General features: G+C 36.9%; 1 protein-coding gene and 1 pseudogene across 2 annotated transcripts; both read left to right on the top strand.

Moving 5' to 3' along the window:
* Positions 1-456: 456 nt before the first annotated feature.
* LOC132091704 (ankyrin repeat and EF-hand domain-containing protein 1-like) lies at positions 457-5,460 on the top strand (annotated as a pseudogene).
* Positions 5,461-20,534: 15,074 nt separating this feature from the next.
* Positions 20,535-54,444, top strand: LOC132092295 (synaptosomal-associated protein 25-A-like). Of its 2 annotated transcripts, none has more exons than XM_059498467.1 (8): positions 20,535-20,692; positions 41,977-42,120; positions 43,661-43,702; positions 46,273-46,321; positions 48,568-48,685; positions 51,863-51,982; positions 52,214-52,358; positions 53,029-54,444. In XM_059498467.1, exons 2-8 carry the CDS (start codon positions 42,049-42,051, stop codon positions 53,095-53,097), a joined length of 615 nt encoding a protein of 204 aa, XP_059354450.1. In that variant the 5' UTR covers positions 20,535-20,692; positions 41,977-42,048; the 3' UTR covers positions 53,098-54,444. The 2 variants fall into 2 exon arrangements, with proteins under 2 accessions (XP_059354450.1, XP_059354451.1); XM_059498468.1 differs by lacking the exon at positions 48,568-48,685 and adding an exon at positions 48,235-48,352.
* The last annotated feature ends 287 nt before the right edge of the window (positions 54,445-54,731 follow it).

Here is a 54,731-nt window from a genome sequence, read left to right as displayed (position 1 = left end):
TTTGCATAAAAATAAATGTGTGTGTTATGAAAAATCATGTAAATATTAAAGCTAAAAGTCATAGACTACACTTTTAAAATGCTCATAATCAGAATACAGTTACTTTTTATGGATTACATGTTTACATATTCACACGATGGAAGTAAAATATTCATAATTTACTATTCTTTTTTTTTTCTTTAAAATTTTTAGGAACCTACCTCTTATATACAGGAGACTAATAATTATGAATCTACTTCAGCCATGTTGTCCCCTAAAATATCAAGTGAAATGCATTTAAAACAAGGAAAATGGGGGGAAAAAACCCTTCAAATGCAAACCATATTATTTTTTATTTTAAGGTTTTTAGATTTTCAGAGGTCATGCACCCTGGCGAAGGGAAGGCTTGAAGCTCTGCAGATCTATCGGTTAGCTCAGTGCGTCCAGGATGGAGATAAGCTGTAGAAATTAATCAGCATGTCTGTTGATGACCTCATAAACCTCACTGAGCCACGTGAGGGGAACGGCGTCCTGCACCTGGCATCGGTGGAAAACAAACCTGACATGCTGGGGTTCCTCACAGCTCAAGGTGCCCGTCCAGACATGCATGACAGGAGGGGGCGGACACACCTAATGCTGGCCGCAGAGCTTGGATATGACGGTATCATGTCTCTTCTGGTCAAGAACAATGCAGACATGAAACTTGTAGACAAAGAAGGGAAAGGTATTTTTTTTTATTTAATTTATAATATAGTTAATAATACTGCCACTTTTTACCCATTGCTGTCCATAAAAATTAGCATGCAACTGTTAACATTTTTTGTCAGTGCCAAGGTTAATATCAGTGTAGCCTATGGGTAGACTTTATCTGTGGAATACACAATTTTATTTATCAATATACAATATTTCTCTTTCTCTGTAGGTTTAGGTATTAATGAGGCTTCCAGTATTTGACCCCTCACCAACAATTATCCTTCATAAGACAATTTTACAGCAACCACATAGTCAACAGAGATCATCAATGGCTGGCAGCATACTGCCATTTTGGAGATTTACTGAATGCGGTCTATCTAATTATTAATCTAATTAAAGAACGTGTCTCAGCATCCTAGAGAGAGGAGCAGACCTCAATGCTACAAATCAGGTTTGCAAATGTTGTATAATTGCTAACGGTATATTTAAAGCCTCTTTGCCTGAGATGGGCTACAAATGTATGTGAAGCAGACTTTGGAGTAGTAACATCAGAGGGGGATACACTTTGCTGCCTCTGCTGGTTACACAGATTGTTGCAGGTTTCTAGCTCAAAGAGGTACATCAATTTATTTTAAGCCAATCAGAATCATTAAACTTGCAGAGAATGGCTGCTTGTTACTATTTTTTAAAAGAAGATTGCTGTAAATTCTCAATGACAAAAAGGATATCAATAGTAAAACAACTGACTATACTTGAAAACAACAAAATAGGATATAATTCACTGTGTTTTTGATTTTGTTGTGTTTTTTTACTTTAGTTATTCATTTTATTCATAATGAGAATTTTAACTTAGAATGAGAAGTGCTCATAAACTGGCTGTTGCCAACAAAAGAGAAGCTTTAAGGTCCCACTTCAGTTTCTTTAGATTTTTTTTCTTTTTATAAATTAACACAGCCATAAATATTATTATTGAAATGTTATGGTTGTTATTTATTATTTTTCTTAAATACTTGATTTTACTTAAAATATAAAATAGTAATATTATCTCACTTAGATTTCCCCCCAAATCCTGCAGCCCTACATAAAAGCAGTCATGCTTCTTGATGTGGATCAAGATGAACTTGATTTGAAATATTATATCGGATCCCTTGAAGATTCCCATTCTTACTTTAGGATGCAATCCCAAACTGAAGAACTAAGAAGGTCTGCTTCCCCGTCAGATCGCTAAGGACTGTGGTCACAAAGCCATCGTAAAAGAGCTTAAGAAGTCTGAACGACTGCATGGAAAGTTCTCCAGAGGAGCGGGTGGCACAATGAACTATGGGCTCTGATGTATCACAACTGGTCTCATGAAAATAAGAATGCACTGAGAAGTGCTTTCGAGTCAGCATCAGAAGGCTACATGGGAATAGAGGCATGGCAAATGTCCAGGGCAACATTTGTGTTTGTTCATAGGGACCTTCACACTCCTCTAGAAGATATCTAAATTCATCCTCTTCTGCTTACTCTCAATAAGAGAAGAGAGGGCTTTATAAATATCAGTGATTTCCAAAAAGGTCTCAAATATCTTCCAAAGCCATATGTTATGGCTTCTTATGGGCCTAAGAAGAAGGCGGCAACCAAGGCAAGAAAGATAAAAAAAGACTAAGTTCAATACATGGGGACCATCTGAACTGTCCCGCCTGATCTTAATCAAAGGTCTGATGATGGTGGGCCACCACATTTTATGATTGAAAGTCACCAGCATGCTACAGACACCCACAGATATGACAGAGACCAGGACATCCTACCAAAGATGATACAGCATGGTACATCGATGAGTCTGAAAAGGTTTACATAATTATGAACTGTTCGCCGTGATTTTGCCAAGTAAGACATGTTCCTGGATCAACATCTTTTGATGATCCTGGATCAACATTATTATCCAAAAATATAAACTTAACCCAATAACCTGCCCCTAAACCTAACCCTACCCATAATTGATTCCTAAAATCAGTGGGAAATGATAGCTGATTAACAAGAGTGTAGAAGCACCTAACCCTGATTTTAAGTCTAAAACAAATATTTCTTGAAAAGTTATATCTCAATTCTGATTGGTTGATTGGAATGTTGTTCCAGGATCAACAAGGATGTTGATCGAGGAACATGTTGTACTTGGCGAAATCACGCTCACCAATATGAACTACTGTGTTAAAACAGGAGATATTGAGTCTCTTAGGTTTGCACTCAGCTAAAAGATTCCTGTAGATATTAAAGATCACTTCTACAAGACACCGCAAGCAACAGAGCTTGCGGTGTCTGCAAGCACCGCATGGCTGCATGTGCAAGTGGGAACTACGAAGTGGTAAAGTTCCTCCTTGATAATGTGTAAGTTTTGTGAGCGTATAAGAATCTACAGATAGTTCACCCAAAAATGAAAATTCTGTCATCATTTAACCTGTATAATTTTTTTTTCTGCACAATATGAAAGAAGATGATTTGACGAATGTTGGTAACCAAACAGTTTTGGTTTCCATTGAGTTGGAAGTAAATGGAAATTGAAACGGTTTACCAACATTCTTCGAAATATCTTCCTTAATGTTCATACAGAAGTTCATACAGGTTTGGAATGACATGAGAGTGATTAAATTATGATATAATTAAAAATTTTGGGTGAACTATCCCTTTAAGTATATTTAACTTGGCATATGTATATTTGTAAAAATTATATCTGTATGATAATCTCATCGCAGGGCTGATGTGAATGCATGCGATCAGTTCAGTTCGACCTCTTTACATCATGCCTGTCATGCGGGACAGCTGAATATCATACATTTGCTGCTGGAGACGGGAGCTTCTGTAGACCCGCCCACCCTCAATGGAGCCACTCCCCTAACAAGAGCCACTGACAGCTGTAGGCCGTCCTGTATTTTATCAAAGCTGGGGCCAAGGTCAATGCAATAAATAAAATGGGTACAGTTCCCTGTCTAGCAAAGAACTATTATAATACAACTCAAAATACAACATCTTGATAGATCATAAATCTATTTAAGTGTGCAAACCATGAAAATCTTACCGATTTCATAACCATCTCAGTGCAGACTGTTTTTACGTCATTCCCACAATGCCACCTCATCTTTGCTGGAGGACTCTTATGAGCACCCTGATTTACAGTGCATTAAATCTCTGAGATTGATCAGCTTTGGCTCTGCTGTCATTTGAGTCAGGTACTTTCAATCTTTTAATTGCAGAGCAAAACTGCTTGGACGTTGCCCATGCTTATGCAGACTTCAGGGTGGTGGATTTGATCCAGGCTACGAATAATATGCTACCCAGACCTAAGGAGAATAAGAAGCCACAGCCTGTCAGAGTCAACCGCAAACTAGTGGCAGCTTAGTTAGAACAAGTGGTAAAGGTAGAACAAGTGTACTGTATATATGTGACTCAACATATTATTTGACATACTGACACTCACATGTACAATTATTAACAAGCCAACCAATTCCTGACTAAATCAAGCCCCTGCCTACATTTTTTGTTCATTGAGAAGCTATTTTACTCAGCTATGCATTACAGTATTAATTAAAACCTTAAAACATACAATGAGGCCAGGGATTAATATTATTTTCCCTTTCATATACTGTAAAAATTCATTTTTTATTTTTGGTTTGTTTCAGTACTTCTGTAGTCCTGGACTTTATACTGACACCTATGGCATTGATATACAGCATCACTGATGCTAGTGTATAAATGTGCTATTCATATTTTTATCCTTGATGAATTTATTCTGCAACCAGAAGTGTCTCATAGTAAGGCAGTATCAGTGCAATATCAATATGCATCCTTATGTAGAATTAAACATGTTTTTTTTATATATATAATTTTTCACTACATATTTCTCAAGTACTATACACAATAATTCTCATTTTAAAATGAATGTGTCATTTCAAATATAAAATTGAAACCGCATAAGAGCTGGAATCAAAACCATCTGGTAAGGAAAATGAGTTGACAAAGCAAATGAAAACCCAAGCAAAGAGTAAGTAAATGAGTCTAGACGTGTCAGATTACCCCCCAACAGGACCTTGGTGGCTTAGTGTGCTCAGGGACACCCTGCTGAACCTTTGTTGAAAGTCACACCATTGTCGATGTGTCATCATGTTCACTGTGTCTTGATTACAGTGTTGGTGCTTTATCTTCTCAGCAGGGCACCGTTCCCACTCCTACAGCCTCTTCAAACTCAGCAGTCAAGAAAGCAATGAAGAAAGACAGTGTTATTGTGCACAGCGTTCAAATCACTACTGGCAAGCTCAACAAATTGGACATCAGTTTTGTGCCAAGAATGGTAAACTGGACACCATTCATAGGTATTTGCACAGAGAAATGTGAGCTAGGTGGGTGTGAGCAGTGTCTAAAAAGTGTCTAATGCAAAAACAGAGTGCACATAAATTTCTTACTCTCATTCTACTGTTCATTATTCTGAATTATTCTACATAGCTATGTCTTCATATATGGGCTGTACACACAACAAGGATACATTCTTCTCTGCAAAAATGAATCCTTAAACTACAGGGAATAGTGTAAATACAGGGAATACATTTTATATAGGCCAAAAGTGCACACAAGTAGATGAGCAAATTATTTTCATTGGGCTATGATATCCGTTTTTCTTGCTGTTTGTTGTAACTGCTGGATAGGACAGCAATTAGGAGGCAGCGTTTCAGTTTTGAGGTGGACTTTGATTACTTCAAGATGCCATTCAATCAAAACATTCAGAAGAAGACCGTGGAGTTTAAGCTGACTGACTGAACGGTAAAGTCCTTGTATTATTTGAGCTCAAAATGTAGAAATACCATTGCTTGCTAAGTGACGTGACATACAGCCAAGTATGGTGACCCATACTCAGAATTCATCCTCTGCATTTAACCCATCCAAAATGCACACACACAGCAGTGAACACACACCCAGAGCAGTGGGCAGCTATTTATGTTGCAGCATCCAGGGAGCAGTTAGTTCATTTCAGTTCAGTTCATTTATTTCTAAAGCACTATTCAAACAACAAGGAGTTGCACCAAAGTGCCATACAGACATCAATAAAACATTTTAGTAAGGAAAAGATCACATCATAAAACAACAACGCAAAACCATAAAAAACATAAAACTCAACTTTCTACACTCGCAAAGGCTATAGAGAGGAAGTGCATTTTTAAGCGACTTTAAAAAAAAACCTAATGTAGGAGCAGATCTGATATGAAGTGGTACAGTAGGTTGTTCCATTACTTAGGGGCAGCTACAGCAAAGGCCCTTTCACCCCTTCTTTTCATTTTCATCCTCAGAACAAGCAAAGCCCCTTTGTCTGAAGACCTTAAACACCTAAGTGGCTTATACGTAGCTCAGATAAATATGATGGAGCTAATCCATTTAGGCTCTTATAAGCAAAAATTAAAAGTTTAAAATCAACTCTGGCTTGAATGGGTAACCAACCCAAAGAGGCCAAAATGGGAGAGATGTGATCATATTTGCTGGTCCCAGACAAAAGTCTGGCTGCAGCATTTTTTACTATTTGCAGCCAACTCAAAGATGTTTGGGAGACACCAATATAGAGTGAGTTACAATAGTCGAGTCTTGAGAACATAAAAGCATGGATCAACATCTCCAGATCTTTACAAGATAAAAATGGTTTCACCTTAGCCAGAAGTCTTAAATGAAAAAATGCAGATTTCACCACGGAGTTTGATGCGTGGCAGTCGGGGACGGTGCCTCTGGGATGGCAGACCGGGGTGGTGGTCCCTCTTTTTAAGAAGGGGGACCGGAGGGTGTGTTCCAACTACAGGGGGATCACACTTCTCAGCCTCCCTGGGAAAGTCTATGCCAGGGTACTGGAGAGGAGAATCCGTCCGATAGTAGAACCTCGGATTCAGGAGGAACAGTGTGGTTTTCGTCCAGGCCGTGGAACACTGGACCAGCTCTATACCCTCTACAGGGTGCTGGAGGGTTCATGGGAGTATGCCCAACCAGTCCACATGTGCTTTGTGGATTTGGAGAAGGCATTCGACTGTGTCCCTCGCGGCGGCCTGTGGAGGGTTCTCCGGGAGTATGGGGTCCGGGGCCCTTTGATAAGGGCTATCCGGTCCCTGTACGAACGGAGCAGGAGCTTGGTTCGTATTGCCAGCTGTAAGTCAGACTTGTTCCCGGTGCGTGTTGGACTCCGGCAGGGCTGCCCTTTGTCGCCGGTTCTGTTCATGATTTTTATGGACAGAATTTCTAGGCGCAGCCAGGGGCCGGAGGGGGTCAGGTTTGGTGACAACACGATCTCGTCTCTGCTCTTTGCGGATGATGTTGTCGTGTTGGCCTCATCAGGCCAGGACCTTCAGCAAGCACTGGGACGGTTTGCAGCCGAGTGTGAAGCGGCTGGGATGAGAATCAGCACCTCCAAATCCGAGGCCATGGTCCTCAGTCGGAAAAGGGTGGCTTGCCCACTTCAGGTTGGTGGAGAGTTCCTGCCTCAAGTGGAGGAGTTTAAGTATCTTGGGGTCTTGTTCACGAGTGAGGGAAGGATGGAACGGGAGATTGACAGACGGATCGGTGCAGCTTCTGCAGTAATGCGGTCGATGTACCGGTCTGTCGTGGTGAAGAAAGAGCTGAGCCGCAAGGCGAAGCTCTCGATTTACCGGTCAATCTACGTTCCTACTCTCACCTATGGTCATGAGCTTTGGGTCATGACCGAAAGGACAAGATCCCGGATACAGGCGGCCGAAATGTGCTTTCTCCGCAGGGTGGCTGGGCGATCCCTTAGAGATAGGGTGAGAAGCTCAGTCACCCGGGAGGAGCTCAGAGTAGAGCCGCTGCTCCTCCACATCGAGAGGGGTCAGCTGAGGTGGCTCGGGCATCTGTTCCGGATGCCTCCTGGACGCCTTCCCGGGAAGGTGTTCCGGGCACATCCCACTGGGAGGAGACCCCGGGGGAGACCTAGGACACGCTGGAGAGACTATGTCTCCCGGCTGGCCTGGGAACGCCTCGGTGTCCCCCCAGAAGAGCTGGAGGAAGTGTCTAGGGAGAGGGAAGTCTGGGGTTCTCTGCTTAGACTGCTGCCCCCGCGACCCGGCCCCGGATAAGCGGTAGAAGATGGATGGATGGAGTTTGATGTTTATCAAACTTTAAGGGGGAATGTTAGGGGTTCGGTGCCTTGCTCAAGGGCACCTCAGTCATGGTATTGAGGGTGGAGAGAGCACTGTACATTCACACAGCCCATCTACAATTCCTGCTAGCCTGAGACTTAAACTCACAACCTTTGGATTATAAATCCAATTCTCTAACCATTAAGCCTCAACTTCCTAAATGCTATAATTATTATTGCTAATTTTGGGGTTAAGGATTTGCACAGACCCCACAGAACAAAAGTAATCAACTTGATTAACTAGTTGGCATCAGACAAACAATTTCCAACTGGCAGATAATAAAATGGACATGAAATCCCATACAAACAGGGACCTGAGCTATCTAGACACCAGGGGTCAGATTCATGACAATTTTCTTAAGGGAAAATTCAAGGAATTTCTCAAGATAAATTCGTTTGTAAGGATGTTCTTGAGTGAAATTCTTAAAAAAATGTTAAGAAACTCTCAAATAGCTTCTTAAGAAAGTCTTCAGCACTTAGCATTTAAAATAGTTATTTTGTGCTAAATGCTGATGTAAATGATGTTGTAATTATTATATGTAAAACTTGGTCCCTATTTAAGTTGATTCTGCAGAGTCGTTGCTGTATTCACACATTAGAACACCTGATCATTGTTTACATTTATCAATCATTTTTGTCATTCAGATTACTTGTGCACATCTCTAATAAAAGTAATAGTAGCTAATGTTATGCTAGTAATTTTAACAACCCAATAAACATTTTACCTTTGGGGATTTAAGACATTTATGTTTAAGTTGAATGTTATTCTAACTTTAAGAGGTTGTTTACAATGATTTTTAAGAACATTCATTTCAGTAATTCTGATTCTTCTTAGATTTGTCTTTAGAACAATCTTAAGAACAAAGCACATTCTTAACAAAAAGTTTTTGAGAATACTAAATATTCTTAACTTTATTCTTTATTCTCTATACTAAGAAAACAGTGGTTACAAAGAATTTTATTTATAAGAATGTTCTGAAATCCTGTTCCAAATTATAGTAGAGATTTGGGGGTCAGCTAGCAACCACCCAGAACATCTTGGCAAACTGAGAGCAACACCCTGGCAACCTTACAAAATGCCTTCGCATCATAGCTGCAGATTTTTCATGGACATCAGCGCATTAGTTTACATAACATTCTAACATAGTGTGTTTTATGCTGTAGTTACATAGGGATTAATACTGCATGTCTCAAGGCTGTTTCTCTGTCATCTCAGAGAAGGAGGTACGTTGAGTAAGACTGATTATTTGTTTAGGAGAGGCAGGAGATGAGAGCTGCTGCCTACGTGCTGGCATGCAGTTTGTCTCCTCCATGTCTCAGCGTCTGTCGGGCGTGCTGAGTGCAGGCCTTTCACCACAGGCAGCGCTGCACAAAAAAACCCCTCATGTTGTTTATCTCAGAAAACAACTGATTAACAAAATACAAATGGTTTCACAATAAACAAAATAACTGATTAACAATGTCTGATATATTCATAGTAAAAATGTATGACTGAAACTATTTAAAAGCCTCGAAGTAATAGCTGTTCCTATTTTCTATACTTTACATATTGAAGTTACATACACCAGTTATCGCTGGCCTTGGAGCAGATTCTAGATTCTTCCTGCTAACAAGGAACACACCACTTGGCTGTCCTTTTTATTGTATGGTTTCTCTGTTTGGCCATCAGATGGCGCAACAGTGTTTCATGCGAACAGTGTCTGTTTTGGATGGCTGTTCTAAGATCATCAGGGACTCTTGTGTTATAGCTCAACACAGCACAGTGCTGCAAAATGGCAACCAGAACTATTTTCATTGTTTAGAAAATTGAACCCAGTTAAAACATTAAGTGATTGAAGGTTCATTTAAAATTTACAGGTATGGATTGTATGTTTTATGAATCATAGCTGCCATTCTAAGTCTCTTTCCATAAACAATCTCTCTGATTTATTCCCTGATCTATTGTTAGTTAAAAAATCTATAGAAATGTACCATTAATGAGTGAAGGATTCTCACAGTGGTAAAGAAAAAAAATATCCACATCAAATTACGTAACACGTTTACTGTAACCACATAGTCTTAAGATGTCAACAGTGCTGTCTGAAAAACATAGACAAGATGATTTGTATTTGTATGATGTGGAACTGATTAAATGCGCCCATGTCTGCTCAAACCAGCGTTTACCACCGAATTAGTTCATAAGATTGCTATGTCTTCAAGGTCTGTTGGGCATGGTTACCTAACAAAATAAATGGTCAAAACCAACAGCTACTGTATAAATCAAGGCCACTAAAACTACAGGGTTTACACACATCCATTTGGTATTCAGTCAGATTATGGAGAATTTATGCCAATTATCAGAGACTGTAACTAGCAACTGAGAGATAAGGATTTTTGTATGCATATATGTCTAAATAAAAAAATTGAGTATTTGTTACAGAGGCTGAGAGAGAGAAAACACAGGAGTGGTAGAGAGACAGAGAGATGGGGGGCGGCTTGGAGAGTTAGTGGGTCAGAGAGAGAGAAGGACGGCAAATGAAAGTGATAATGTGAGTGTGAACCGGTCGGTGACATTCATCCCTGTAGATTTGGGTAACGACACAGAGCAGTGTGGGGTGAGGGATGGAAATGGAGGAATGAATTTTTAATAAAATCAATGCTCTTGGCTTCAGTGTAAACAAGATATTTCAAGGGTGATGATGCAAATTGTGTTATCATGTACAGAAGTGCCTGCATCTATGCATTAATGTTGATTAATTTCCACATATTTTTTCATCATAATACTAGTGGTAAACTAGTGGTCGTTTGAACTGAGGCATTTTTATACAGCAATCTGTCACACCACATCAAAGAGCATCAGAAAGGTATTTATTGTTTGAATTTCCTGAAAAAAAAGAAACACATTTTGAAAGATGAGACTTTGTTTCTTAACCAACTTTGTATTGAACCGAAGGACTCATACCAAATATTTTTTGGTAAAGAAAAATATAAATATAAAACGTATATCGTTTCACCCCTAAAATATACTGTGTGTGTATATATATATAGATATATATTATGTGTGTGTGTTTGTGTAAAATAAGTATTTTTATTGAAATTTATAATATCTATTTTCTATTTAAACATAATTTTAAATATTCCTGTGATGGCAAAAATGAATTTTCAGGAGCCATTTTTTAGTTCTTCTAAAATCATTATAAAATTCTGATTTGGAGCTCAAGAAACATTTTGAACTATTATCAATTTTAAAAACAGAAATTGATCAAGATAATTTGACAAAAGATGTCTATTTCAAATAAATTCTTTTTAACTTTCTTTAAATTCATCAAAGAATCCTGTGTGTGTGTTAATGGGGCGGGGGGGGGGGGGATTGTAACAGCCTTAGTAAGCAAGCATAAGATAATAATTATTACAAACTTTTGACCTGTAGTGTATGTGTTTTACTTTTGTAAATCTGGTCATGTAGTGCTGTATTAAGACTTTGTTTTTCTTCATCTGAAATTATATCCCTACCCCGTCCACTCTGGGTTGAAAGTCTTGCAGCACTGCAGTGTTTCTACACATAAACACCCCCACACCGAGCTTACTCAGCATTCTTCTTCCTCTTGGGACCAAGGGGAGACAGAGAGCTCTGGCCAGGCTTGGCCTGCGCTGTGTTTGTGTTTTATTCAGTGCCTGTCACAGCTCTGCTCCACTGCCAGGTGCCACTGATCTGTGCACAATCGACTGGGTCTGTCCTGACAGAGAGTTAAGATGCTCCTGCAGACCACTAATTCTCAGTTCAGGGACTGGGAATCTGCATATGCTTAACTAGGCACAGAATAGTTATATAATAGGTATCAGTGCTGTAACAATATCATAGGGACTGTGAACTACAGTTTTATTAGGTCTGCCAAATACGCTATGGCTGTTTTTGCATAATAAGTCCCTGGATGCTTTTATAAAGCAACTTTCTTACACATAAGAAGGGTACAGTCTGTCATTTGCAATAAAACAGGTCATTACTGGTTTATAGGGGTAATTCTTGTAAGGTGGATGTTTACTACATTCTACGTGAAACAGCATCTAAAATAGTGCTTCTACAGGCAGAAGACCAGAATTAAAGTTAAATGGACACAGTAAGTCCCAGGCTGCATTTATTTGATCAAAACACAGTAAAACAGTTAATTGTGAAATCTTATTACCAATTAAAATAACTTTTTTAGTATATTTTATAATGTCATTTTCAGCAGTCATTGCTCCAGTCTTAAGTATCCCAAGATCTTCTGTGTTGAAAACAGTTGTGCATGCTTATTGTTTTTGTGTAAATCATGATACATTTTAACAGATTTTTTTGATGAATAGAAAGATAAAAGAACATAATTTATTTGAAAAATAATGTTTTCTAAAATAATAAACTATATATATACAGTATATATATATATATATGTGTGTGTGTGTGTGTGTGTGTGTGTGTGTGTGTGTGTGTGTGTGTGTGTGTGTGTGTGTGTGTGTGTGTAGATAGATAGATATACAGTACAGACCAAAAGTTTGGACACACCTTCACATTCAAAGAGTTTTCTTTATTTTCATGACTATGAAAATTGTAGAGTCATACTGAAGGCATCAAGGGCTATTTGACCAAGAAGGAGAGTGATGGGGTGCTGCGCCAGATGACCTGGCCTCCACAGTCACCGGACCTGAACCCAATCGAGATGGTTTAGGGGTGAGCTGGACCGCAGACAGAAGGCAAAAGGGCCAACAAGTGCTAAGCATCTCTCGGGGAACTCCTTCAAGACTGATGGAAGACCATTTCAGGTGACTAGAGACTAGAGTGTGCAAAGCAGTAATCAAAGCAAAAGATGGCTTTTTAAAGAACCTAGAATATGACATATTTTCAGTTGTTTCACAGTTTTTTGTTATGTATATAATTCCATATATAATTCCACATGTGTTAATTCATAGTTTTGATGCTTTCAGTGTGAATCTACAATTTTCATAGTCATGAAAATAAAGAAAACTCTTTGAATGAGAAGGTGTGTCCAAACTTTTGGTCTGTACTGTATATATATATATATATATATATATATATATATATATATATGTATATTTATCTTTGTATGTACACATGAATTAGCACCAAGCCCAATCTTCCTACAACATCTCCTGAATTTCAACTATTACTTAACCCAGATCAAATATTAGGCACACTGGTACCTCTAAAACAGTTCTCTTTTTTGTCACGGTTCATGAATGCACCGTTTCCTGCTCGTCTTATGTTACGTCATGTTGATTGTTTCATGTGTGTGTTACCGCTGATCAGCTGTAGCTCATTCCACCAGCCTACTTAATGCCCTGTCTTTTGTCTCTTGTTTGTCAGATCGTTGTTTGAGGTCCTCTGTGATTATTGTCTGTGTTCCATCTGCTCAGCTACGTTTGTGTCTTGTTCCTCTTCGGTCGCTATTGGAATTACCAGTCATCATACGGATCCCCCACCATCACCCACCTGCGCACTCAATCACCTCCTCACCAGTCTGTGCTGCCATCGAGGTCCCTGCGTCACCCACCATCAACCCAGCCTGGCAATACTTCTCTAATAAACATCATTTACTTGCAACTGCTTCCTGTGCTTAATTCGAATGTGACATTTTTATGATGAGCACAGTGAGATTTTCCTACCAGCAGCCTTAAATACTGTACAGCTGCTGTCATTGTAGAGTAAAGGACTGTTTTGGTTTGATTGCCTACTCAAGATCTGTTCCCATTTTCAATCAATAGAAGCTGATGGCAGAAGTTCAGGTAGCTTGCTGTTGAGCATTTTTCTTCAATATAGTTTTGCATTTGGCATCTATTTTTTGTAGCATCACTTTTTGTCCACTGGCCACCTTTTACTTGCTGTCCTTAGTTTATTTTGGTACCCAACCAGGGAAACAACAGACGCAGACAAAAAAAGACAAAGTTTCTCAGCCAGGTTGCTTACACTGGTTTTAAAATTCACAAGAAATAGTCTTGAAACCAATGCCAGTGAAGATTCAGTAGCACAGTGAGTAATGTCATCACTATGGTGGTCATTTAGCATTTGAATCAGGCATATGCAAGAGTGCTGTTGAGTATGGCAGACATTAATCTTTATTCTCACTACCTGTGAGGAAAGAAATTATGTTGTCTTGCTGCCTTTCCAGCAGTCTGTGGAAAAACAATTTTTGTGAACTCTCCATGGATAATATCTCTAATGTATGACTTTGTTGGTTTAAAATCTAACACACTGGGGTTGAGCGACATGAAGAATTGGAGTAAGTGTCCATACAGTATATTAGTGACAGGGTTCAGAGGCTGAGATAGTGGAGCTGAGCACTGCGGAGCCAGCAGGGCGAAGCTGGCAGAGATCTGCTCTGCACTCTATCGATCTGGAAGAACTGGAGTGGGTCAAGTCTTCAGCACTGGGCAGCTTCATTTTCACTGCAGTGCTGTTCCACCTCTGGGCACAAGCAGAGCCACATAAACACACGCACACAGTCTTGCATAGATGGAAGCTACAGTTCATTAAGCTGCAGAAGACACCGAGGTACCAGTTTTCCTCTGAGCAGCCCTTAAGGGTAAGATCTGTCAGTAAAAACCTGGTAAAATAAAAATGCTGCACCAAGCCTGCAAGAGATACTGTATGTATTGCAAGTGTCAGTCATGACTGGGTCTAGGTCTGTGATCTGGAGCAGTGTTTCCTCACCTTTTTTGTTTTAGGTACCCCACAGTTCCATGAATAATGCTCAAAAATATAACCATTCATAAACATTCTTGACAATAAATGAAAATCTAGACTCACTGCATCTGTTCATTGTCTAATGATAGGAAATGCAACACGCAATCACAATATTCAATGTGTTAAATGTTATTCAATAAACAGTGCAAGACATGACTCTTAGGAACCGTTTTTTTTTTTTACCGTTACTCTTAAATGATTCAGAGTTTAAAGCTCACTCCCTCAATGAATCCATAAATGATTTTTTTATGTCAGATTTGAAATAAAATTTTATTGTGATGTACACTTTAGGTTCTTGAGACTGAAACTTGGTGATAAAACTGTAAAGTGGGTGCATGTTTAAGCCAAAATCAGCATAACAACCAACTTTTTTTTATTGTTTTGTACTGTTTTCTGGGGTCCACTTATAATGTTATCAAGATTTTTACATTAAAAAACATAATCTAGAAGTAATATGCTATTTTATATATATATTTAAAAATGTATGTAAATTGGATTTCATTTCGGGATTTATTAGGAACGGAGACAAAAATAATGTTGACATTAATTTCAGTTAATTGTAACATTTTAAAATCCTTAATGTATCTTTGTATCTTACAGTTTTAACTAAGAAAAATCACAATCTTTCCAAATACCTCCTAAAACCTGCTTAAGTACCCTTGGTTGGGAATCACTGTCCTGCAGAAACATATCAAAGCACAAAGAGAAACATCATTGGTGAATTGGAGTATCGTTCATCAAATGTGTGTGCATTTTGACACAGTGTGGCTTGAAGACATCCGTTTTCACCTCTTCATACGTTTACTACCCGAACATGAGCATCCCTGTGAAAAAACCAAGCTGCAGGTGATGCATGGAGAGAGAACCCCCATGTTTCCATGGCAACATGCAGGTGAAGGCATCAAAGACTAATCTGATATTAGATATATGAAGCTTAAGCACTGTTACACTAGTCTTTGCTTAAATCCATCACTCACACTCATTCAACATCCCTGTGTTCTACTGATGTCTGAAATGATAATGATCACAACCAGGCAGTTTTGACTCAACAACCAGAACGCTGCACTACTCACAGCGGAGGGGGAGAAGAAGAGAAAGAGCGAGCGGCACAGCAGATATTTCACCATGTGTACAAGCCCAGAAAGATTGATAGCTTTAGCAACACGCTGCAATCTTCCCCACTTCCTATCTATTTTCCAAAAAATAACACATAGACGCTATGGAGTCATAGCAGTCAGCTGAAAACTTTGATGCTGTAGCAAGATGCAAATCTGAATGTTCTAACACTGTTTTTATTTTTATTTTTTTACTAGGCCTAATGTCCTTATTTTTAAATTGCGGTCATTAAGTCTGCTAAATGGACACATCATCCATCCAGTCAGTCAGTCAGTTCCTGTGGCTCAATGGTAGAGCATTGCCTTAGTAGAAAAGGTTGTGGGTTCAATTCCCAGGGAACACACATACTGGTAAAAATTTTAAAGTCTGAATGCACTGTAAGTTGCTTCGGATAAAAGTGTCTGCTAAATGCATAAATGTAAATCCATTTATCTCATAAGATAGATACTGATAGACCAGGGTGTCAGAACACTTAATTCCCCATGTGGTGACCATTTTCTAATTATAAATACTTCTTTCACCCATATAAATTCACATTTCAAATTCCTATGTGCTTTTATCAGTTCTATTCAGTTATATTTTTTAATTAATTTCCAAATTACCATACTAGGCTGTACGTCACTTTCACTTTCAGAATGAGCCAATTTAAGAACAAATAATAATAATAAAACAAAGTTAAGATGTTAAAATGTACATTTCTCTTTTTAAGGATGTTTGCTGGAAAACCGAAAAAAATAAAAATCAGTTATTTGCTTACAAACATACGTTACACAGCCTATAGGTAAGCAAATAGACATTACTACTATACATGCACATGCATGTGGAGAGTGGAAGTACAATGCACACTCAAAAGTATAAGACGTCCTGTTAATTAGCTAGAAGAGATATCACATTCCAGCCTAATACATACAGGCATGTTTAAAACTATTCTCTACACTATCACCCAGGTGAGAATGAAACATTTGTACTGGGTCAACTTTGGACTGGATCTGCTTAAAACTCCACTGTGGTTACACTCACATACATCTAGATAAATGCATATTGATGTTAAATGACTTCGGCTCAAATCAAGTTAGGTAGTAATTCACCTTTGACCTGATTGCTACAGCATACTGCCTCAGGGATCAATGTGACCCATTCCTGCCTCCATAACACTCAGAAAGAGAATGACAGCAGGCATAAATTTAGGATCTTTGATACTGGTGATGCTGGTCCTGTGAATTTTGGTGATTATCCAGACATATATTTGATAATGAATTTGATAAAGAATTTCATTTTTAATTGAATAATATTTTTATTAGGCCCGACACATAAGCTGTCCTCACAACCTGACTACAGGAGAAATAATACATCTCTTCTAGTTCTGTAATCAGCAAAGAAATCGATGTTAGTTAGCAAAGAGAGAGAAGAAAAATATAATATATTAAATAAGATCCCTAAGAAATGTGACTCACTAAAAACATAAATAATTATACAATTAAACAGTTGGTAGGAGAAATAACGCTTCTCTCTTCTGGCAGTGTAAACAGCCAAAAAAATTGCAGTTAGTTAGCCAAGAGAGAGAAAAATATATTTAATATTTTTTTTTAACACATTACCCATTATTTTCAGTTTGGACTGAATGAAAGGGTGTGAAATGAAACTACAGTCCCATATAAGGAGAATCAGCTGAAGCTCAGATCAATACGGATCAATATTTCTTCTGACATTTATCTGCAGGGTATTCAAGAGCCTCAGTCACACACATATCAACATTGACAGCCATCTCAAATCTAGCCGCTTATCAGTTATCTGACTGAATATCCCAAATTATCAAGCTTGCAGACTGGCATTTTCACTCTACAGGCAGAAGCAATGAAAGAGAGAAATCTGAATGAAACTCTGTGAAAAATAGGTCATGCACGTCTAGGACAAACGAGACAGGATGTAATCATCAGCTACAACAATATTATCAACTGGAGTGACAAGGCAGCCAAAGCAAACTTTTGTAAATGCTAAATGAAAACAGCAGGATTAAGGTCACCAGAATAGAAAATACTTGGGAAACAAAAGTAGTGATGAGTAATGGTAAAACAGAAGATCTTAAACAATTTAGTCTTGAGCAGGGGTTTTCAAACTGTGCAGTATAAAAATCTAGATTTTCTCAGTAGCAACTGACAATAAGAGTAAGAATTATTATATTTGAGAACACTAACTAATATTATTGCATTATGTAATGCTTAAAGGAACAGTTTAAAAATGTACTCACTCTCAGGCCATTCAAGATGTAGCTGAGTTTGTTTCTTTTTCAAAACAGATTTGGATACATTTTGCATTACTGTACAGAACTTGCTCACAAATGGATCATTTACAGTGAATGGGTGCTGTCAGAATGAGAGTCCAAACAGCTGATAAATACGTCACAGTGATCCACAAGTAGTTCACACGACTCCAGTCTGTCAATTAATGTTTTGTAAAGTGAAAAGCTGCATGTTTATAAGAAACAAATCCATCATTAAAATGTTTTTATACTTCAAACCATTGTTTCAGTTTAAATATGAAAACATAAAACTACATGGCAATATAAAATTGATATAAAGAACAGATCAAACCTGTTTCTACTTCATGGATTTTTATCCATTTTACATATTATTCAGCTCTCTAGAATACTTGATTATATGGTCGATCGACTGCAGCATCCTGTAGTACAATATTGTTGTAAAATGACCACTAAAATGTATCACATACATTTCTATTACTTTCTCTTTTATCTCAATTTAGAATAATAATAAAAAAATCAAATCAATATTGTGTATTTATTTATTTAGGTAAGTAGGTTGTGAACAGCTTATGAACAGCAATGCATTTCACTCACTCAAAGTAAATGTCTTGCTCATATTGCTTGTGTTCACATATATAATATAATGGATTATATTTTATATATATATATATATATATATATATATATATATATATATATATATATATATATATATATATATATATATAATATATAATGGATAATTGTCATATAGTGAATTTATTATTTTTTATTTTTTATCAAAGATCAGTGTACTATGCTCCACATTGTAAGATACAGCTGACCAACCAAACATTAAAATTTGCAAATAAGAGATCTTTAAAAAACAAAGTAGTTGGATAATCTTAAATAAGTCATATAAATGCAGTTGTATGCAATTGATGATGAGACTCTCATATTCTAGAGTCATATTTTAGAGACTGTTTTAAGGATTATTTCGTAGCAACAGAGCATAAACATGTTTTTAAGAGTCTGCTGAGTCACTGGTCAAATCCATTGCAGAATCGTGCTCCCCCTCCCTTCAACAGCTTTCCTCCTCACTCTCACTTTCTTCTTCTCTCTGGACTGTGTTCACGCCCTCCATCCCCCTCTTTCTGATTTACACCCACCCGCTCCAACTTTTTTTGTTTTTTCATCTCTGTCTAGCACCCCCCCAACACCCCCACCCCCAGCCCATTTTCTTCTTAGCCCTCTTTCTCTTGCTCTTCCATGCTCCTCTCTCTGGATTAATTAAGGGGGAAATTAGTCTGTGAGTGACGTGTCAGAGAGCAAGGTCTAGTCACAAAAAGATCTGATAATGCAACTACTAATTCTCTCCCACTGCCTATGTTCCGAAGGTGCAAAAACAGCAGCAGTTGTCAAATGCTACAGAAAAAAAAACTTCAAAGGCTTTTAAGATTCACAGAGCATTTTTTAAAGCTTCGCTTTAATCTCAACATTACAAAACTTAGAGGAAACTGAGAGGGAAAGAAATCTACAAGATCTGCTTTGTTTCAAGTTATTGGGTTTAATTGGGTTAAATTTCATGACAAGCAATTGTCTTTAAACTGATGTTCACTATAAATATATAAGAGAAAATAACTCAATATAATACTCCCAAAATAACTGGGAGCTACCTGTGCATTTAATACATTTTCAGCATTACTCTGGTTGACAATCACAGATTCAGTTATTAATAATATTATTACTGATGTTTATTTTACTCAAATTTACCATTAAATCATCACAAAATATTACTTATTGTACTTATATTTTCTCACTCCATAACTAATAGCTTATTTACTGAGATGATGAGAAAACTATTGCTATTAAAGAGGTATATCACATAAATCTAAGGTCATATATATATTTTTCTGGGTTTTTTTGTTGTTGTTTCCATAGGGGTTTTCCTAATAAGCATTTTGAGCATTGCTATATGGCTTTCTGACAGAAGGTAGTTCAATCTCATGCTGAGGATATTTAATTAAATTTTTTTTTACCTCATTGCATGTTACTCTCTAAACTGAGCAATATAAGGATGAGTGTTAAAATTCCTTTCCTGATTGGCTTACAAGACCTGCCGTTTGACCAATGACTGAGAGCATTCTCCGTGTCTGTTGCTTGCAGTGCTCACATGCAGTCGAATGTGCAATACTTGTCTGCTTTAGATATTTAGGATTTCTTTCATTAACATTTTTCTTCTAATTGAGTGAATAAATAAACCTAAAATAAACTATGCTAAATTCAACAAAAACAACAACAACAACAACAACAAAAATCACTCTCTACACTATGTGACCCCCCCCCCCCACACACACATACACACACATTCAGAAAGGTATAATATATGCCCACTGTATATCCCCAATGTTAATTCAGAAACAATTGTTTTACTTTCATTTTTGCTTTTCCCAACAGACAAAAAAAGATCTGTGATCCTCAGACCAAATTAGATTGGACGAGTTTTGTTATTCTTGTCAACTCAACATTCCCATGCTACTGCAGAACAATGTTTCAAGACAGGTACTACATTTTATTTGGGCCTCTCCTTCCCGACAGAATTCTAATAAAAGTCGATGACGTCGAAGTGGACGCCATCTTTGTCGAGGGCAGAGAAGCGCTCCATTGAAGAAGAACACGCGCATTGCCGTTGCAGCAACTCAGTTCCTAACAGAAGAGGTTGATGGTAGTTCGCTGTTGAAATTCGCCGACTGATATTTCATTACTGATTGTCGTCTACTGTCTACAGGATCAGGTAAGCTTTATTTAAAGAAGGAGATGTGGAAAAGGATTTGATGCGATTGATTTTTCGTCTTTCTTTTAAATTTGTCTGACCAAAAAGTGGTGGACTTGAAGTCGCAGCGCAGGCAATAGCACCAGTGAATGTTTTTTTTTTTTTTTTTTTTTTTAAATCCGCAACCATTTATTTAGCGTTTCCGTTTGAATTTGTTTGAGTTTAGGCTTGATGCAATATTTGGAGGATGTCAGATTGTAGGGACAATTTTGTGTTATTAATACGCATTTGAATCGTGTGTTGGATGCGGCACGATGTGGGCGGTTTCTGCGTTTCAGCACCCTGGACAGAGACTGCGTTTGCTCCACTGCGTTTCTGTCCTGAATTCACATTCAGTCCCTGCAGCTGAATTACCATTATATGTCTGGCAAAGTTTTGCGCAGAGGCACCATCTAAATAATGATTGATTTTACAATATGTTTAAGAGACGCAGATAGGTTTTCTAAAAGACTCTGTTGACGTTACAACATCAGGCCATTGGTCACTGAAATGACAGTCAAACTAACGCCTGGATATTTTGCAGCAGCATTTAATAACCAGATCGGCTCTTGCTGCTTTGTCTGCCAAAATCATTTTTCGTCGCTGAATATATATAAAGTTTTGATGGCATCGGGTGAGGATTTAACGAAAGTGATTGGCGATTGACAGCGGAGGAGGTAAATATGGCAAACTGCGACAGAGTGGTCGAGAATTAATGTACGTGTTGCAGAGAAACAGTGTGGGGAGATTCAGAAGGGATGATAAAGTGGTCAAACTTCTTAAATGAAACCGATCTATTCGGTGTCTGCAGACGTATATTCAGACCAAATCACCTCAACCTTGCCGTATGTATGTGATGCAGCGGTAATTATCAGTGCGTGTCTTCCTGGTGCTAGACTATGGGCGGGGGCTTGAGCGAAGACGAGTGGGGGCGGATGCTGGAGATACCCTCACTGACAATGATTATTTGGGCTCACGTATAGCTAGGAATGGAAGTCATAAAATAATTGCAAGGTTCCATGAACGATTCTTTTAATACTTTTGAGGAAGATATATTTATAATAAATAAAAAAAAAAAAAAAAACACGTCTGTTGACGTCTGTTGCCAAATAATATGATCATTTCAGACTTTTACAGACTTTTTTGGGGCGGCGTAATGCAATTACAATAAGTAGCCTTAACTATTCAAACAACAACAAAAATATTGTAACATATTTAATTCATTCATATATATATATATATATATATATATATATATATATATATATATATATATATATATATATATATATATATATATATATAATAACCCTGATTGCAACTGAACTCATAATGTGAAGCTACACGTTGTCGTATAAACAACCTTTCAGTAACTACACTAAAGTCTCAAGAGACTTTACTCCATAATACAGTAACATTTCTTTTGATTAATTGCCTGACATACATAACGAAAGTAATAACTTACTGTTGAGAAATATGTCCGACTGATTTATGAGTCACAAAGAACTGACTCATGAGCGTCATGTCGCGTGTTAGGGTGTTGATTCAAAAGGATCCGACTCAAATGAATCCTTCGTTTGGGAATCGATCTAGAAACGGCTCACAAAAGTCATTGGTAATCGCTCTATATTCAGTAGCAGTGCCAGAGCATTTTAGTGTTATAACCATATCCATTGGCTTCAAAGAACCGTTAACGTACCGAATATGAGTCATCTTCGTCTGATGGCACATCCTCACGTGTTAAACACATTCTGGCTCATAGAATCTACTGATTACACTATAGTATTATCGCGAGCGTCATCATTCAGTCAAACAGTGCACTGTGTCATGGGCATGTCAGGATACTGCAAAAGAGCTACCCAGCGAGCAAGAAGTAGTCTAGTAGACGTCTAAAAGACGTCATTCTTAGACATCCAGAAAACGTCCTCACAGGAGCCAGAATGAAAGTTTTTTTGACGTCTTTTCTGGACGTTGTTTAGACGTAAATTAAAGACGTGATAATGACGTCATTTTTAGATATCCACTAGACGTCTTTTCTGGACATTGTATAGACGTCAATTAAAGACGTGCTAACGACGTCATTCTTAGACATCCAGAAGACGTCCTCACAGGAGCCAGAATGAAAGGTTTTTTGACGTCTTTTCTGGACGTTGTTTAGACGTAAATTAAAGACGTTGTACAGACGTAGTTGTTAGACATCCAGAAGACGTCCTTACATGAGCCAGAATGAAAGTTTTTTTGACGTCTTTTCTGGACGTTGTTTAGACGTAAATTAAAGACGTTCCACGGACGTAGTTTTTCGACATCCATAAGACGTCCTCACAAGAGCCAGAAAGATAGTTTTTTTGATGTCTTTTTAGGACATTATTTAGATGTCAAAAACGTGCTAAATATGTAATCTTTAGACAGCCAGAATAAAAGTTGTATTAGATGCGTTTTCTGTAGAAATGTCAAAGATGACTGTTAAAGACTCGTATTAACATGGAAATCCTATCTGGACATATTTGCAAGGATCAAAATTCAAAAAAATGTTTGCTTCAAACAGTGGCATTGAGTGAGTTAGTTCTCACTGAGAAAAACCCAGTTACTCATTGTTAATGGTTGTCGTGTCATGAAACTGCAGACAGACCATAGACCTAAATTATTTGAAAGAATATGGATTAAATTGAATATTCAATTGAATAATTGTTTAGTTTATATACTAGTCTTGCATTTTTGTATCTTATCAATATAATTGTAATAAACTGCTTACCATTTTCCTGTAAACCAAACTGATCACTCCAAGAAATCATCTAAATTTCAAAATATATTTTTATTACTAATATTTAGTAAAACTTAAAACCAGAACAGCAGTATAAATTAAAACAATAACACACTAATACTTAAAACGAGAACAGAAAGTATAAATTAACACAATAACATAATAAAACTTAAAAGTCAGAACAGTAAAGTAATAAATAAAAGTGCTATAAAATTTTGTACTATTAGCACAGTGTATTTATTTATTTATAAGCACCACCCCCGACTCTCCCAGGGGCATGTTTAAGGTGGTCCGATGCAGCCGACTTTATCTGGGCCTCTGTGGCAGCTGCATCCCATTTCATGACAGCATCTACAATCAAAGCAAAGAAATCCTGTGTAAAATAAATCAATTCAAACGCCACTGTTGTGGTTTAGCTTGCAGCAGAGATACATATTATGCTTAGATGAAAATTTGAGTAACAAATCAATTAAATGAAATAGATAACAAATTAAGTAAAATTACATCAAGCCTGATATTAAGCATTCCACACAAATTTTTTTAAAATTACCATAATATAAATTCTTACCTTTTATTGCTGAAAACAATTTCTTGTCTTCGAGACCAATTTTCTCTTTTTTGCCCTTCCCCTTCAAATTAAATAGTGTCATTAGGTGGTTGGTGAAGAGCCTAATCCAATCCAAGACAAAAATAATATGCAATTATTCCACCACACGCAGAATTGTCTTCAAATTAAAAAAAAAAAAAAAACAGTGATTTTGATAGAGCATTGGCATTATACACAGCCACACTATTTTTACCTTCATCAAATCGCCTGAAAAGACACTATACAATATAACCATACAGATCTCTACATACATTAGACCTCTTAGCTGAGAAGCACATAGGGATTCATAAATTAGCCAGTGTCAGCCTTAGGCTGGCTACACAAATTGGCTGCGTCGCATGAGCCTGGCGTTTCTGTTGTGTGGCGGCTGCGTTGCATTTTCTATGTCTTTGCACACCAGAAACATGTCTGACGCTGCGCTGCTAGCCTTGTCTGTACACACGCATGTTTCCAATTGATTTACTGCAGTAGCACACTTCATGTTAAACATAAAAATATACTGATTTGATTTGAAGACAACTTTGGAAGTACTGACTTTTATTCAAGTATTTAATAAAAGTATTGCATTTTTATGTCAAAACCTAGACACTTTCAAACAACATGTAATCGCGTGAAAAATAAGCGTCGGTTCTATTTCTAGTATGCATGCGTTTTCGGTGCGGCATTCTGGGATTGGAGCCAGGCAAAGCCACGGTGCCACTGCAAATTAGCCTTAGGAAGAAATTTCTTTTGGTGTAACATACATGTTCAAAAGTTGTTTTAGTCGTACAACAGAAAACTCAGATTGGACAGATAGTCTAGCTAGCTGTATGGATTTACCCTGCAGAGATCTGAGGAGCAATTTACATAAATCGACAGAGCTTAAATTTATTTTAAAGGGGCATTCCACCCATTTGAACATTGTTTTTTATTTAAAGTGGGTCATATATGTAGTCGAAATGTAAAATAAATTTTTAATTTGGTGCCTTCGTGATCGAGGAAAGACAAAAAATAACTTCAGGACGCATTTGTATGAAAGACAACAACTCCCACAATGCACCACATTGCACAGCTCCGCAAGCCACTCCCACTAATCCAGAAAGCGCATATCTGCCTATAAGAGAAATCACTCTTCCGTCTACAAGGCTAGCTACCACCAGAGCTTGAAATTAGGGGAGAAATCCGTTATTTACCTCTTACACTTCCTCCTACAATGACGCAAAATGACGATTTTTGCGTCATTTTTAGGAGGAAGTGTAAGAGGTAAATAACGGATTTCTCCCGTTTCAGGGGAAAAAGAAAGAGTGTTGCACGACCATTCAATAGTATGACTGGGTTTCTAACAATGCAAAGCTTAATGCAAATGGGTGGAGTGTCCCTTTAAAGAAAGATAACAGACATCTGGCCGAAAAGAGTGAAATCTGGTGGAATTTCCTCTCATGCCCTCTTTTGTCCGTGAGCCCCTGTCTGTCTCTCCTTCTCCCTCTCTTAATCCTCCTGTTATTGTTGTTGGAAACCAGAAATAATGCTTTTTTATTCAACGTAGGGAATAAAACAGGGAAGTAAACCACTGCATTTTATTTTAATGACCATCCGTTTAAATAAAAGTGCATATGTCATCTCTAAGGTGGATTTGACTTACAAATTTAGCCATTTTCATAAAATATATGATATACAGTTTATCTTTTAGCACCATTTAGCCAAAAAACACCAAGATATAAAACTATCCATATTGCCAAGCCCTAGTGCACAGTCCTGCTCTTTACTTAAACCAACAACTAAACCAAACTACCAAATGAAAACAGATTGGGGATCTGTGTCTGTTAAGTTAATATGTAAATAAATACCTGTCCATCACTTTGTGCGTGCAGTCCTTCACATCTTTCCCACCCACTCTTGCCAGCTGACAAACCTATAATTAAAAAAACACATGAAAATATATTAATGGTAAAAAATGAGAACAGGGTCCAGTTGTTTGCTGCCCTAAAAAACATCACATGTAAACCATACAAAAATCATATGTATAATCATGAAATAATTGAAAGATTTTAACTCAAATATAAAAAAAATCCCAAAACATTTTATCAGCAGGTAAATACAAAAAGCTGAAAGAATTTGCTGGATCGATATTGAAATGTATCAATATATAAGATCTCTGCTGTATTACTCTGTTGCATATATTTTCTGGCATAAAATGCGACTCAGGGTGTGTCTCCTTACAACAAAATTAGCACGCATAATCTTTCGGAAGCATATCACCCTGACTGACTTGCAGCTTGGCAAAACAAAAACTTCCAACATTTTAATTAAAAGAAATACACTACAGTTTATACAAATTTTATTATAATAAGCAAAACTTCAGTTACCTAAGACATCACCTACCACTGCAGATGTGTTCTGTACTGAAGTGAAAAGTGGAAATAAGACCTGTTTTCCGGTTAGAACGTTCGGTGTTCCGCATAGCCCCCTATTGGCATTAGTCAAGTCCTAATTAGTCAAGTTAGTGCTGGGCGGTTTGACCAAAAATTTATATCACGTTTTTTTTTTTTTTTTTTTTTTTATGATGACGGTTTTCCGGTTTATGACGTTTTTTTATTTTATTTTCATGCATAGTCAGGTGTTCAATGCATTTTCTACTCATTGAGAGAGGAATTACTGCAGTAAATTGATTTAGGATGGTCTATTTTACTGTCATTAGTGAATATTGTAGAATATTTCCACACTAGTAAAACAGGTTTGCATGGCCCCAGAAAATTATGCTGTTGCTTACAAATAAGAGCCAGTCATGCTTCTAATGAAGTGAGGAATCAGAATGCAAAGACAATTGTAGTCAAAATTCAGAACTTTAACTTTTCAAATTTCACTTCTTTTTTATTTTTTATAAAAAACCAATACAAAAAAATAGAACAACTTGCAATACAGGTACATTACACAGTATTCAAGTAAATCTAAAAAGGAAATATAAAACAAGTGACTTAGTGAAGTTACAATTTGCATTAATATTACATACACTATCACACATACAATCTCGCTCTTTTAATAAGTGTTTATGTTGAGAGGAATGGATTCCGAATGGCTACTGTTCTCTGTCATTTTACATTGTTTCTGTGTTTAGCGTGAAAGCTCACGTGATTGCCACCAACTCGGGATAAAATTTGTGCAGGACAGTCGTGCCGTGTACCGGCTGCATTGATGCGAATGTGTGCAATATCTCACGACCTCCCAAGTGTCCGAACTTGCAGCGTGTACATCCGTAACACCAGAACACTGCCGTTTGTTTACCCTCACCACTGCTTGCAATCGCTGAAGTGCAACATTTTAAAGGGTCCGTCTGAAACAGTGTCGTGTGGCGCAGTGCAACGTTCCGACTTCCGAACGTTGTGTACTTGAATACATCAGTTTGGCGGTTTATTAAAAATTAACATCGTAACGAAAATATACAGCGGCTTTCGGTATGAACTGGTTTACCGCCCAGCACTAAGTCAAGTCAAGTCAGGTTTATTTATATAGCGCTTTTCACAATACGTATTGCCCCAAAGCAGCTTCACAGTACCAAATTAAAGGTAATAATGTAACAAGGTTTATTTCTAGTGGAAAAACACAATGTGATAATGTCTATGTTTATTAAGGATAATCAATAGGATTGTAAGCTCATTAGAGGTTGAAAACTTCTTACCAAGGTTTCAAATTTGTTTTTATCCAGAAGAGAAGCCTCCTCCCTCTCGAACTCTTCCAAGGTGTTAATCTTTCTGATCTCAATGCTAGATTTAGGCATGCTCCTCTGGAGTTTTTTGACCTCATCAGTGAGAGTCACCAGCTTTGTCAGCACTATTTTTTGGAATTCTGGCAATAATGAGAAATTAAGAAAAATAATAATAATTACTCACTATAATCATGGTTCTCTGGTAACAGCAAGGCATTTCAGTAAAAGTGTGCTCTCTAGCAATCCTAGAAAAATGAGTAACTATTCAATTTGTTACATAACACTATTTAACAGGTAAACTTTAACCCTGTATTTGACAAATCAGTTGTATTAAATAACAATTTTATTAAGAGATGGTTCTAGACTAAATGTCATAAATGCCAAAGCAATAAGATGAAAACCTGAAGTCTGATTCACCAGTTACAAAGAGAATGTAATGTTAATACATAAGTAATTAGTCTGGGTGTTACATGAAAATATTCTTGTACTTACTCGCTTCTGACAGGGGGAATGTGGTTGGCACATCCCTATTATAACTGGACTTTTCATGTGAAAGACCTAAGCAGGAAAGAAAAAAGTGTGTGAAGCGATCAATATATTTAGAACACTTGTACAATGTGCCTCATTAAGTGATACAACCAATGACATTCACCATCTATGGACCTACTTTCCACAGCCTGGGACCTGGGTACACCTGAGAAACCCAAACCACCAACATTAGTTATTCAGTATGAATAGTATTATTCATGCTAATTTGATATTCAATAAGACAAGCCAAATGTAACTGGCAATACTCACGACTGCTTGAATTGTCCCGGCCCACAGACCTGGATGAACCTGTGCAACCCAAATGTAGCCATTATCAATAGTGCAAATTACCCATGCTAATTTAATATTCAATAAAACACAACTGTGCCTGGCTATACTTACAACTAATTGAACTGTCCCGGCCCACAGACCTGGACCTGGATCTGGACGAATCTGTGGAACCCAAAACTGAAACATCATTTTGTCATGACCAATTAGTAACCTGCATGCTGATTTGAAAATTTAAAAATGAAAAGTTTAACTCACCACTAGTTGACCTGTCGAAGTCCAAAGACCTGGGTGTGCCTAAGCAATGCAGAGCAGAAACATCAGTGATTCATTATCATTAGTCCTAGTGACCAGCCTGCAATATTCAGCAATGAAAGGCTATACTCACGACTAGTTGTCCTGTCACGGCCCACAGACCTGGGTGAACCTAAGCAATGCAGAACAGAAACATCAGTCAGTCATGATCAACATTGTTAGTTACCTGCATGCTGCTTCGATAATTTAAAAATGAAAAGTTATACTCACGACTAGTTGACCTGTCACGGCCTGTAGACCTGGCTGTACCTAAGCAATGCAGAGCAGAAACAAACATTAGTGATTCTTTATCAACAGTCCAAGTGACCAGCCTGCAATATTCAGCAATGAAAGGCTATACTCACGACTAGTTGTCCTGTCACGGCCCGCAGACCTGGCTGTACCTAAGCAATGCAGAACAGAAACATCAGTCAGTCATGATCAACATTGTTAGTAACCTGCATGCTGATTTGAAAATTTAAAAATGAAAAGTTTAACTCACCACTAGTTGACCTGTCGCAGTCCAAAGACCTGGGTGTGCCTAAGCAATGCAGAGCAGAAACATCAGTGATTCATTATCATTAGTCCTAGTGACCAGCCTGCAATATTCAGCAATGAAAGGCTATACTCACGACTAGTTGTCCTGTCACGGCCCACAGACCTGGGTGAACCTAAGCAATGCAGAACAGAAACATCAGTCAGTCAATATCAAGTGTTAGTAACCTGCATGCTGATTCGATAATTTAAAAATGAAAAGTTTAACTCACCACTAGTTGACCTGTCACGGCCTGTAGACCTGGCTGTACCTAAGCAATGCAGAGCAGAAACAAACATCAGTGATTCTTTATCAACAGTCCAAGTGACCAGCCTGCAATATTCAGCAATGAAAGGCTATACTCACGACTAGTTGTCCTGTCACGGCCCACAGACCTGGGTGAACCTAAGCAATGCAGAACAGAAACATCAGTCAGTCATGATCAACATTATTAGTAACCCGCATGCTGATTTGAAAATTTAAAAATGAAAAGTTTAACTCACCACTAGTTGACCTGTCGCAGTCCAAAGACCTGGGTGTGCCTAAGCAATGCAGAGCATTGTCATTGTTCTCTGTATTGACAGCACTCCAAATGTACAAAAAAATGAGCTCAATGTTAGAATTGACCGGAGTTCTCCTTTAACTTAGTTGACATGTAGCTGCTAGTTGAAAAGTTACTAGTTAGTAGACTGTCTAAAGTGGACTATCAAAATAAAGTGTAACCAAAAAAACTTTATGATATTTTGAAAAACACTCACTATTGGTATTACCCTATTATAACAATGTTATACTTACAAAGTCCTTGATGGGACGTCGACTCAAGTGCAACACTGTGAGACAGCGACACGAGGAGCTAGCTTAAGTAGCTAGCGCGTCCATTTATAGGGAAAACAAATTGAATTACTTAACGTTAGCTGAACCGGGACTAACGAAAAAAAACTTTGATAACATTTCGAAAAACACTCACTTTTAGTATTACTATATTATAACATAATGTTACTTACAAATTCCTTGATGGGGACGTCGACTCAAGTGCAACACAGTGAGACAGCGACACGGAGACTAACGTTAAGCGATCTTAAACGTTCGTCCATTTAGAGGGAAAAAAAAACACTTGAATTACTTAGCTGAACCAACTGGGACTAACGAAATAAAAACATTATAATAACATTTCGGGAATCGCTCACTATTAGTATTATCAATAGTATAACATACTTACAAAGTTCTTGATGGGGACGTCAAGTGTAACACGATACAGCTAAAAGCCTTGGTGCAGAATGCGGCGGAGCATGCTGCGCGGACTGCAGTCACATATATCCGTCCGCCACAGAACTGATAAACTTGTATTCCGAGCATGTTTGATCATTATATAAATCATGTTATAAAAGTAAAAAAAAAAAATCAAAGTAATTGACACAGTTTGTATTTTTTATTATCACTATAAAGGTAGAACTATTTTTCACATGGGATCTAGGGAATCTTCTTGAAACCGGAAGGTGTACCCAATAAAACCGCCTTTTCCACCACACTTTTAAGAACAAAAACGAAAGGAAAAAAAAAACACTCTTATCCGAAAAACATCTATGCTTATCACTTTTAAAAATATATAATTTTACTAATTAGCATACACGTCATAAAAAAACACCAAAACAATAAACTATAAAATAAATTGACATTTGTAGGAGTATGGGTGAAATTTATTTTATATTTGGGCTTGCCCATGTTGCTGAAGGGGTCAAGGTGGTCAGGACAGCGCTCTTTTGGAACCCCAGGCCTTTAAAAATAACTTAAGGCCAAATATGTGGAAATTTACCCATCACCCTCAAACAAAGACAATGACAAATGGAAAAAATACAATAAATAAATAACTTTTTCTAGAATAAATAATTTAAAAACTTTAGAATAATAGTCGGACTGGAAGTATTTGTGTCAACGTCTACCATTCCCACTTCCCAAAAATCATGTGGTTATAACTCACATTATCAGTTATTGTTTGGTTTATTCCTCGCCTTGAATTTGAGGGACCAGATCTGTCAATTTGTGCCAACCTGCCTGTATCCTATAGGCCTACCTCTCAGAGATGATCAGATCATAAAAAATCATTAGTCATCCTGCCACTGCTTTCCCCATTGTGACTGACCTGCCTAAGTTTAAAAGAGCAAGGTGACCAAAATAATAAAATTATGTAGAGGGTTGAATGCAATACAATTGTGATATTGACAAGGAACTAGCGTCAACTATGGCGTCGCTCCTACAGTGTTGTGACCGTTTCGGAGTGATATATGATAAGTCTGATTTTGAAGATCTAATTTCAAAATGTTACTGCATATTGTAGTGTTTTTTTGCAAATTCAGTGACTACTCCACACAGCTGATCAACACAGGACCAGTTGACCATGTTCTTGGCCTCCGTCACCTTGACACGAATTAGGGTTACTCATTTTTGGAGGTGCACACCAAAGGAGAAGCTTGTTTATTTTGGAACTGTCTTTCACGTGGATATTTTGGTGGTACATTTTGTAAATTTTTATAAAATATTATGTGAATCCTAACTTTGAATTTAAATGTTTTCATGAATGTAAAAAGAAAATTGATAATTTTTAAATCTGAAAAAATTCTGTTAGCTAAATGTATTCACAAATGTAAATTTTATGCAGCCCTTTTTTTAAAGATTTAAACATGAAATGAAAATATATTTTGAGTATTGAGTTCTATAAGAAAAACTTAAAAGCCATACAGGCTGCGCAGTGTTTAAGGACCTTAATCTGGAATGAAAGACTTTAGGAAATTGGACTGAGGGACTCTGGAAATGTTATAACAATGATGATGGTTGTTTTTTTTAACAGCCTTTTGATTATAGTGGGCAGGCCACAGTGGCCGGCCTTTAACATATTTTCAATCATTAAATCTGGATGTTTACGAATGTTTAGATTGTGGCAAAATTGGACATCTTTATTCACATAATTTGTCGAATAATTCTGGATGTCAACGTACAGATTATAACCATATGAACGTATTTCCTCAACTAGTTCTGGCTGTCAGTGGACGTTTAGATTATGGCCAGATTGAACATCTTTATTCACATTTATGGACCGTTTCTGGATTTTGTTGTAGTTTCAGTCTTTCAATCAATCTTTCTGGCAAAATGACTTCAGAGATCTTTGATGCCAGAAACAATTAGACTTTATTTGAACAAACAAAGCCGAGCGCCTCCTGCAGAAAGGACACTCCAGTTCTGTGGGGTTTCACAGATAATATACCCACATCCCTTCCAAATATGGTCACCTCCTTTAGATTATTTTTGGGTGAGACTTTGTACCAGGTGTCTTTACTGAAATAACATTCTCAGGCCTTGGTTTTCAGGCCTTTGCTACCAAAGTCAACCAAAGTCATACACACAAAGGGAATAAATAATAGTGTACAAATGTAGGCCTATAAGTAAATTGCTTATTTTCTAAATAATAAAATCTTCAACATTGTCAACGGACGTCCAGATTATAGCCTATGAACGTCTGTTCAGTGGACGTTTAGATTATGGCCGGATTGGACATCTTTATTCACGTCATTTATGGACTGTTTCTGGATGTCAACGGACGTCCAGATTATAGCCAGTATGAACGTCTTTTCTGAACTAGTTCTGGCTGTCAGTGGACGTTTAGATTATGGCCAGATTGGACATCTTTATTTGCGTCATTTATGGACTGTTTCTGGATGTCAACGGACGTCCAGATTATAGTCAGTATGAACGTCTTTTCTGAACTAGTTCTGGCTGTCTGTGGACGTTTAGATTATGGCCGGATTGGACATCTTTATTTGCGTCATTTATGGACTGTTTCTGGATGTCAACGGACGTCCAGATTATAGTCAGAATGAACGTCTTTTCTGAACTAGTTCTGGCTGTCTGTGGACGTTTAGATTATGGCCGGATTGGACATCTTTATTGGCGTCATTTATGGACTGTTTCTGGATGTCAACGGACGTCCAGATTATAGTCAGAATGAACGTCTTTTCTGAACTAGTTCTGGCTGTCTGTGGACGTTTAGATTATGGCCGGATTGGACATCTTTATTTGCGTCATTTATGGACTGTTTCTGGATGTCAACGGACGTCCAGATTATAGTCAGTATGAACGTCTTTTCTGAACTAGTTCTGGCTGTCTGTGGACGTTTAGATTATGGCCGGATTGGACATCTTTATTTGCGTCATTTATGGACTGTTTCTGGATGTCAACGGACGTCCAGATTATAGTCAGAATGAACGTCTTTTCTGAACTAGTTCTGGCTGTCAGTGGACGTTTAGATTATGGCCGGATTGGACATCTTTATTCATGTCATTTATGGACTGTTTCTGGATGTCAACGGACGTCCAGATTATAGTCAGTATGAACGTCTTTTCTGAACTACTTCTGGCTGTCAGTGGACGTTTAAATTATGGCCAGATTGGACATAAATTCACAGTGTCATGAATCGACTAATTCTGGCTGTCAATGGACGTTCAAATCATGGCCTGGACGGACGGACGTGATATCAACCTGTTTTGTACGTCCACAGACGTCGCTTGCTCAGTGGGTAATTTTTTTCTGTCACGTGCTTTCATTTTGCACCTGCAAATGCTCTTAAGCCACGCTGTTGTTTCTCATCACGACTATTTTGGTCATCCTTCTTTTAGTAAATGCGCATGCTGTTACTGACGCATATACGAGCAACAGAAAATGATACTTTACTACAATGAGCGGAGCATTGGGTCTCGCTCGTTCCGGACTAAATTTGTCTTGCGGCAGTTGTGAGAGACAGGTTGGCACGCTTCTGTTGTTGATTCTGATGGTTTAATGCGGCTCATCATGACTTGACTGCAGAGCGCAGGGCTGCAGGGATGTTCCCCGAATAAGTGGTGACTCACGCGATACCAGACAGCGATTCATGATTCTTGAATCTTGATTAATCGATGCCCATTGCTACTTCTCACATAAATATACATACTATTTGGACATTCCATATAATATAACATTTAATGTTAATACAATTTAAACTGTTATCCACATAAACAAACAAAAAGATACACCTACCATTTACTTATGGGTTGTTATATGGGATATTTATCCAAAGTGATTGTGGAAAAAAAGGCAAATGCAAATTATAGGTTGAAGTTTACATGTATTGTTTGAATTGCACATGTTTTCAGATTCATGTTTTAATAAATGTCTGAGCTCAGTCAGAAATGATTCACTTAAATCCTCCAAACCAATTAATATGACATCTGGCAATTGTTTCATCAAATCTTGACAATCAGATAGCAAAGTGCTTTATTATGGTTGCTCCAATGTCTTAATTTATCACTCTATCAAGGAAATGTTGTGAAAGAAAAAAAGAAAAACAAAACAAAGCTTTATCAGTAGCCTATTATGGGAAATTGCCAATGTTATTGTCAATAACATGTATAACTATCACCCTACAGTCCTTGATTTCATATTCCTAATTACATATCACCCTTTAACACAAAATTGTTTTAGATTAAAGCACCAGCTGGGTAAAAAATGAGAACTGATTTGCAATTCCCCAAATTAAAAAGAGCAGCTGGTCTTGGGGGGGACACTGAACAAAATCTAGCAAACAAATAACATGGGCTGAAGTACAAAATGACTACCAGATATCTCTGCGACAGTCCGGCACAAGTGCACTTGGTTGAACAATCACAGAATGAAAATATGGACAAATGCGTCAAGAGAGCATAAAAGACCAAAGAAAGCTATGGATGAAAAGAAGAGCAATGGGAAGGGGGGGGGGGGGGTGGTTCTGGTTAATGTTGGTAGAGAAGAAAAATAGGCAGATAAGGGACATCAGAAGAGGGTGGCTGAGAATAAGAGGAGAAAAGACAAGATACCCCGATGTATGATGCATAATGACTGCAGAAAGAAGCCCCCTCATGGTAAACATCTCAGCCTGTAAACTCTGCCCACACATGTGGGTTTCCCATCCACCATCTGCAAATATCAATAATGCTGGAGGTTTCTGAGGGCGGAAAGAGAAGCATCATAAATCAGCATAAGGACTGACGCTGTCCTCTCTCTGGGAAGACAATATTCAAGAGGTCACAGTGGTTAAAAAGTGCAGTCTTAAACTTACTGAATAAAAGTGAGACTAAGCAAAGGATTAAGAGCTATCTGATGTAACTTACTGTACTTTATACTTGCCACATAATACTGAAAGAACTCTAGCAATGCAGTGTGTACTGCATTTGACATCTTGTGTAGGAACATGCTCATTTAAGCCTTTATATTTGTGGTTGTTATAATGTGGAAATAGTATGCCATCATGGGTCATGCAATCGTTTCAAATATGTCTGGATTAAAACAATAATAAGTTTTGCATGATCAAAATGACTTTTCTTACCTGTGCCATTTGTCGTTGGTAGGCATCTTAATGTTTGTGCCTTATCAGATGGATTTGGGAAATTTCATTTTATGCATTTGGCTGCTTTTGCAAGCTGTTAGAGTGAGCAATTTGGACGAATGTTATGGCATCTGTTCTGTTCATCATGCTCATAACTGCGGTCTGAAGCCATTTTAGAACTGTAGCTCTTTTGGAGTAATGCGAGTTCAGGTAATGAAGTTTTCTACAGTGTGACGCATATATAAGATATATAGAGTATATAAAGGCACAGACAGATGAGATCATGCAGGTGATTCATTCTTTCTCAGTTTACATGCGAAGATAATAGGCAGTTTGATTCCATTCAAGTGGAATCACATTTCAGTATTAAGTAGCATGCTATAGTAAACACTGCTTGAAAATTCAGTATTAGCTTTTGCTTCTTGTTTGCATATCTCTTTTCAAGATTATTTGACTGTTGACCCATGCTTGAGATGCCAAACAGTAATTTGATAATACACAATGGCTCATTTAAGTAATTCAATAGGATGGAGAAAGACAAATTTGCTATATTTAAAGTATTAACGCTTGTATTTTCTCTCTTTGCTTGTCAATCACTGATCATCATTCAGAAAAAAAGCCCTTTTTATTGTCTACTATTTATATGAATGTAGCTGAGCTAAATGTAATGAAGCACTCTGTATTCACATAGAAGATATTTTGTGGCATTCACAATTATACATATTCCAAAAGAATGGAAAATTAGACTATCCTGCAGTAAATATCAATTTTATAATTATTATTTTTTAAGTGTATTATTACTATTTGTTATTTTTTTTTTAGCACTTTTCATTATGCTCCAATTTAGGTACTTCTCAGTATGCTATTCATTATGTTCCAAAGAAGATTTAAAATTAACAGTGCCCTGCAAACCCAGCATTATAAAATACTTACTTACTTTTTGGCTGCTTCCTGGATCCTGGGCTTCCTAATTGCTTTTTAATGTCTATTGTTTATTTCTCCACAAATATTGAACTCCTGCTGATGATATCATTCAGGTGTCATTTTTTTAGTACTTTCTTCATACCTCCCACCCCTCCTGTCTGATCAAAACAACAAATGTCACAACCACCCAGTAATGAGATTTTCATATAAATTACTTTTGTTGGCACCCAATTCGTCTTTGATGCAATTGTCTGCTGTGTCTATTGTTGAAGGGGCATATTATGTAAATGCAATAAGAGAATGTTAGGACGTCAATCAAAAGAAACGATATTGTAATGAAATGGCAGTGGCAGTTAAAAACAGATCTTCTGCATTTGGGAGGACGATTAAATTTTGTTTTTAGTGGACATTTTTCTATAGAAAATAAAAAACAATAGCTAACCCACTTTCACGGCACTCTTATTCCTCTACCGCTCTCTGATCATTATTTCTATGAAGTCGCAATAAAAATGGGAAGGTCACACTCAAACAGACTGCATAGCCAGCCCTCCAATCCTGGCCCTGTCACACTCATCACTTCATCACATCGCCAAGAACCTTGGAGCCAGATGGGAAGGCAAAAGGGAACAGGGTGTCGAGTGGGGAACAGTGTCTGCTTTAATGGCCGTGTTGTTCATAAATCCATCCTGGGGCTTCCCCATGAGAGGGAATGTGACTCTGAGATTTACAGGCAGCGAGGAGAGAGGGCTCTCTGCAGTAGGACCTGATGCCGTTGTTGCAGAGCTGAACACAAATGGTTTTGTGAAATGGACTCTGTCAAATCAATTGCATTGGCTGTTAGATCCCAACTAAATCACAAGACCCTTCAACACAAGACCCTTCATCTACATCCCCCTTGTAAAAGGGGGATGTAGATGAGGTTCTAAGGCTGCTGCAGTCATTGTAGTTTATGGAGCAGCAACATGAGTGCGTAGTGCAGAATCTGCTAGAAAGAATACTCAGTATGCAGCCACATGCACAATATAATGTATAATTTAGATCAGTACTAATGACCGTCACAGATCTCAAGCCTAATGATTTTCTGTTAGAGCGTACATGGTCTCTTCTTGTAGATTTTCTTTTTAGTTTTAATAATGCTTTTGTGGCATTTTTAGTATAAATATATGTATTTTTTTAATTTACCTTTAGTTGCTCCTGCTGTAAATATCCATTTTAATATATATATATATATATATATATATATATATATATATATATATATATATATATATATATATATATTTTTTTTTTTTTTTTTTTTTTTTATTATTTTTATGTGTTGGGTTCATTTTTGTAGCACTTTCCCCAATGCTTATAGTTCCAAAGTAGACTTAAATGAACAGTAAATATCAATTTTGAAAATATCAGTAAATATTTATTTTTACTGAATATTCATTGCAGTAAATAGCCTTTTTTTTTTTTTTAATGACACTTTTCAATATACTTACTGTTCCAAAGCAGAATCTTGATATCTTTTTATATCTTAAAATATCTTACATTTATTTAATTTGAAGGATTAGACAAAATAATAAATATTTTTTTTCAGTGTAGATAAGAAGGAAACCATGGGGAAGTCTACCTCCTAAGGCTGGTTGTATTATACTTTTCTATTTCTATATATTATACACATGATATGTACAAGGAGTGTGAACAGTAAGAGATTATGAGACGTGTTAACAGCTCTGGGATCACTCCACACAATCCTCCACTCAGGAGGAGGAAGGGGACTGATGTTATTAATCACTTGTCATGAGAGGAGGGGGTGGTGGCGCTCAGGCCTGTTCTCATCTGGTTGTATTGCCTTGTGAATAGTAAGCCATTGCTATAGTTTACAGGTGTTCGACCTTATCTGTTACTTCATGGTTTTCAATCAAGGACAAAGCATGGCTGGAGACAAATGGAAGCATTAATGAATATAATTTTTTTTTACAGTGTACAATAAATGTGCTTTTCTGTAGCAGTAACTTTCTGGTGGTAGGCATGTTATTTTATAACAGGTTTAAATCTACAGGTACATGAGAAAACATTTAACTTTGCTGTCGATTTATTGTGGGATATGGTTTGATGGTAATGTCAGATGTTCATCAATTTGCCAAGTTTAAAAGCTAGCAAAATGAATAACATATGGCAAAAATCCAGATTTTGAGCAGGTTTCTCTTCCTCCTTTTTTCCGGCTTTGCATTGTTTAAATAGGAATCTCATAGGACTCTGATTTTGAAACATGTCAAGCTTGATATCTCGCTCTACGAGAGTCAATCTGTTGCAGCATACATAACACTGTAGAGGGGAAATACCATAACCCGATTTCAAAGGTAATCTCATAAAACACATCTGTTTCGCCTGACTCAGAGATTTAGAGGTCAGGCATGATAAGTTCATTACATTTCAGGGGATATAAGGTGAAGTTAGTGTTTAGCGAAGCATATGAGAAAAAAGCAAGAGCAACAATTTAGAGTGGTTAGTGATGTAGTATTTAAGCTTGAAGTTTTGCAGGACAACAGTTTTTGTGTGCTGCAGTGAAGGGAGAGGCTGCATGTTTGAAGAGAGGAAACAAAATGGCAGCCAGCTCAGAGACGGAGGATGAGTGAACACACACACACACACGCGCAAATACGCACACACACACAGCTATTCTAAAAGAACATGTGTTTGAACCATAGGGCTTCTCATTGTCTCGGTAAACAAAAATACAGCTACATACAATTTCCAGTATTACACAATAACCTAATGTTCAAGTAATGCTCAGTAGCTTATGTTTCCTGCTTTTATTCATTATTGTAAAACTTTTATTCCAGAAGTCTTTAACAGGAGGAAATTAATTGAGTCCAGTTACTGTTTGATCTTACATTTTCTGCTAAATCTTTATTGTCTCTCCCAATGATTATTTTAATGGCTAGACATCATAAAGTATATAAATACATTAATATTTTACTTTAAAAGTTATAGAACCCCGCTTTATTCACATTTTTTTTTTTTTTTACAGTTTACCAGTATTCATTTTCTTGTTAACCCCTTGTTGATTTTAGTTAATATTCATGTTTACATATTGTTCTGAGTGCCTCATGCTTCACCTGCCATCATTCAACAAGCAGAAAATAATCATAAAATAAGCAGAAATGAGAGCCTTTTTAGATTTGCATTGTTTTCCTTCTATATTTAATGACTGTTAGTGCACTGGAAAAAATGACAGAAATAGTTACCACTACCTAATGCATTATTAATAATCCTGGCATATAGGCAACAGCTACAAATAATTTTATAATTTTCCTGAAAGCAGAAGAGAAGTGTAAAATATAAGCTGATAATACAAATAATAATAAAACCCTAACCTTTTGACCTTTCTGTTTAGAGAGCATCTGTTAACAGTTCAATAATTGAGGGCTCCATCCGCTCACTTCTCTTGAGTTCTCCGACCTACACTGATGTTAGCTTTTTACATTGTTCAGGTTTAGCTTACCGACAATGCTAAGGCCTGCTAATAGTGTCATTCATATTCATAATACAACAAGTAACATTATGTTTGCTCAGTTAAAAAAATAAGAAGACGAAAGATATGTAGGAGGACATAAATTAAAAGATTGTTTCCAGCAATTTCCCAAAATTGTTTTGCTTTTCCACATGAAAAAAGAGACAGCAAGGCACCTATTTGTACTGGCCCATCATTTTTTCTCTGGCCCAGTCTCTCAAACTGTGCTCAGCTTTTAGGTTATTTCAAGAATACTGCCACAAAGAATTCATTAAGACATTCACTGACCTGACATTTTTATGCACTCCTCAGAATCTGAATAAGATCATTCATCAGAGGTTGAGCGAGGACATGCGAAAGACATTTTTATATTAGTGTGTTTCACTGGCACCAGCTAGGGCACCACGGCATGCAGTAACAAACTGCAAATTCATCACAAACATGTTTCTATAACCCTGAGAGAGCCTGCACGAGTACACAGCCTGGATGATGGGTCAATCATTTTTAGATTGGTGCTCCCTGATCTTTAACCAAAGCAGAAGATGACATTCATTTCACTGGTGGAGATGGGAGTATAATATTGCAGCCTTTAGAGTCTCTGGAGTATTTTACTGTAAAAGGTCAGACAGGCGTGTTCAATTTAATTGCTTGAGTAAAATTATGCAATAACAGTACAAGTATCGCTCTTTAATACCTGCTTGGAATTCATTGGATAATTCAGTGATAGTGTTGACAGTTGAGTTGGATATTTGGCCAAAAAATATTAAACATGATAAATTAAGATATACAGTCAAAACCAAAAATTATTCAGACAGCAGATATACATTTTTCTATTTTTTATCAACTATAATTTATGTAAGTGAGGATAGCAAAAGAAAGTAAATTGTGACAGATTATACCCCAAAATTCTTCATACAGAGGACTACCAGTAAAATGGATCAAACCTGACCATGTTTTGCTTGAGTGTTATCTGACATTATCAAAATGAATTTGTTCTGACACTGTTTAACTCTGAGTTCTTGTCGTATTACTACAGTATTTTCTAAACTATAGCAAATAAACTGTGATAATGTATGAATAAATTTTGATTTGAATGTATATCCGAGTATTATTAGGTTTATTTTTCTTTTTTGCCACTACAGTAAGAAATATCAATAAATAATATATATATACAATGTCTGGTGTTGTGTATGAGCAGGAGGGTTTTGTAAAATCTTTTTAACTTTTAACTTTGAATAAGGATGGCATAATTGCTCACATGCTTGTGCAGTTTAACACACATTCACAATTACTCAGTAAGCTGTTCTCTCTAGACCCCTTGGGATATCTTACTAGCTGTCAGGCCAGTCTTTTCAGGAATATATCTGTCAAGCTCACAGTTTCCATGACAGTGCAGGGACAAATTTCTCCTGGTACACACAGAACCTCAGGGAAGAATTTAATCAGCTAAACACAGCAGCCACCACCTCGGCACTATTCGAAAGAGCATACGAGAAGAGGCTATGGGCTCCTCAAAAGCAGACAATGTCCTACTGTCCATTTCATGACATTAGCCTGTGTGAAGTGACTTTATTAACTGTATAACTTCTAATGAATTTAACATCTGTGGCAGTTTCTCTTAGGAAGACAGAGTATTGGTTTTGTGTGGATATATTGTTTTTGTTAATTCTTAAAACTGGATGACACAATTCACTATGCAAGTGAGCTCCATGGTTAATGTTTTCCTTTTTTCTGTCTATGTCTAATTCTTTCAGCTTCCCCCAGACTTTCAATAAAACCCACTCTTCCCACTTGGAGACCAGCTCCACCCAACACAACCAGCAGCCATGGCAGATGATTCGGATATGCGCAATGAGCTCTCTGACATGCAGCAACGTGCAGACCAGCTGGGCGATGAGGTGAGGTCATTCACTTCCTCTCTTTATGCTACACTGCCATGAACAACAACCTTCAAACTTTACCTGATTGCAAAAAAAGACTCAAAAGAAATGCAGTGCCAACTAAGGAACCAAAATGGAGCTTTGTGCAGCACTGATGTGTTTCTGACCACCAAACCAAGTGATAATGAGGAATATATGTACGTATTTTACAGTAATGTAAATTTCCATTTTTTGTTTAAAGATGCATTCAACAAGAAAGAAATGCATAGTATTTTTGAAAAAAAGTTTAAGATCATGTACACTAACATGAGATGCAGACTAATAAAAAGAGTAGTCACAACAGCATCCTAATAAAAACTGATTTATTTCACATGGAGCAGGTCCAAAAGTTCCGCTAGTAAATTCGCTAGTAAACTTAGCACAACACCTAACATAAACAATAACAGGCAAGGAACAGAGGGAAACTGAGGGCTTAAATACAAAGGGAACATAATCAAATAGAACTGAAACAGGTGTGTGGCTATTAGTAACTATAGGAAAAAACTAACAATAAGGAACAGAAAACTTAATCGAAACAGAATAAAACTGAATGTGACATCTCCCCTCATGGAGGCGGCCATGTTGACCAGCTGAATGCTACTTTTGTTTCTGTAACTTCCTGTTATTGGACATTTTATAGAGTTATTAATAATTGTATTAATAACATGAAAAAATCTTATCCAGGTCGCTAACACAAGTTAATTATTTTATTTTTATGCTCTGTTGATTGAAGATTGGATAAATTGGTGTAATTTATGCTACAGATTTTATTATTTGTACACAGCCTGTTCTGTGGGCTGTAACTGCGAGAGTCCATAATGGAATGTGTGTGTGTGTGTGTGTGTGTGTGTGTGTGTGTGTGTGAAGGGAGGCTTCACCTGTACTCTGCATTACATAACGCTGCAGCATTTGCTCTGTGTGTGTGTGTGTGTGTGGGTGTAAGAGCTGGGGGTGCTGCCTGTGTGTTTGCAGTCTGATGGAGCTCCTCACTGCCACCCCACACTATGATTCTCACAGCTGAGCAGAATATTAAAACACAAACAGGACACCACACTGCAAAAATGTCCTCCCGCCTTCTGATCCACAGAGATATGAATTCATAATATCCAGACACTCAGTCCATGATATTTGTGTGAAAAATGCTGTAGATTTACTTATCTAAATGGCATACTGTTGAAATATGTTTGGTGTTTATAATGTTTAGTTAGAAGGAAATTATTCAACTCCAAATGTTTTGAAGAGCATTTATTTTGACATTTGACATCAGTGAGAGTTTGAATGGAGAGGTGAATAATTATCTCATTCAGACGGATAATTTTTTTTTTTATTATTGTGCAGTTGAAAGTTCAGTAATTGAGCAATGCATTTTTTGTAGAGGGTTAGTGCTGTAAAGAACATCCATTGATTATTTATCTGTTATAGTGTGTATTAAAAATCCTCCTACACACTACAGCTTGTTCTGGTATTTATCTCTGTCAGTTCCTAATGAATTCTGGTTTTAACCCCCCCCCCCCCACAGTCACTGGAGAGCACCCGGCGTATGCTGCAGCTTGTGGAAGAGGTAAAGAGACATTTTATCATAGTTATATTCAAATTATTTCTCACTGTATGCATATGTTCTTTCTTTCTGATCACAAATGTTTAATAAATGATCTGTCATAGGATTTTTTTTAAAGAAATAAACACTTTTATTTAGCAAGGATGCAATAAATTGATCAAATTTGACAGTAAAGACTACTTGACACTGAAGACTGGAATAATGGCTGCTAAAAATTCAGCTTGGCTATCACAAGAATAAATTAGATTATAAAATATATTAAAATAGAAACCATTATTTTAAACTGTTATAATAATTGACAGTATTACAGTTTTTATCAGACAAATGCATCCTCGGTGAGCATAGAAGTAAAAAAGTACACACACACACACACACACACACATATATATATATATATATATATACTTTTTGGTCAAACTTGAAAAAAATAGAACAAAATAATAGATCAGTCAACAGATCATTGGATCATGGATGTCAAGGATCCATTTTTGTAAATTATTATTATTATTTCTTTTTTGCAAATATCTTTTATCAGTGTATTTTGATCTTGAGAGCTTTAGTCTGCAGACAGAGCTGGGCACAAGCTGGACTTGGCTAATCTAGGCTAGATGGATGGAGGGTGTTAAAGAGAGAAAGAGAAGAGATGTGAGCATATCTGAGGGGAAGAACTGTGATAAAGTCTCTGCAGCATTTCTCAAGGTCATATCGATAATCACAGCCCATATCTCTGCAAAGAGCTCCTCCCCATGTCCATTACTGGTAAGTTGACTCTGAGTTGACAAATAGAAAAGTTGCCTGAAGACTCTGGATCTGACAGACTGTTAGACAGAACAAATATTGTGAGGGATGGTGCACATAGATCAAGATTAGTTTGTCACCGCTGTCACAGTTGATCTAATTATGTTAGCCTATACCAGCCTTTTCATGTTTTAGTTAGACTAACTTATAGACGATCAGCATTATTCTTGAATTACGCCAAAACTGAGCTAAATCACAGTCATTATTTATACCAGTAGAAGCATTGAGTTTGTTCCAGGCATTTACTGCTGCGTGGAAATTCAGCGGTTTATGGCACAAACAAATTAATCCCCAAGGATCCATTTAGGGCACATTTTGATCCCATCCAGTATGAGGGGGGTGCTAGCTCATGTCCTGCTGATTTATACACTACTGAGCCTTACAATTATCCCATATCGATATCCCTTTCCCCTCTAAGCGCTGAAGTTGCACTTTCTGAAATATGTCACAGCTGCCTGTTATTTTCCGAACTCAAGGAAAAACAGAACAGCAAATTTAACTTGCTGATCATTAGGTTCATGGAAAAGTCACATTTTGTAAATGGGGGATGAGATCTAGGATAGTAGTAGTAGTAGTAGCCCTTTATTGTCACTAGTCACAAGTACCAGCGAAATTAGCCATCAACCTGTCCATACATACATAAAATATGACAAGGGGGTAGACAGGACAGGAAGACAGGGGATTCCTAGATGCCAGTGACCAAAAAAAATGGACATTGGTTGCGTTTATCATTGAAGACTAGAACAGTGGGAGCTGATTAATAACGCAGACCTTTTCAGGGTGCTATAAACATGTCATGGATGACATCTATAGCAAAATATGAATTGGAATCTCTGAGGACATCTGTACTGGCCTTTATGTTCTTGTGCTAACGTTTCCTAATAATTTTTGACTGGGGTTTGGAAGGAGTAGGTGTCCTCTATATGAGTTTAACTCATTTTTATAAGCTTTAATGAAGTGACAGATGATTTGTTGTTATATTAATGGACACATCAAATAGTGTATAAAATCTGTTCTCAGTATAAGATGAATGAAAATGCATTGCTTTTTCTGTGCAACACCTTCAATGAGATCACACTGTATTTGTTGCATTGCCTAAAGCCACCTTGCCACTGTCTCTGAAAAAATGAAAAGAGATAGACCGGAAGTCATTAATTTCCAATGGAGAGTAGTGCAGGAGCTGCGTTCCAATCATACGTGTATGAGAAAAATTCACATCAGATTTGAGCTTCGGATGCATTAATATATTTGAACACCTGCGGCTAAACCGTATGCGACCACCCGACTGGATGTGATATATTCTAATCAAAACTATGAGCGCGAGGTCAGAACTATCAATATTTTTTGACACTTTAACGTTATTCTTTAAACACTATTTCTGTAAAATGGCGCTTTAGAATAATTATGGCAGAAATAATTATTTTATAATTATACAATCATTATGTACGTTGATTGGCTCCATAAAACTAAATAAAACTGTAAAGCACATCCACTGATTATTTATCTATTATAGTGTGTGTTAAAAAAAACTGTCATTATATTCCGGCATTAATTATATTCAATCAAATGTTGAGAAATGTTCAAACATTATGCAATTTGAAATGTCACCAGTACAACCTAAACTGACAAAGTCTCTCTGAATGCCTCTGGAATGAGCCTTGTATTGTGTGTGCCGAATCTCACCTCTTTTTCTTTGTCCCTCTTTACTCTCACTTTGTTTTCCATCTGTTTCACCCTCTTTTCCACGCTTCTTCTCCATGGCTCTTGATGCATAGAGTAAAGATGCTGGTATCAGGACTTTGGTTATGCTGGATGAGCAGGGAGGTAAGTGTGGATGTATTTTAGATGACAATTTCCATTAATTCTTTGCACATAAAATTGCATAATATTGTATATATCTTAGCTTTTTATATACAATTAAAATGTTTTTAAATAAATTTGTATTTTGAAACTTGATTTGTCATCATAATAAGCAACTATAAATTGATTTTTAGTTGTATCTCTGATTTTCTTTATCTCTGCTTTCAGTTGATTCCACTGATTAATGCCTAAAGCAATTAAAGTCATTTATGCAATGTAATTTTGATTTCCTCTGCCGTTTCTGAAGTAACTCTAAATCTTTCACCTTTTTGCTAACACGTTTCCTCTTTCATTTAATATTTTTTCAGTATACTGTACTACCAAAGAAACAGGACTGGCCACTGCAACTGTCCAAATAATGTTTGCATTTAAAATAAATTTACTGTTCAGTTTAAAATATAGTTGCCTTCACATTAGTTTTTTAGGCCAGCAACTTGTAAAGCAACGATCGATTTAGCTGGTAATGACAAATGACACTCTTTCCCATAAACTGCACTAATACTCTTTTGTATAATCCCTGGCACAATTCTAATATGATTCAAAATAGATATTACCTACTTTAACAGTGTCATTTCAAATTGACGAGGCTCTACACAGCTTGCCCCCACGTTACTTTGTTTGGCTAAGTTTTATTTTTTTTAAAATGACCTTTTTATTGGCCTTGCGTTGTGCAATAACTTCTTAGAAGCCCTCTGATTGGCTCCTGCATGTGAGCCAGTAATTAGTCTTTTCATAAAGGGAATAAAATCTCAATCCTTCATCCCCTCAATTAAACCAAACTCTCAGCAAAGAAGTGACGCTAAGCTAGGTTGTTATCAAGGAATGAGGTATGTCAAAAGTTCAATTTCTTGTTTTAAATGAGAATTCATAGAATTTTGACACAAGGAAATGAAACGTCTTTAGGTTAATTTGCTTTGCCTAAATGAAAGTGCCTTTAAAAGCCAGGGATTAAACAAAATTAACTGATGTGGTTGGCTTGTTTCCTCCTGAACCATTCCCAGTTTGCCTCTCTCTTCCCTGTGACCGATACCTTCACTAAACCTCTTAACAATATCGAACACACCCTGTCTGCACGACAAACACGCCAGACTGCATCACCACAGGTCACCAGCACCTCAGCCATATCATCCCCTAACCAAACAGAGACAAACAAACCATAAGCTGCACCCTTTTCCACTCTACCAAAGAGAAAAGGAGGTTGTTGGCTTCCAGCAAATGAGTCACAGCATTGAGATTAGGGCACTGTTTTATTCTGTCCCAAGGTCTAATTAAAAAGACACTGTCGCTCTCGTGCAGTGGTGCTTATGGGAGAATCTGTCTGCTATTGGTGGCCGGGATCAAATTCAAGCTAGAACTGCCCGTGTCCACTGTGACTTCATCCACTTGATCAAGTGTTCCAAGTATTATATGTGAAAGTCAACCCATTTTCAACCCATTTTACTTCCAAAATGTGATGTTTTTTGAGTGACAAAGGATAGGAATGAGGAAAAATATAGGGCAAGCCTAGTTTTTATTTATTGGGAATTGGTGCAGCCTCAGCAGAAAAGGAAAATTATTACTTTTTAAATTAAAGATTAAAAAGACATGGACAGATGAATCGTTCACAGTGAGACCAGAAAAAGCATTAAGTAAATAGAGTCTGTTTTGATTTTATGTTCACTATTATGCATCTGTAAATAAATAAAGGATGAGGTCTTGCTATTGTAACTCTTTCCTAACTCTGTTTTGCATATGTAGGTTCATTCTAATGCATGCATCCCCTCTAGATGCATTGAACAAATTCGCATCCAGTTCAGCAGTGCTCATTTCTCATATATTCTTGTAAAACAAGAGCCAGTAAATTCATTCCACTGCTGTCATCCCTTTGTCCTGACCAGAACAACTCGATCGTGTTGAAGATGGCATGAACCATATCAACCAAGACATGAAGGAGGCCGAGAAAAATTTAAAAGATTTAGGGAAATGCTGTGGCCTTTTCATATGTCCGTGTAACAAGTAGGTACTGACCATGTGGCAGAAGGGTCTTACATATGTGGTGGCGTCCGTTTTTTTTTTCTCCCCCTTTTTTTGAGTTTCCTTTTGTCACAGTGACTGTCTGAAGTTTTGTCTTCTCTTCTTTGTCCTCTCTTTCCTCTTTCTTTCCTCCCTCCTTTATTTTCCTGATACCTGCTCTCGTTCTGTGGGGGATAAATTACTTGTTGTTTAATCAGAGCAACTGGAACGCATCGAGGAGGGAATGGACCAAATCAATAAGGACATGAAGGATGCAGAAAAGAATTTGAACGATCTAGGAAAATTCTGTGGTCTTTGTTCCTGTCCATGTAACAAGTAGGTGCTGCTTGCCTGCCTGCTTGCCTGCCTGCCTAAAAATAAATCATACTGAGAGGCCTGTAGCCCTATAGTCAGGCGTGCCCAGGGTGGCTTGCCAAGTTCACTACCCATGATCCTAAGCACAGACCATGAGCATGAGGCATGGTCACACATGCTCACAGAAGTACAACAGCCCGACTGCCTTTGCCCTGGGTCCTTTAAGAAAGTTTGTCAATTAAATGTATGAACATAAGGCATGCTGCATAACCCAAGCCACCATTCGTTTAAAACCAATGTATCAATGAACACTAAACCAAACCACTAAAACTACATGGATGTGCCAATGTTGAGGTAAGTCACTAAATGTAGTCCAATACAAATTAACTGAAATAAAAGTAAATTATAACATAATTTAATTATTATTATTAATATTATTAATTAATAATTATTATATTATTTATTTGACAAATTATTATTCCTATCCAGTTAATCTCTAAATTATTAAAGCACATAGCACATAAGCGCAGCACTCGTCATTTTGAATCATTTGCAGAAAAACACGATTATAACTGTGACTGTGTTAGTTATGATAAAGTAAAGTCTCTGAGTCATGCCAATTTTATAACTAATTTAATTAATAAATGGAGTTTTGATGTTCATTAATGTGGTGTGACATCGCTGGGAATGCCTACGTGAGAGCAAACCGATGCTAATTATTATAGGACTAATTATACTAAATATAGGACGAAATACATAAATGAACATCAAATGATATATTAAAAGACAGTAAAACTTACTGAAATGTATCATGTGTCGTGTAAAAATAAAGCAGCACCTGAACACCATGCATGTGACGACGTTGCATTACCTCAGGAAAACCATTAAAATAATAAAAGAGTGTCGCTAAAATTGTTGTTAAATATATACACTCTTAAAATGCTTTATAGTTTATCTGAGCTGTTATTAAATGTGTTTAATGTATAGGCTAAATCTCCTAATTCTGTCAAAAAGTGTTTGTAATAGAGGTCTTTTTTATGACAGCCTTCATTTAAATGATTATAACGTTAGATTGTCAACAATTTGGAATAGAAACATAATTATATTATTATAAAGCACGTCTCTTTCCTTCATAATATGTTTTTGGTCAAATCAACTCAGAATGATAGAGCAACTCTCTCACACACACAAGATCAAAATAGCCTATAACAGCATCAGCTAGGTTTTTATTTATTTTTTTCAACTTTGAAAGCACATCCATCAATGCTCCCTGTATGACTGCAGTAGCATGTCCCTGAATGCCAAATGCATGCTCATGCATCTCTAGTTAATTGCTGTTATTTGTTAAAGAATAATGATGCATAGTAACAATGCTGATGACAACTCCTACTGAAAGTCATTCAGATGATCTAATACTTTCAAGCCTGTCTCATTCATGTTGACAGGGATAGTTTTGGCAAAGAACAGGACACGCAGTCCAGTCTATAGCCGCAGTACAGTGGAGAAAGCCAATATGTTTGCTGGTTCCCCAAGGGGAGCAGACGAGATCTAGGTCAGACCAAGAAAGATAAAGAGCAGATATTCTTTTTCTTTTTTTTCATGTGACAGCCTGTCATAAAATCCCAGATTGATGCAGAGGCGCAAATATACCCATGAGCTTAGGGAGGTAGAATTTTGGGTCAGACAGTGGTTCACATTAAACTTAGTTCACATTTATAACAAAATTACAGTCACTTTTTAAATATAAAGTTAAAAAAGTAATTATTTAAAATCAAAAGTATTTTTTAGGAGATTATTTAATAGTTAAAAAAAGGGAAAGTTATTTATTCTAGGTTCTAACTATCAATATTTTAAGCATTGTTTGCCAGTTTGAGTATTAACTGCACCTTCACATTAGATAAAGCTCAACATGCTGTTTAGAGAGAGAATGGTGAGAAGGCAGCCGGGGGAATTGTAGCTTTAGTCCATCTCTATAAATAATACTGCAGTGGGAGGCTTGGCCATCTCTCTTAAGATGAATATAGAAATATTAGAACTAAAATCTATATCAGCAACTCACTGCCAGAACAACAGCTGAAAAATGATGCAAAAATCATCCGTGTTTAGAATTTATAAATTAGCTTTATGATTTTCTTGACACAATTAGAATTATCCAAAGCTGTCATATGAATCAGGTTCTTTATTATCATTGTTATAACAACGAGATAACATTCAGAGCACCTGTAATGTAGAAGTGTAATAAGAGTCCAAATTAACTCAGTTTTGTCAGACAACAGAGACATAGAAATGATTTCCATAAAATATATTGGAGATTGTGAGATGTACATTATATGTAAATAAATACTACAGCAATGCATAGTCCAGATCCAGCTATTGCAGTTGTGTAGAAAAAGAAGTGAGTCTATTGACAGACTATTAAATAAGATAGTTTGCAGTACTTTCAATCTTGCATTTGATTACTGTTAGTCTGTACCTCACCTCAGGCCTCCAAATGATCAGAATATTCCACTGCCATGTCTACAACAATAAATAGTAATAATCCATAATAGGTTGTTGTCATATTTGATAAGAAAGCATATGTTTTGCATAATTGCTGTGTAAAAGAGGCTATAATTACCAATAATTTATAGTTTTATTCATTTGTGGTGTTCGGTTAATGATCTCATAGCACTGCTGATCTGTCATTGCCTTTCCTATAAAATAATATTAAATTGAACTCATATCTATGAGTCAGAAACAACAAGGTGAGCGGTGGCCATTGAAAGTGCAAGATAGGATGCGGTTCTCTTCCTCCAGTTTTTTATGTAATTTTTTCTTTTTTTTTAGTTGAAGTTATTTACACTTGTCTCCACAAATGTGGCAGTCCTGTTACTCTGTGTTGTCTGTCACCAAGGCCTGTGCTCTTTGTTATTTGTCATAATTTGAGAAGGGTCCCATTTTTCTATGTTTGGAAATGGCTGTCCACCTTTATTTACTGTACATCCCCCATTTTCAGAAAGGTATGTGTCTCAGCATATGTATATGTATGTTATATGTCCACAATTTATAGCATCACAAATTACAAAAGCCCCTTGAGAATGGACCCATCCCTGTTATGCTTGCCTGGTAATCCATGTTTGTTGTCGATCTGTGAACACTACTGCTGATATGGAAGTGTCTGTTTACCCTAGCGCTAATGCTTCCCCCGACTCTGTGCAGAATGAAGAGCGGAGCCAGCAAGGCCTGGGGAAACAACCAGGATGGAGTGGTTGCAAGCCAGCCCGCCCGCGTGGTGGATGAGCGTGAACAGATGGCCATCAGCGGAGGCTTCATCCGCAGGTGAGAGGCCCCGGATTCCAGGACGCTTTGTCCAGAGGGTTAGCTGGATATGATAGAGGTCTGATTGTGCAGCTAAAAGGTTAAATAAATCTGGTCGCAACAACTGTGTACACACAAAAAAAAGGCTTAAGAGGTCAAATGTATAGAAAGCCCATGTGTATCCAGTCAGATTTGAAAAATGATTGGTGTTTGTGGATTTAAATTGACGTTTTGCTGTGCTTGTGGGTGCAGGGTAACAGATGACGCCCGGGAAAATGAGATGGATGAGAACTTAGAACAGGTGGGAGGCATCATTGGTAACCTGCGCCACATGGCCCTTGATATGGGCAATGAGATTGACACCCAGAACCGCCAGATCGACAGGGTCATGGAGAAGGTATGGACTGACTCCAGATTCACTTGTTGGATTTTCTAAAGATAAAACACACCATCCTAAATCCTATAAAAAGTGCTGTTTTAAAAGTCAGTTCAACAAATTGAGTTGACATGAATATTTGTTTGCAGCCCATTTGAATTCTATAACATAAGTAATTGGAAATGACAATATTACTTTTTATTAATACTACTATTTTATTAATTATATATTTTATATATAATTATACATATATTGTACATTTTATATATAAACATATGTATTATTATTTTTATTAAAAATACATCATGTACCAATGATAAGAATGAATGGAACGGGCAGTTTTGATTTCATGTTGAAACAATATTTTAGATATTCATATTTAACTTCCATCACATAAACAATTGCCAATAACTAAACATATAAATTACAAACATGCACCAATGTTAAGAAAGTTCATTTAATTAAATGGCTATTTTGATTTTATGATGACTTTAAAAATGAAACTATATATGTAGTTGAGATACTATTATAGTTTTTTTGTGGTAATATTTGAATTTGATTTTATGTATTTTCTGCTTTCATTTCTAGCTACATAACTATAACTATTAATAACATACTGTACATATTACAACTGTATATTAATTTTAATGAATACATCATTGCTAATAAAGCACTTTTGGAAATATTTCAGGCTGATTCCAACAAGACCAGGATTGATGAAGCCAACCAGAGGGCCACAAAGATGCTCGGCAGTGGCTAAGCCTCTGGTCTGCCTGCTTTTACCATCCGTGCAGTTTGTCAAAAGGCAATGCACTTATTATGGTATTTACCTTCTAGGTTTGCACACATGCACATATCACCCGGCCCTCATTGTAAATGTCGTCCTATGTGTCGTCTGTCAGCTTTTTCAATGATTGTCCTCGTAAAATGATTTCTTATACTCTGTATCATTCTTTCCAAAGGTTGTATATAGTGCTGAGTTGATGGCTCTTGCTCACTTGTGAAGTTTTTATTCTCTTTATTGCCTGTATACATGGATATGTATGTATATATACATATAGCCTATGACATTTTTGCTGGAGGAACTATATAGGAATGCTATACAAGCTGTCTTTCCTTTTTTAGTATATCTCAGTATCGTCTCCTTATTTTGACAATGAAGAATGGGGAAAAAATGATACAAATGCAAATGATATTAATACAACAAGCACTTACAATCAATGCCATTGGTTCATATCCTTCATCACAACCATGATCAGTTACCGTTTAGACAATGTGCAACTAGATTCTGTAGCTGTAGTAGTAAAAACATTGCATTCCAAGTGATGTGAATTGTGCGTTATGCATGACAAATGGTAGATCTTAGCGTCTTATAAATAAAATTTGTTTTAAAAAGATGACAAAAAAAAAATTTCATTGCAGTAGCAAATTGACAAAAGCATGCTCAGTATTAGGACACAGTGGAACGTTCCATATTACTGCAAGTTTGCAATAGTGCCACCATTTCAGTCAATATATATTTACAGACTGTGACCTTTGTTGTAAAATAATGCAAAAATGACTTAAAGGAAATGTGATGGCAACGAAACAAGGCTGGTGTGGCGGTCCTGCAAAAATGACTTGTTTTCTAAAATTAATATGCAGTTTGGTGTAGAAAATGATGTTCTGAAAGCTGGGGACTGGTTGTTTACTGTATCATAGGTTTTGGATGCTCTGAAAAAAAAAATCATTTGCAATGTAAAGCAAAGATGCATATTTCTGAGAGACCTTACTTTTATAAGAAGATGTATCCTGTTAGTTTACTTTCCCCGTGTTGTTTGTTATTGGTAAAAAATTCTAATAATCCATAACAAAAGAAAAAAGTTTGTTTCGTTTGTTTTTTTGTTGCTTCTGTACTTAGAGCTATGCACACCAAATCACTAAGATGTTGAATAGTTATTATAAGAAGTCAAATAAATACCTTACCTGAATGACACATAGGTTAAACTGTGAAATTGATGTCCTCAACGCATGTAATATTAAAACTCCCTCTGTATCCTGTCAGTCTGTGAAGTGGTTGACATTTTGTAGCTAGCTGAATTGATTAAAAGTAATAAACCCTAAATAATTGTGGGTTTTCATTATTGTCTCAAGCAAAACATTTCACTGCTGGTTATATATGCTCTATATAATTTTGTATGTGATGAATAAAAATCTTGAATCTTGAAAAACCTCATTGTCACTTGACAGACCTGCTTCGTGGGAAAAGAACAGGAGAGCTGAATGAGTCAAACCTGAATCATAATATATGTTTCACTAAGTCTAGTACAAAGCTAGCAGACACTTTTATCCAAAGCATACAATTAGAAGTCAGTATGTGCTCCCTGGGAATGAAACCATGTGGTGTTGACATTT

The sequence above is a fragment of the Carassius carassius genome, chromosome 18 (genome assembly GCF_963082965.1).
Source record: "Carassius carassius chromosome 18, fCarCar2.1, whole genome shotgun sequence".
Lineage (NCBI taxonomy): Eukaryota > Metazoa > Chordata > Actinopteri > Cypriniformes > Cyprinidae > Carassius > Carassius carassius.
The sequence above is the reverse complement of the archived record's forward strand: the minus strand, read 5'-3'. Positions and strand labels throughout refer to the sequence as shown.

Excerpts from the sequence above, each read along its gene's own strand:
- LOC132092295 (XM_059498467.1), top strand. The coding sequence starts at position 42,049 with ATGGCAGATGATTCGGATATGCGCAATGAGCTCTCTGACATGCAGCAA. Across the intron at positions 42,121-43,660 it reads CAGACCAGCTGGGCGATGAG|TCACTGGAGAGCACCCGGCG; the intron begins GTGAGGTCATTC and ends CCCCCCCCACAG. Across the intron at positions 43,703-46,272 it reads TGCTGCAGCTTGTGGAAGAG|AGTAAAGATGCTGGTATCAG; the intron begins GTAAAGAGACAT and ends CTTGATGCATAG.